General features: G+C 35.9%; 1 protein-coding gene and 2 pseudogenes across 15 annotated transcripts in view; 1 reads left to right on the plus strand and 2 right to left on the minus strand.

Moving 5' to 3' along the window:
- The first annotated feature begins 24,020 nt into the window (after positions 1-24,020).
- On the plus strand, positions 24,021-24,729 carry LOC141498082 (CCR4-NOT transcription complex subunit 7 pseudogene; annotated as a pseudogene).
- Positions 24,730-37,331: 12,602 nt separating this feature from the next.
- On the minus strand, positions 37,332-37,815 carry LOC141499231 (riboflavin kinase pseudogene; annotated as a pseudogene).
- A 20,736-nt stretch (positions 37,816-58,551) lies between these two features.
- The window catches only part of DTNA (dystrobrevin alpha), a 499,301-nt gene continuing 485,763 nt past the window's right edge, over positions 58,552-72,089 (minus strand). For 10 of the 15 annotated variants that reach the window (XM_074205354.1, XM_074205350.1, XM_074205352.1 and 7 more), the window contains 3 exons: positions 71,460-71,628; positions 69,574-69,706; positions 58,552-58,767 (listed from right to left, as the gene is read on the minus strand). In XM_074205354.1, the coding sequence (XP_074061455.1) occupies positions 58,642-58,767; positions 69,574-69,706; positions 71,460-71,628 (428 nt within the window). In that variant the 3' untranslated portion in view covers positions 58,552-58,641. Of the gene's footprint in view, positions 58,768-65,990; positions 66,039-69,573; positions 69,707-71,459; positions 71,629-72,089 lie in introns of all 15 variants that reach the window. The other 5 variants (XM_074205357.1, XM_074205365.1, XM_074205359.1 and 2 more) reach the window with 1 other exon arrangement.

The following is a 72,089-nucleotide window of genomic DNA, read 5'->3' on the forward strand; positions in this document are numbered from 1 at the left end:
TTGTCTCACAGTCTTTTTCTATATCCCAACTTCTGCTCTCATATCAAGTAAGTTCAATATGCACATTTATCAAATACACGAACATTTTAGTTCCCTAATGCATTTAATTTTTGTGCTCTGTTTCTTCACTCTACCTCAGCCACATATAGAAATGGTCATAGCTTGATCCATTTATTTTTTCTACATTTTTGAACTCTGAAGGCCCCTTATCTTATCATATAATTTTATAATTTTATGCTCCTGTATGTTTTAGAATGTTTAACTCTGTTCTTAAACCTCACTGTAAACTCTATTTCTTCCTTCTCTCAATTCTTTCCTTCCTTCCTTCCCTATTTTATCCCTTGGTGATATAGCTCTAACCATCCTCTTTTCCTAATACTGATCATGCCTTTCCAAATCCCAACCCTGGAGGACTCCCACCATTTTCCTTTATTCATATTTTCATTCTGTTGAACAAAGTTGGAGGAAATTATGAAACAATGATTGAATCTGCTAAAAAAAGGTTATGTAATCTAATCTAATCAGATTTTTTACTACAGCAAGACAATACTTCTACTACTCTCAAATCAATTTGTGATCCCAGTCTCCACAGGGATTGTTCCAAATCATCTGTCTCTCATCAGGTCTTCTATGCCATCCCTTCTACACTGCCACCTTTTCAGTTCAGGATATTACTTGCTTAAAAAAATTAGGGCCATTTGCCAATACTGCTCTCTCGCTCTCTCTCTCTCTCTCTCTCTCTCTCTCTCTCTCTCTCTCTCTCTCTCTCTCCACATTACATCATTCAGCCAGCCATATTTCCCATCATATTCTTCACTCTTATTAAGGATGAGGAGGTGGCTCTTCTTGTTACCCTCTCTATGAATTCTTAATATCATCTTTTTTTTGCTTGTTGCCCAGCAGATTGCCACCCCCCCATTGTCTCATTCTCTGTTTTTCAGTATCTCTCTATCTATCCTGCTGCCTACAAATGATTCAAGTATGTAGTAATATCAAATATCAAATGGAAGATTAAGGAGAATATTAACAAGAATTAGCTTTGAATATTTAAGTGACAAGAGACTGGCTTTAGAGTCAGAAGACTTGACTTTGAGTCCTGGTGCTGCCGATTATTAGTTATGAGACCTTGGACAAGTGTTTTACTTTTCTCTCTCTCTGTTTCCTGATCCATAAAATGGGGTTATTTGCTCTTGAAAGTATTAAGATTTACTTTTAAAAAGCATGAGATTTTTATGAAGATCAAATGAGATGTCAGATACAAAATGTAAACTAAAAGGGGGGGGAGGGAGAATCCTGAGCAATGACATACTCCAGTCTTTCTCTTCTCCAGCCTCCCCCTTCATCCCCACTCCATCTACCCCCCAGCTGAGTTTAGTACTGTGGTTATACAGTCTGGGATTATGCTAACATTTCCTAGCCAAGCAGAAACCACAGAGCACATCCCTCATCAAACTAATCCTGTGGTTTGGTCCATAGAGTCTCCATCTCATGTACCATGGCTCTTTAGTTTCAATAAACAAGTACTTCTAAAGAAATGGGGCAGAAGGAGGGGACAGTTAATCTTACAAACCCAAAGAAGTCTTTGGTTGTGCCTGCCTGGTGAATGGGGTTGGGGCTGGGTGGGGAAAACACTGTACAAAGTCCTAGTGACCTGACTCAGAAACACTGAGACCATTGTCTTTAGAGGAAACAAAGAGGATTGTTGAAAAACCAGATCTTCATCTAAAGCCAAAAATCTGTGCTTGTCATTTTGTGTTTATTTGGCACCCACTTAGGGAACTCATTCTCAGGCTCAGCAGTTGTTTATATTTAAAGGAAGGCCCACACGCAGGAAAATGGGAGCCAGCTTTTAATCTCTCATTCTAAAAATTTTGTAAAGTTATCATTTCTCTCTTTCCTCTCCTTCCTCTCCTCTCTCTCTCTCTCTCTCTCTCTCTCTCTCTCTCTCTCTCTCTCTCTCTCTCTCTCTCTCTCTCCTCTCTCCTCTCTCCTCTCTCCTCTCTCCTCTCTCCTCTCTCTCTCTCTCCTCTCTCCTCTCTCCTCTCTCCTCTCTCCTCTCTCCTCTCTCCTCTCTCCTCTCTCCGTCCTGTGACTTGTTTGTTAGAGTAATGGGAGCTCTATTAGGAGGTGATGACTGAAGGGAAAGAAGTATTATCTATCCCAGGAAGTTGTTCCATATAAAAGGGACATTTGCTATTTACTTTAGGGGTCAACGTTCCTTTACTTTTGGGTCAGATTTCCTGGTTGTTTCCTAAGTTTTAATTTGGTTGTCATTTGGAAGTTCATTGTCAAATCCCAATAGGATGAGGGCAATTCAGTCCTTGCAGGGTTTATTTCAGAGTTAACTCTAGATCCATGTATAAAGGCATTGAACTTAAATGTAAGTTTTAATGACGAGTCCCAAATTCATCCACCATTCTAAAATCTTGCCTTTGGAAAATTGGTGGGATTGAGTATTGGTAGCAAATGTTAGGGTTTATTACATTGAACTTTACATGTTAATTTATTTCTGCAATGCCAAATGAAGAGATGGCATGGTAATCTGCAAAGGAAACTAAAACTGTACTTTGCCTCCTACTGGTTGTGTAACCTTTGTAAAGGCTAAGGCAGGTGGATGGTGCAGTGTATGGTACTAGGCCTGGAGTCAGGAAGATTCATCTTCCCGGATTCAAATTTGACCTTAGATAAAGCAAGTCATTTAATACTGTTTGCCTCAGTTTCCACATCTATAAAATGAACTGGAGAGGGAAATGGTAAACCACTCCACTGTCTTTGCCAAAAAATAAATAAATGAGTTCACAACTGAAATGACTGAACAAAATAAAATAGCTAAAATGTATTTCTTTTGCAGACAGAAATAAAAACCACCACCAAAAAAAAGCAAAAACTGGAACAATTTAGTTTGGTAAAACTTGCTTCCAATATCCCTCAAATCAGATGTATTGCTTAGATGATATTTAGCATGACCCCAATTTCATCCCATTTCAACCTAGAGATATCATCAATTGACTTTGTGATAAAATACCAAAAGTAATTGGTCAAATTCTGGCCAGTTGTGGTGACTCTATTTGTAAATTTCTTTATCTTCATTTGAACCTCTCAATGATGCTGTTATGTATGGCAAAAAAGTGAAATTATTGCCATTTAGCAGATGAAGAAAGTAAAATTGGGAGACATAAAGAATTTAGATGACTTTTCCAGGGTCAGACATGCTTAAAACTAGATTTTGCATCTTTTGGTTTCTAGTACCTTTGTCTTTCCTTTACTTCCTGTAGTCTTATGGAATGAAAGGGGAAGAAAACATACATTTATTAAGAGCTGACAGTCACTAGGCACTGTGCTAAATGCTTAATTAATTAATAATAATAATAATAATAGTTAAGATTTATATAGTACTTATTTTGTGCCAGTAATTACAATTAGTATTTCATTTGATTCTCACAACAATCCTAGGAGGTAGAGGCTATTATTATCCCCATTTTATAGTTGAAGAAACTGAGGCAAACAGAGTTTAAATGACTTGTCAGAAGCTGGTTTTGAACTTAGGACTTACTGATATAGGTTCCAACACTCTCACCACTGTGCTAATAAAACCATATTATAAACTACAACCAATCTGGTAACAGTTATGATAGAATAACATGAAAACAAGTTATCTATTCAATCTTTACGGCTTGTCTTAATTCTTCAATCAATAATCTTTTTTAAATACAGGTTATATAATATAACATGGAGAAGGTAGGTGGCACGTGAATAGAACATTGGACCTGGAGCTAAGAATATTCCTCTTCTGAGTTCAAATCTAATCTCAGGCACTTATGAGCTATGTGACCCTGGGCAAATCATTTAACCCTGCTTCCCTCAGTTTTCTGATGAGTTGGAGAAAGAACTGACAAGTCAATCCTTTAGATTTGCCAAGAAAACCACAGAGGAAGTCATTAAGAGAAAAATGGTAGATAACCAACAAATAAAGAGAATGTATTTAAGCTATGGAATGAAAAGGATGCTTAAAAAAGATAAACACTGATTCAGTTGATAGTGGCTTTGCTGACTCTATGTTGGTCATGCCATTACACCAATCCAGACCAAGGGAGAACTGCAGCTTCTTGTGAATTGGGTTTTGTACTTAGGGTGAAAGGAAGTTATGTCTGTGGGTGTGAGACTTAGTTTCCTGAAATGATCGAGGATCATTACACTGTTTCTAAACAAATTTTTATTCTTACCTTAGACCCTGAAAAAGGAATGTTTCCATACTCTGAACTGAACATGAGTATCTTATATGAAACTGAATTTCAGTTTCATAACACTTGTTTTTTTGTAAATATGTTATACATATGAATTTTGCTTATTGCTTTCAAAATTTAACTGCATCTGTGTTTCCTTTTGTATTTCCTTATATTCTTTTCTGTTCATTTTAAAAAATGACTCTTTTAGAAACAATGCTATTGTTTCTTTTCTTTTTCTCTTTCTCTCTTCCTTCCTTCCTTCCTTCCTTCCTTCCTTCCTTCCTTCCCTTTTTCCCAAATACATGTAATGGTAGTTTTCAACAATCTTTTTTTTTTTACATTTTTCTCCCTCTCCTATCCTCCTGAAAGAAAGCAATCTAATATAGGTTTTAAATCTATAATCATGCTAAATATAGATCCATATTAATATTCTTTTGAAAGAAGAATCACATCCAAAAGAAAGAAAACATAGAAAATGTAATACACAAGACATCTTTTTTTTAAATTGGAGATAGTAAACTTTGATATACTTTTAAACACCACAGTTCCTTCTCTGCATATGAATGTTATTCTCCATCACAAGCCTATTAGTATTGCCTTTGATTATTGAGCTACAGAAATGATCAAGTCCATCATAGTTGATCATCACTCCATGTTGCTGTTAGTATGTACAATTTTCTTCTGGTTTTGTTCACTTCACTCAGCATCAATTAGTGCAAGTATTTTCATGCTATTCTGAAGTTCCATCCCTGATAGTTTTTTATAGAACAAATACCACAATTTGTCCAGCCATTCCTAAATGGATGGGCATTCCTTCAATTTCCAGTTCTTTGCTAATATAAAAAGAGTGAACAATTCTATTAATTAATTGAAAACTTAATTACTTAATTAAAAACCCAGTGTTAGGAAGACAAAAAAGTTATGTTTGAAAGAAAGAATGCAAAATGAACATATACAGTAGCCATGTCCAAAAAATGTTGTTTTCTCTAAAGTTAGATATGTTCTAACCAGCAATTGAGCCAGGAGTAAAAATGGAAGAGAAACATATTCTCCTTGTTTGGAAGAATCATAGATTTATAGAAAGAGAGTTTAGAGATTAGCTACTGCAATGTCCTTGTTTTACATGTGAGAAAAATCAAATCCCTATGAATGAACTGATTTGTTCAAAGTTATATTATTATGTTTGATTAGCGGCAGAGTCAAACACAGGTCTTCTTGGGATTTGACTCCTAAACCAGTACTCCTTCCACTATATTTAGCTTTTCATGTCTCAAAATTTGTGACTTTTCCCCTTCTTTGCATTTGGGGGTCCTTACTGTGATTTTATTGGTATAGGGACTGCCCAGTGAAGTAACACCATCTAGCAATGCACATTCACAACTATTCTGAAATGTACAGTTTTAGAAAGTTGCATTAAGTTGTGCCTTGGTCAAGTGATTGAACCAGCACCTGGAGCCAGTGAAGTGTCAGAGCAAGAATCAAATTCCTGACTCAGAAACTAAGTCACTACCCACTACTTCATGTTACTTCTCCTTCTTTTCCTATTTTTCCATTAATAACAAAGCTCTTTATTCTTCACTATAATCTATCATAAGTCTATTTTTTTAAAGTAATTTTCTTTTCTCAACCCAGTAAAGAACCAACTACTTCTTCTTAAACCATGTAAAATCTTACCAGGAATTCATTGGAAAGATGTCCCTAGGCCAAAGCACTGTTTCCTTTGCATATTAAAAATGGTGGAAAATCAACTCAGCAGTATTTATGGGATACCCACAGAGCACTCTCAACTGGACAGTCTATTGGGGAGCTGGGGGTGCTGGAAATTCATTTATTCCTTTCTTTTTACCAAAAGAGTCAAAGTTTGGAGTTTGAGAGTTAATCAAATGAAAGTAAGTGCTAATCCATGCACTAATAGTTATATTGATTAATTTAGTTGTGGAGTATAATTAGCCCATTATTTGAATGGGCTGATGAAAGACAGAGGCAACTAGATGCTATACTGGATGGAACACTGAACTAAGAAAGATCAAAACTAAAATCCTGCCTCAGATGCTGATCAATTGTGTAATCCTGTTTCAATTTCCTCATCTGTCAGAAGAAGGGGTTGAACTATAAGGCCTCTAAGATTCAAGGTTCCTTGACACTCTAAATTTATTAACCTGTGAGGCTCTTGATGTTATCCAGAAACTTCAAACTGAGCTTTACTCTTAGTAGGTGTATGATCATTGTCACTGTTGATTTCAAAATTAATAAATACTATTTCTCTCTGGAGATCTTCTTACATTAGTTTCTCAACCAACATTATATCTGGGTCTTTTAGAAGAAATTTGAATGCAAATATTTAAAAAAAAAACTTGGCAAAATGTTAAATGCAAGTATTTCCTATTTCTAATCCACTGTTTGTTTTAGCTTAATGTGGACTGTTACCAATTTCAGACTCCTGGCCCCTAGGGTTTCAGTCAACTTGGAGCTTCACTAGAGTAAGAAAGAATGCAAGGATAAGAACTGACCAGATTGTTATCTTTATTGTTGGGTGTCTGACATCACTTGTGAACTTTGCCAACATTCTCCCAGAAACAGATGTTCCCAAGTCGGGTATGGGTCTTTCTTATTTCTTCTCCCACTCCCCACATTTGTTCAATGAATGTTGAGTTACAGAAGATACAAAAGCTCCAAATATGACAACAAGCTTTTTAAGAAGAACATCTCCTGTGAATTTGCTGATTCTAGAACATTTTCTTTGCCTTGATTGTTATCATTTTCTCATTCACTCCTAAGTTTGTTGTAAGGGAGAAGATAATAGAGGGGATATTCATTCCCTACAAAATATTCTTTTTGAATTCACCTTCAATAATGTTGATGATGGTGATGTTAACTGCCAATGTTGTACTATCATCATCATTGCCATCACCATCCCTATCATCATTATCATCACTGTGTTGAAGAGAAAGTCTTTTTTACAAAGGGTAGAAACTTAGGAGCTTTAAAAAACACTGTGGAATATACTAAATGTGATCCATCCCCATCTTCTTACATGACAGAGACATAACCCAATGTCCATCTGCACTGCCTGGGTAGAACTGGAAGTGCTTAGAGTCAAGTCCAGTGTCCGACATAAATTATGTGACCACAGCAAGATGCTTCATCTCTCTGTCTCCTCCCCCCATCTATAGGGTATGTTCAATGTGAAATATATATATATATATATATATATACACACACACACACACATATATATTTATATATATACATACACACACATATATATATAACGCATGTGTATAGAATTTATATATGTATAATTTTCCATGCATGTGTTATTTATATATATTTATATGTAAGGTTCTTCCAAGTTCTCACTAATTCTATCTTTCAAGTAGTCATAGAGTGTAGTCAATCTCTGCTATTGAGGAATATCTCATATAAGTGTACTTTGAAGCAGTATTATACATGCATATATATTATATAGCTATATAGGTAGATATATATTAAGTATATATGTAGTGGGAGAGGGAGAGGGAGAGAGGGAGAGAGGGAGAGGGAGAGAGGGAGAGGGAGAGAGAGAGAGAGAGAGAGAGAGAGAGAGAGAGAGAGAGAGAGAGAGAGCTTCAAAGTTAGGAAGATAGGTTCCAATCTCACCTCTATCATAGGCTATTGGAGTGCCTGAATTTCTTTTCTTGTATACTGACTGTGAGACTCTGGGAAAATCACTTAGCCTCTCAGTGCTCTAGGTAACTGTCTAATATTCTAAGTTTTGGAGCAGCTGTTGATCTGCATTGGTAGAGGGAATTTGCACACCTGGGAGTTTCCAATAGCAATGAAATCTTAGGTCCAGTCTCTATTTTGATCACATATAAGAGATAGCATAATGGGGTAGATAAGAATCATTCTTGGTGTCAAGATGACTTAGATTTAAATCCTGTCATTGATATATTCTGGATATGACAAGGTCACTTAACCCCTCAATATCCCAGACATGTCTGTAAGTCTAGAGCTTTTTTTTAACTATAAACATTTTTTACTATTATCTATATAAAAAATAATGATTGATTTACAGTTCTCTCTCCTTAATCAGAACCTATATATATAGTTACTGTACAATATAAAAAAAATTACAACCAGTACATCCATTTTTGCTTAGCATTCCAAGGCCATGTTGCTAATTCTTGATACGTTAAGTACAGAGACAGGTTCTTAGAAAGGAAGAGCCACATCAGACTGACAACAGATGACACCAAAGTTATGTCACAGTTAACAACAAAAGAAATAGTCATTGTGGAGTTGTGGACTACAGGAAAATAAACTATTTTGGTGGGCACTAAATACTAAATCTATAGCTTAGCTCCTATTTTTTTTCTATAATCAAGGGTTATGAGAAGTGTGTGCATGTAATGCAATGAAAAAGAGATTTGAAAAATTTCATTCAAAAAGGCATTTCATATCTATAGAGGTTAATTTCAGGAATATTAAAGAGCTTCACAGCCAGACTCTAAGAGAGAAGAGTTTGTGAATGGTATATCTTGTAGTAACAAGATGAACTGAGTGTGATATTATAGGACAACTTAAATGCCCTATAAAAACTGCATATTCTGAAAGTATTTTTTCATTTATATTTACTACTGAATGTTGTTTTAGGGAGCTAAAACAATCTATAGCTATTTTATATATTTAAAACTGAAACTAGCCCTACTTTCCAATCGAGCTAGTTTTGTTTGCCTGGACCCTAAATTTATTTTTAAATGAACACAAGCTGAGCACACATTTCCTTATGAAGAAGTTGGTATCTACAAAAACTTAATACCATACTTCATATAGATAAATTTTCTTTGCTCTCAATATACATTACCCTGCTATCTGCAAATTAGATGGGGTTCTCTTTTAGGTCTCCTCTTTGAGAGGAAGGAACTCAGCAAAATCAATGTTCTCTCACTCTTAGAGTTTCTATTATGATGAACCTCATGCAAGTCTTATCAAATTAATTGATACTAAATCTGTGTAGGAATGCTGATATTGGTAAAATGATTGAAGCCCCATCTAAGCCTGCAAAATATCTTGATTTTTCAACTATAATCTATATTAAAGTTTAATAGCTTTTTTTGGTACCAACTATTCAAAAACAGGAAGCGTTAGTATGTTGCCTTGTTCAGTAACAGGAAATACTTCACATGCTTTATAATATCATTATGAAATGAATGAAAAAAGAGGTAGGGTGATCCTGAGGTTCTTTAACTAGAAAAGGTTGAGGAGAACCAGAAGTAAGCTTTTTTCTTGCTTAATGTATTTCCTTGATGACTTTGGATCAAAAAGTTGTAGGTAAAAATGTATTTTTACAGTTAGAGTTATCGGAACTATCTTGACTGATTAGTCTGACTTTTGCTGAAGTTAAAACACTGGCTTGAATCAATATAATTTTCCTTTAAAGGTTATGGTGGTTTGGGGCTTTATTCTTTTTTTAAAAAATCAGTTGAAAAAGCCAGTTGGGGGAGGGACTATGCGTGGTTTTTTGAAGAGGTCATTATCACTTTTCAATGATGAATGAACAGAACCTCCTTCTGGATGATCAGCAAGAATGCAAATTTTTTTTCTGTAAACATGCAACATGCTATTGAAAACCTCCACTTACAAACCATATCTTGCTTTTCCATTGCTGTAGAGGAGGTGAAAACAGACAAGATACAGTGGATAACTTGGCACAAGCACAAGGAATGAGTCATGGTCACATTAGCAATGTAGACATCATTTTGTATAGACATAATACAATCTGAAAGCCTTAGAAATGCAATGGTAAATGAATAGCAGTAGACCTCCTTCCCAAGGGTCAGGGTGACAGAAGGACAGGGAGGCAGATTCTGAGCAAAGTGAGAAGTCATCAGGCAGCTTAGTTAACTTGGTGGGTTTTTTTTTTTTTGAAAAATATTGCTTTTTTTTAAAAAGGGGGGATTTTTTAATTTTCATTTTTAGTCAATTAGAGATGATTCTCAGCCACACCAGAGACTCTGTTTGCACTTGGTACCTTTCAAGGGCCAGGTGTTATTGGGGCTTTCTTAGCTGGAGAAGTTCTTTCAGGTTTGAACCCATTACTCTCTTTATTTCTCTCCACTTTTTCTGGCTCTTTTTCTTTGCGTTCTCCTGCCTTGTTTTGAATAACTGTCTCTTCAGTGGTTTTTTGCACATGTTGCTACCTGGTCCCGGTTTGAATTTGCTACAACATATTTCTCCAGAGTTTGATTTCTTTACCTGACCAGGGTTTGGCTCCTTCTGGTCTGTGCTCCTACGTGAAACCTGAGCAACATTAAAGCTTCCAGGGTTTTTCATGGTCTTTGCTTAAAAAGACTTGATGATTGGGAATGTTTAATTCTTCATTTTCAAGCATAATTTATGATGAACAATCACCACATTTCCCATCTTCACATTTTACTTCCATGATTGAAATTTTTCATGTATGAAAGTTGTGAATTGTCTTTGATTATTGTACTGCTGAAATGAATAAGTCCATCATAGTTGATCATCACACAATGTTGCTGTTAGTGTGTGAATGCTCTTCTAGTTCTGCTCACTTCACACAGCATCAGTTCATGCAAGTCTTTCCATACTTCTGAAGTCCCATCCTTCATCAGTTCTTATAGAAAATAGTGTCCTATCACATTCATTTACATTAATTTTTTCAGCCATTCCCTAATTTGAACATTACCTCAATTTCCAATTCTTTGCCACCATGACACGAGCTATTACAAATAATTTTGTATGTGTGCATGTTTTTTACCCTTTTTGTGATCTCTTTGTGATACAGACCTAGTAGTGGTATTACAGGAACAAAGGATATATACAGTTTTATTGCCCTTTGAGCATATAAATTGCTCTCCTGAAATGTTGGATTGGTTTACAATTCTACCAACAATGCATTAGTGTCCCAGTTTTCCCACATCCCTTCCAACATTGATCATTTTCCTTTTTAGTCATATTGGCCAATCTTATAGGTGTGGAGTGGTACCTCAGAGTTGTTTTAATTTGCATTTCTCTAATCAATAATGATTTAGAGCATTTTTAAATGACTACAGATAAGTTTAATTTCTTCATCTGAGAATTTCCTTTTCATATTCTTTGTCAATTTGTCTATTAGGGAATGACTTGTATTCTTTTAAATTTAACTCAGTTCTCTATATATTTTAGAAATGAGTCATTTGTCAGAAACATTAGTTGTAAAAATTGTTTCCCAACTTACAGTCTTCCTTTTCATCTTGGTTGCACTTGGTTTTATTTGTGCAAAAAAACTTTTCAATTTAATGTAGTTAAAATTATCCATTTTGCATTTTGTAATGTTGTCTGTCTCTTCTTTAGACATAGATCTACCAGGTAAAGTATTCCTTGTTCTCCTAATTGGTTTAATGATATAACTTTTTATGTCTAAATCTTGTACTCATTTTGACCTTATCTTGATATAGGGTTGTGAGATGTAAGTCTTTGCCCGGTTTCTGCTATACTAGCTTCCAATTTTCCCATTAGTTTTTTTTTTTTTTTTTTTTTTTTTTATCAAAGAGTGAGTTCTTAAACCAGAGGCTGAAGTATTTGGGTTTATCAAATAGCAGATTACTAGAGTCATTTACTCTTGTTTCTTTTTGCACCTACTCTATTCCTGATTCACCTGATACCTAATTCACCAATCTTATTTCTTAGACGGTACCACAGTTTTGATGACTAATGCTTTATAATGTAGTTTTAATCTGGTATTTCTAGGTCAGCTTCCTGTACATTTTTAAATGATTCTCTTGATATTCTTGACCTTTTTTTCCTTCATATGAATTTAATAACTTTTTTCTAGCTCAAAGTAATTTTTTGGAAGTTTGATTGGAATGGCACTGAATAAGTTATTTAATTTAAATAGAATTTTCATTTTTATTATATTAGGTCAGACTGCCCATAAGCAATTGACATTTGTCCAGCTGTTTAGATTTGGTTTTATTTGAAAGAAAAATGTTTAATTGTTATTTTCATATGGTTTCTGAGTCTGCCTTGGAAGATAGATTTCCAAGTATTTTATGTTGTCTACAGTTATTTAAAATGGAATTTTTCTTTCTATCACTCACTGCTGTGTTTTGTTATTAATATATAGAAATACATGATTTATGTGAGTTTATTTTATATTCTGAAACTTTGGTGATTATTTCAAGTAGTTTTTTAGATGGTTTTCTAGTGTTCTCTAAGTATACCATCATATTATCTGCAAAGAGTGAGTTTTGTTTCTTCATGACCTATTCTAATTCCTTCATTTTTTCTTCTCTAATTACTAAGGTTAACATTTCTAACACAATATTTAATAATATTGTGATATGGGCATCCTTGTTTCACTCCTGATCTTACTGGGAATGCCTCTAGCTTATCTTCATTACATATACTGCTTGTTGGTGGTTTTAGATAGATATTGCTTGTCATTTAAAAGAACACTTCATTTATTCCTGTGCTCTCTAGTGTTTTTTTTTTAAATAGCAATTGTTGTTGTATTTTGCCAAAAGCGTTTTCAGCATCTATTGAAATAATCATATGATTTCCTTAGGTTTGGTTGTGATATGATCAATTATGATTATAGGTTTCCTAATATTGAAACAACCCTGCATTGCAGATAAAAATCCTACTTGATCATAGTGTACTATCCTGGTGATAATTTGTGGTAATCTCTTTGTTAATACTTTATTTAAAATTTTTGCATCCATATTCATTAGGGAAATTGGTCTATAATTTTCTTTCTCTGTTTAGATATCTAAACTCTTCCTGGTTTAGGTATCAGCACCATATTGGTATCGCAGAAGAAATTCAATAGAACTCCTACTTCCTCTGTTTTTTCAAATAGTTAATGTAGAATTGGAACCACTGTTTCTGGTTTTGGTGAATTCTCTTGTGAATGCATCTGGACTGGAGATTTTTTCTTAGGGAGTTCATTGATGGCTTACTAAATTTCATTTTCTGTGATGGAGTTATTTAAGTATTTAATTTCCTCTTCTTTTCACCTGGGCAGTTTAAATTTTTTCAAATATTTATCCATTTCACTTAGACTGTCAAATTTATTGGTAAAGCAGCTCCAACTTTAATTTCTTCCTTATTAGTGTTGAATTCACCTTTTTTCATTTTTTCATACTGTAATTTGGTTTTCTTTCTTTTTTGTTAAAATCAAATTAACCAAAGGTTTAGCCATTTTATTGTGTTTTTATCAAACCACCTCTTAATTTCATTTATTAGTTCAATAATTTTCTTATTTGTGATTTTATTAATTTCTACTTTAATTTTCAGAATTTTTAATTTGGTATTTAATTTGGGATTTTTTTGTTCCTTCTTTAGCTTTTTTAGTTGCACGTCCAATTCAGTGATCTCCTCTTTCTCTATTATATTCATGTAAGCATTTAGAAATATAATATGTCCCTTAATAATTGCTTTGGTACGTTTTCTACTTATTGACATTGTCTTGCATGAAATTAATGATTATTTTTATGATTTGCTGTTTGAATCACTCATTCTTTAAAATTAGGTTATTTAATTTCCAGTTAATTTTAGGTCTATCTCTCCATGACCCTTAATTGAATGTGATTTTTGTTGCATCATGATCTGAAAGGATACATTTAATATTTTTGTCTTTCTGCATTTGATTATGAGGTTTTTATGTCCTAATATATGGTCAATTTTTGAGAAGATGCCATGGGCTACAGAAAAATGTATATTCCTTTCTGTCCCTCTTCAATTTTCTACAGAGCTTTATCATATAACTTTTCTAACTTTTTTCAATCTCCTTATCTCCCTTCTTGTTTATTTTATGGTTAAATTTACCTAATTCTGATGGAAGTAAGTTGAGGTCCCTCCCTAGTATAGTTTTGTTGTCTATGTCTTCCTGTACTTCATTTAACTTCTCTAAAAATTTGGATTATATACATTGCTTGGTGCATACATGTTTAGTATTGAAATTGCTTCATTGTCTACTATATCATTTAGGAGGATGTTGTTTCCTTTCTTGTCCCTTTAAATGAGCTTTATTTTTGCTACTACTTGTCTTAAATAAGGATTGCTACCCCTGATCTTTTCACTTCAGCTAAAGTATAAAATATTCTGTTTCAGCTTTTTACTTTACTGTGTATCTCTTTGTTTCAAATGTATTTCTTATTAGAAACATATTATAGGATTCTGTTTTTTTAATCCACTCTGCTATCCACCCTGGTTTATTGGAGAGTTCATGCCATTCACATTCACAGCTATAATAACTAATTCTTTATTACCCTCCATGTTATCTCCTCTCCATTTGTACTTTACCCTCCTCCTCTTCACTCTATTCTTCCTCACCAGTGTTTTGCTTCTGAATACCACCTCCTTCAAACTGTACTCCCTTCTATCAGCCACTTTCCCTTTTCTTCCTTCTTTCCCTCTTCCCCTTCTTCCTTCCCTCCCTTCTGATACTTGACAGGTAAAATAATATCTAAATCCAAATGATTGTATGTGATATTCCCTCTTTGAACTAAATCTCATGACAGTAAGATTTAAGCAATTCTTACCCCACTGCCTTCATTCCCTCTACTATAATAGGTACTTTGCACCTCTTTATGTAATGTAATTTACCCCATTCTGCCTCCCCCTCCTTCCTGTCTCATACCACTCTTCCTCCCATTTAATGTCTTATTTTTTTAATCATTCTATCAATAACAACTTAGGTCCACACCTTCAGCCTAAGTATATACTTTCTAATAGGGTTATGATTCTTAAAAATTAAGAGAATCTTCTTCCCGGTTGGGATGTAACCAGTTTAATCTTATTGAATAGAATTCCTAGTCTTTTTACTTTTCATGTATGTCTTGTGTCTCCAGTTTGAAGATCAAATTTTTTGTTCTTTTCATTAGGAAAGTTTGAAAGTCATCTATTTCCTTAAATGCCCATCTTTTCCCATGAAAGAATATGCTTGATTTTGCTGAGTTGTTGATTCTTGGTTGTAATCCCAAACTCCGCTGACTTCTGGAATTTCATAGTCCAGGCCCTTTGATCCTTTACTGCTGATGCAGCGAGGACCTATGTAAGCCTTCGTGTAGCTCCTCATTATTTAAATTTCTTCTTTCTGACCACTTGCAGGATTTTCTCCTTGATCTGATAATTCTGGGATCCATTTCAGAAAATGATTTGTAGATTCTTTCAATGACTATTTTTCCCCTCTGATTCCAGAATAACAGGGCAATTCTCTTTAAACATTTCTTGAAGAATGCTATCTAGGCTCTTTTTTTGATCATAGATTTCAGGTAGTCAAATGATTCTTAAGTTATTTCTCAAGTCAGTTGTTTTACCAAATGAAGTATTTTATATTGTCTTCTATTTCTTCATTTTTTTTCTGATTTTTGTTGAACACATTCTTGGTGACTCATGGAGTCATTAGTACCAGTCTAATTTGTTTTTAGGTTCTTTTTTTTGCAAGGCAAATGGGGTTAGGGGCTTTCAAGGCCACACAGCTAGGTAATCATTAAGTGTCTGAGGCCATATTTGAATTTAGGTATTCCTGACTCCAGGGCCGGTGCTCTATCCACTGTGCCACCTAGCCACCCCCCCCAGTCTAATTTTCAAGGTGGTATTTTCTTCAGTTAGCTTTTGCATCTCCTTTTCTGTTTTATCAATTCTATCTTTTAAAAAGCTGTTATGTTTTCCATTTATCAATTATATTTTTGAAGGATTTATTTTCTTTTTGTATTTGAACTATTCCATTTTAAATTATGTGTTTTCTTCTGTCATTTTTTTGTTTCAAGATGTTGATTTTCTCTAGCATTTCTTTTCCCTATTTGTCCATTTGATTTTTAAAATTCTTTCTGAGCTCTTCAAAGAAATCTTTCTGGGCTAGAGATTAATTCATAGTTTCTTCCAAAGTTTCCCTTCTCTCCTTTTCTGAGAAAGTGTTTTGTCCATCCTTATCTCCAAGGTAACTTTCAGTAGATCCTGCTTTCCTCTAACCTTTATTATTCATTTTTTAATTTACTACCTATTCCAATTGTCATATTAGGGGAGGGGGCTCCCTCACAAACTTTGGTGTTAATAGTCCTCCCTTGTTTCCTGGCTTAGGGATTTTGATATTAGGAACCCCAGGGGGTTGCTTGCTGGACTAACTGGTAAGGAAAGCCTGAGACTCTCTCTCTGGGCTGTCTGTGCTGGGTATGTCAGCTTGCCCACTCCTTGAGCTGTTGGGAATACTGAGAATTCCTGGGGCTGCCTCTGGGCTGTTCTTGCTGGCAGTTCAGTTCCTGGGCTAGGATTTCTGTGTTGGAAAAACCAGGGGCTCTCTCTGGACCATCAGCACAGGGGAGGTCAGCTACCCACTGCCAGGATTATTGGAGGACGCAGGAACACCTGGGGATATTTTGGGTTTGTTTGCTCAGGAATGCCAGGCCCTCTCTGCTAGGAATAATCAGGGGATTGGAGTCTGGATCAGGCTGTTCAGACCAGCCCCACTGGCTGAATGGGGGTCCTGGGCATCTGTGCTGGAACTTTCCCAGAGTGCTTGAGCTCTACCAGTCCACCACAGTACAAGCTGAACTGCAAAAGCCTCTGCTCCCATGGTTGAGGATCTCAGGTTAGTCTCCACCTTACCCCACTGCTCTATTCTGACTCTGTTCTCTGCCCTGGGCATCCCCATTGTTGCCCAGTGACAGACTTTGCTGGAAGATGTTCTAACCTGTTCTTTTGTGGGTTCTGTTGCTCCAGAATCTGAGTCTCAATTCATGTCATTCTGAGGAAAACCCAGGAGAGCTTAACAGAGTTCTTGGCTTCTCTCTGCCATCTTGGCCAGAAGTCCTGATGTTAACCTTAACCTACTTCTTTTAAATTTAGACCCATTTTTGTTCTTTTAAAAATAACTTGCACAATTTTCTTTTATCAGTACTTTTTGCTTTTTTAAAAATCATATACATATTCAAATATACCCAATGTTTATCCTCTTTCCATAACCACAAGCTATAGCTTGTATCAAATATTAAAAGGAAGAAGAAAAAAAATTCAGAAAAAGCAGCACATTGACTATATCTAACAGTACATTTAATGTTCTACAACTGTTCTGAAGTGAATGGAGAGAGGTACATTTTCTTCACTTTTCTGAAGGGCTATACTTGATATTTCATAGTATCAGTTTATGTTATTCTCTTAATTTTTTTTCTAAATTCTAATTTGCTATTTCTTTTGTCTCAGTAATATTCTATTGCCTTCACATGCCATAATTTGTTTAGGTTTACTTCACTCAATGGAAACTCATTTTGTTTTCTGTTTCCGATACCACAAGAAATGTTATTAGGAATATTTTGGTATATATGGGATTTTTCTTGGGGCTTATGCCTAGCATTAGAATCTGGGAGACAAAGAGTCACATGACTCAACATTAGAAACTGATATGATATTATCAGTGGAAATAACATTAAGGAATAGGAATGATCATTTGCTTTGCTATGATCCCTCTAGGGACCATGAAACTTTTCAGTCTGACTTGCAGCTAAAAACATGCATATTTGTTGCCTCCCCATTGGAATGTGAGCTTCTTGAGGGGAGGGACTATCTTGTTTTTTCTCTTTGTATATTCAGTGTTTTGCAGAGTGCTTTGCACAGAGTAAACACTTAAAAGTGCTTTATTTATTTATTTATTCACATAAAGATGCTAAGAATGCCTGTCCTAGAGATATTTGAATTTCTCAAAACACAACATTAAAACATCATTGATGAGAGCAATTTTCTGAAAATGACAGGCTAGTGACTTTCTTGAAATATCAAAATGTTAAATGAATAATTTTAAAAAAGAAATAAAAAAATTGCTATTCCTTGTTGGGATCTGAGACACTCTGTTCTATATAGAGAAGATATAGTGTTACCTGGAGTCTAATCCAAGTATGATTCAAACCTGGCATCTTAGTGTTGGTTAAATATAATTTTCCTTCAAATAAAATTTAATACCTGTCCTAATCTGTAAGGCAGGAACTGGCAACTAGTGAAAGAAATGTTAAGACATGCTACATTTAAGTGATGTGTGGTGAGGAACTAGATGATTAGATGATTAGTGGAAGTGTTATGACACTTCCTGATCAAATGAGTCCCACTACAGACTGTATGAAGAGTGTGAGCATCTGTAGCACAATCTGAGAATACCAGATCAAGTAGGTCTTTTCTTGGCTTCATTATGTCAACAGTAAGGAGTAGCTAGGTGTCATAGTGGATAGTGCTGGGCCTGGAATCAGGAAGAATACTCTTCCTTACTTCAACCAAATCTGACCTCAGATGCTTCATCTCTGTGTATGACCCTGGGAAAGGTATTTAACCCTGTTTGCCTCAGTTTCTTCATCTGAAAAATGAGTTGAAGAAGGAAATGGCAAATCGCTCCAGTGTCTTTGCCAAGGAAACCCCAAAAGGCATCATAACAAGTTGAACAGACCTGAAAAATGACTGAGCAGTAGCAGCAGTGTTAGCAACGGAAGTAGTTGATCTGTTAAGTGAGCATAGAACCTATATCCATAGCAATATAAATGATGCAAAATAGTTTAGCCAAGATCACCATATTTGTAAGGCTCTAAGGGATTTATTGTGTGTGGGTGAACACTGTTAAAAATTATAAAGGAATTCCCTGACAATGGAATATCAAAATCCTCACTATTACCTTATTTTGGTAATAGGTAGCCACATCTATCTCAGGGTCTTATTCTTATCCTTAAGGTGAAAGCTTTGTGTGGGTGACACTTGGGACACCTCCATCATCTTGTTTTTGCAATATAGTCAGAAATATCTTAGAGTTTAGCATGTGTATGTATACTTAATATACATATACATATATATGTATAATGTATACATTTTGAATAAGACTTATGATTTTATTAGTTTAGGGGACTCTTAAGATTTGAAGACTCAATTGCCAAATCAGAATGTGGTAGTCTTAGACTGGAGCCTGAAGTACGAGCCTTTTAAGTCCTGTCCCTGGGTCACACAGTTAGTGCATTTCAAAGGGAAGTCTTGAATGGAGATATTTCTAGGAATCTGAATGGAATTCAGGGTGTGGAGTCAGGAAGACCTGAGTTCAAACCTGACCTCAGACATTTTACCAGTCATGTGACACTGGGTAACTCAGTTCACCTCAATTTGTCTCAGATCCAACTGTAGCATGGGAATAATAACAGCACCTACCTCTGAGGGTTGTTTGCGAGGAGCAAATGAGATAGTATAAAGTGCTTAGGAAATGGTAGGCACTTTGTAAAAACTAAACTTTATTATTATTCCTGACTACACTGTCAGGATACCACTCCTCACTTCTCTTTCCCGCCATCTTTTCTCTTTTTGTTCAGATGCAAATGATTTTCAAGATCCAAATGTTTGAAGTTTAATTTGGGTTACTTAGGTAACACTACAATTCTAAAACCAGGCCAAATAACTGAGTGAAGCAACTGGGTGAGTAGCAATCTTGGCTGATGCCTACATCTAGTGGGGGAAGAGATGAATTGTAGCTTGGTGTTAGACCAGCTGAAGCTTGTTTTATTTTTTTTTAAATTGTATTTTATTTTTTCCAATTGCATGCAAAGATAATTTTAACATTCAACTTTTTGTAAGCTTTTGAGTTCCTCATTTTACTACATTCCCTCCCTTCTCTCCCCTTCCCCATGATAGTGAGAAATATGCTATAGATTCTACATTTTTACCATGTTTAACATATTTTATATTCCTTTGAAAAAAGAATCAAAACTAAAGGGGAAAATGTGAGAAAGAAAAAAACTCATAAAACAACTTTCAAAAAAGTGAACATGGTATGCTTTGGTTTGAATTCAGACTCCACAGGTTTTTCTCTGACTGTTGGTACTATTTTCCATCACATGTCTTTCAGAATTGTCCTTGATCACTGAACTGCTGAGAAGAGCTATGTCCATGATAGTTGATCATCACATGATGTTGCTGTTAATGAATCTGGTTCTGCTTACTTCACTCAACATTATTCATGCAAGTCTTTCCAAGCTGGTCTATTTTTTAAAATTTCTTTCAGGGTTAAAGCATGTCCACTGTCTGTTTTTCCTTTTTGCTATAGTCTTTATCTTATTCCAAAGCAAAACATTTCCCTTCTGCTCACTCCCTATATGATGTAGCCACTCACCTTATTTGAATATTAGTTTCTTGAGGAAAGAGAATATATTCATTATTATTTGTATCCATAGTGCTTAACATATAATAAATAACAAATTCTTTTCACTTATTTCTTCATTTATCTTTGCCTTTATCCTATAAAAAGAGTGAATTTTAGTTTAGAAGGCACATTTAATGTTTCAGATTATTAATTAACACGACAAAACAAAAAAATTACACATTCAGATAAATAATGTCCTATATATAGCAGCTTAAATCATATTAATTTAGCAATTAAATAAGAATCAACAAACAATTACAAAGCAATTTTATTTGCTAAGAACTGTGCTAATACTAAGAATGGCAAAAGATAGCCCTTCCTCTTGTTGGGGTTTGTACCTCCACAATATTGGGATTTGAAATGGAACTCTGAGAAAGAATTAACAAGATGTAGAGCTTTCTCTCAGGCAAGTTGGCATTTTATAGGGCACTGTGCCTGCACAGTGTGCTGAAAGTTGGGAGATATTCTAGCAAAGTCAGATCTGACAAGTTCTCATTTATATAGGGAGAAAAGAAGGAAAAGGAGTGAAAAATGATTTTAGTGGTCAATTTGAAGTGGGTCTGGGTACCAGAAGTTGGAATTGGTAAGGTGCAGTTAGAAGACCCTCTAATTGAGTTAAAAAAGCATGCTTGTTAAAAGGGCTTTTGAATATCAAAGATTACCCCTGTGCTGATAGTAAATAATAAGTCTCTAGACAAACCTTTGCAAAATAAAGATAACCTTATGCAGTGAATATTGACAAATAGGAAATGAAAGGCCTTGGGCAAGAGGTTGAGATAAGGGTTGAAGGGTCAGTCATAGTTAGAATTCTTGATCCTAGATAGTGACTCAGGAATGGTTCTCAGAGTTGGGGAGGGAGCTCATTAATTGGGACCCTATTGCTCTCATGGAACTCATGGACCAATGGGGAGATAACATGCAAACTACAATGTACAAACAAACTATGTATCAAATAACTAGGAAATAAGAGCGAAGATACTAAAATTAAGGGGGAAATCAGAAAAGATTTCATATCAAAAATGGGATTTTTAGCAGGCAATAATCCCTGTCCTAAAACTCTTCATGAGAGAAATTATTATTTCTCTCATATTAATAGCCAAATATTAGTTGAGATTTTTTTTCTTTCTATTTCCTCATTCGGAAATACACTCTTGTAAGTTACCAGTCTGTCACTGAAGGACATTACTGAATTTGCCCCCAAATTTATCCCACCCAGACTATCTTTTATGGGTGGAATTGTTACCCCACCCAATTAGAAAACCTTACAAAGAGAATTTAATCTAGATGAATTTCAGCCCATTGTGTTCTACTCAGACAGGCTGGGTGGAAAATAGATCCCTTTGCTTAGATTGCCTGAGGCTGGGAGTGATTTGTATAGAGAAGCCAAGTCCCTAACCTCTCATTAGAATAGGTTCACCTCTCATTATAATATTCATTCTCTCTTTAATTGTTAACCAATCAGAGTAGATTTCTTCCTGTCAGGAACACCTACTCTTCCAAAGGTATATAAATATCAGTGAGGGTCTTTGGTTCATGAGAGAAAGTTGAATGATCATCCTTTTATTAATTATTTGCTAACCATAATTAATAAAATTATTAATTATGCAGAAATTATGTCTGTAGAAGTTTTTATGTGTCATACTGCTGTGAGACTCTCTTCTTTTTGGAAGAGATGAAGGTCCTACTCTACATGAGAGGCAGAGTGGAATTCATTGTGGAACTGATATTTGATGGGAAAAGGCTCAAGCCTCAGAAATAAAGTGATCAGCAGTTACATGGAACTTGATCATCTCCCTAAACTAAAAAGATTTAAGAGAGCAGAGAGATATACTTCTATCTGGGTATCATCTCTCTCTCTCTCTCTTAGAGAGCAAAGTGGTGATTTCTGGACTCCAACTTGCTTCCTCTCCTGGCAGCAGTGAAAGTTTCCCTTGAAGGATGCAAAAAGAAGAGGTTAGAATTCCCTTCTATCCATATAAGGACAAGTCCACCATCCCTACAGGTACTTGAAAGAAGTCAAGGAATCTAGTAGATGTAGATGTAGATGAAGAGGGAGAGAAATCCAGGAATGGTGATTATGGGGAAATGCCTCCCCCACAGGGAAGGGGGGGGGATTGGAAGATAAGGCTAAATTGGGGTGAAAAAGTCACTAATTGACTAAGGGAGTTAGAAAGCTTAGGTTTTAATTCACTGGTTACTGCAGAGTTCATGTTATTGTAGAATATTCACAAGTTATCACATAAAATTCACAGATTAAGCTCTCTCTTGAGATAGCAAGATAGTGAGCTACTTAAAGGACAGGTTAAATAACAAAAGTTGAGGCTAAAGTGCTTAAGGGAAAAGAGAAAAAGTAATAGAAACAGCCACAGATGTGACTGGGCTTAAACCCACATGGATCCAGACCAAAGTGGGGGGGAGTCAACCAAACTTTTGTGAGGAGTCTAGCCCATCTCCTTTACAGGGAGGAGTCGGGGGAAGGAGTCAAAGAGTGATTCACTTGGACATTACTGAAGCCAGGTATCCACCTTGGAAAACTGAGAGCTAGGAAGGTGGAGGAGGGGGAGAGAGATGGATTGAAGTTGTTTCCTATTATCTTTATCAATTATCTATTTCAATTATCTGTACATGGTGAATGTACATTTGAGGAGAGGATTGCACTGAACAATGGAGAGGAAGTCAGAAGCCCACACTAAATATTAGATAAGCACAGGTAATAGTTCCTTAAAATAAGAAAAAAAGCAAAAAACTAGACACTATTACTTTGTCAACATTGGAGGACAATAGCAAAAATGCCCAGAATTGGGGAATGGAAAGGAGGTCAGTGTTCCTGGATTGCAGAGTATTGTGGAGGGAGTTCAAGGTACAAGACCAGACCAAGTCACAGTTTATTGAGTAAGTTCCCTGAGAAGGGAGAATAGTTATTGTTTACTGGGTGGACTAATGCAGGTAACTTTCTCTGAAATGCATGCTATATCTTCATGAACATTTTGAGGCTCAAATGAGATAATGAATATTACAATACTTAAAGTGATCTAATGGTCAATTGCTACTGCTACTGCTGCTGCTGCTGCTGTTTCTGCTGCTGCTACTATTAGGCTACAATTACCAGACCTCTGGTTGGTGATAACTTATTTTTCTGAGCCTTTTACTTTTCTTCTGTTGAGCATAATCAATATTTATAGAGCAACATGGAGGGGTGCTGGTAAATGTTTAAGAATTTGGCTCTGTGAAAAAATAAAAACAATAACCTATGCATACATTTTAGTTTCATATACCTTAATAACACTTTCTAAAGTCTAACAATCAACAAAACAGATCAAAACCTGATTGGTAGTGAGTGCATATTTCTGAGGGGGCAAATGTTCACAATGAAAATTTAACAATGGGAGAGGTGGCGCCGCGCGGCTCCTGCGCCCCCTTCTACCGCTGCTGAGGCTTGACTCTATGGCGAGGACGAGGTGGAGGACCACGACGACCGCAGCGGTGCCGGCGGAGGTACAAAGATAAAGGATAAGAAACCTTATTTTATAAAACGACTCTTCAATCAAGTGTAATATTTTGATGCTTGTTGGCATCTAAACCCTTTGTGTTCCCACTATGCTAGCAGCACCGTAGATCATAGCCAAAGAATTTGTGAAGTTTGGGCTTGCAACCTGGATGACGAGATGAAGAAAATTCATCAAGTTATACGGATATTGAGGTGTAATATACACTTGCTAAAGATCATTCAGCTTGGATTGACATTTATGAATGAGCAAGGAGAATACCTTCCAGGAACTTCAACATGACAGTTCAACTTTAAGTTTAATTTAATGGAGGACATGTATGCCCAGGACCCCATCGAGCTCCTAACAACCTCGGGAATCCAGTTTAAAAAGCATGAGGAAGAAGGGATTGAGACCCAGTATTTTGCAGAACTTCACATGACATTAGGCGTTGTCCTGTGTGAGGGGCTCAAGTGGCTTTCGTTTCACAGTGATTATGACTTTGTCTATTTAATCAAAATCCTGACCAGTTCTAATCTGCCTGAAGAAGAACTAGACTTCTTTGAGATTCTCCAATTATTCTTTCCGGTCATCTATGATGTCAAGTACCCCATGAACAGCTGCAAAAACCTCAAGGGTGGCCTGCAGAAGTGGTGGAGCAGCTGGAGTTGGAGCGGATAGGACCACAGCACCAGGCGGGATCCGATTCCTTAGTGACTGGGATGGCCTTTTTCAAAATGAGAGAAATGTTCTTTGAAGATCACATCGATGATGCCAAGTATTGTGGGCACTTGTACGGCCTTGGTTCGGGCTCCTCCTATGTGCAGAATGGTACGGGAATGCATATGAAGAGGAGGCCAGCAAGCAGTCATGACATGAAATGGATGGACAACAGGCCTTGGTGTTTGGAGCTACATATGTGCTTGTATATAGGTTTTATCTCCAGTTAAATCCCTTGGACAGTAGACAATAAGGCTTTTTCTTTTTTTACCCTCCCTTCTCAAACCGTTTTCTCTTTTGTCTTTCAGTACTAATTAAGACCATTCCTTCCACAGATCCTGATAAGTAGAAGAGTCTTCAGGTTAAATTTGGCTGTATAATTAATCCATCTGTTAGCAAGTATGTGTGGCCAAGGGGAACATCCGTATCATACTCAATCTTTTGGTAAACATATCTAGTTGGTCTTAGTTTGTACCCCACACCTCTTCCATCCCCATTCCCAGATTAACAAGCACTGACTGTAACTTATTGCCCTGTTTCATGTCTGTCCCTTCCAGTATGCAAGAGTTTTAGCTATTTGAGATTGTGGACCATCAATTTTGCACTTTAGAGAGTGACTCAGATCCACCATTTTAGTAGAAGTTTGGATTTTCCTTGCTATTAGCCTGAAAGTTGATCATCTGCCAGTTTTACACAGCACTCTCTTGTTTTGGACCCATGGAACAGAGTCTATTTACTGTGCTGCAATTTGTTGACTTGGCAAAGCTCTCCTGAAAGGGAAAGGGGGCTCCTGGAGAGTCGAACCCCTGCTCACTGTCCCTGGGGCTTTGGAACCCCACTCACCAGTAGCTTTTGGATCGGTCTCTGAATGGGCTTTGGGACTGAAGAAGTGCTTCACAGCAGCTTTCTGCCTGTGTGCCAGACCTGTCAGCACCCCAGTGGCGCAGCTGCACCTTTGCCTTGGTCTGCTTCCTTGCTCGCTTTTACCCCTCCTTCGGCTGCCCCTCACCCGTTCCCTGTGATAGTCATATTTACCGAGCCCTTGTTTTGGCGACTCCACAAGCCAATAAGTCCAAAGAGAGCAAGTCACCTTAGGTATGTCTTATACCAAATTAAATTAGAAGAGACGAGATTATGCTTTTGTAGTTGCTACAAAGACAAAAAATGATTACGCGATTTGTTGTGAAACAACAAAATGACAAGACAAGTTAGAGTGAATAAAGTCACCTGAGAAGTGTAGTGCTTGTTTATTTTGTGTGTATATCTTTGCAATATATTTTCTATATATTGACAGAATAACTGTGAAAATACTTTCTTAGCCATGTAGACAGAAGCATGTGAGCAGGCTAGAGCATGTGAAGGAAAACTTTGGTAATGGGTAACTTAAACGCTACTCAGAAATGACGATGGACGGCAAGTCATGGTGTGTGTGTGTGTTACCTGCACTTAAGTCGTATTAGCTGTTTGCCAGATTGGCTTGTTCCCTTGTACTTTAACATTTTTTTCTTGTTGAGTTACGATGCTGTAACTGGGTGGTCCTTCTTCAGAAAAGTTACTTGCAAAATAGAAGGTATTATTTGTTTTTAAAGCTTTTGTAAATAAAGGCTTCAAAAATGTTTTCTTACATCTAAAAAAAAAAAAGAAAAAAAAGAAAAAGAAAAAAAGAAAATTTAACAATGGGCTTTTGGAAACCTGAACTTGCTGGTTCCAACCATTCCCTTGCATGTCTTTTATATTGATTTTGAAAACTGTTGAGAGTGTTTGCATTAAATTTTTGAGGAACTGAACCTGTGATTTAATCTAAATTAATTCATTGTATTTAACTTAATTTAATTGAGTTCAATATCTTGGGAATTACAGCTTCACAGAATCAAAATATAATTTGGAATTGAGCACAGCTTGGCATCTTTCTGAAACAGAACCATGCCAATGTGCTGAATGAAAAACTGCCATATCAGAGAATATCTCATGCTTCAGAACCATGCACAGATGGAAAAGCTGAGGTGTCTTGGAAGGAAAGCAGCAATAATGAGCAAAGAGTGCAATCTTTAGGAAGGATGTTGAAGTAAATCATCATTTAGCAATTCAGTAAATGGAAATGTTGGATGCAGAAGGATTTTGATGTATCGTAGAATCAAAGAAGTAGATCTAAGTGGCCATCTGTCTAGAACATCTCTTTTCATTTTTCAGATAAGGAAACTGAGTCCCAGAGAGAAAATGCTCCATAGGAAATTGGCAGAGCTGGGATATAGATCTAGGTCTTTTGACTACAAATTACTTTTTCTTCAGTACCATTCTGCCTCCTTAATAATGCCATAATATCCGCAAGGATTTAGAGGGAGAGAGTCAGTGGGTTTTAAAGGTTTCAGAACTGAAAGACCCTTAGAGAATGTAATACTTCAATGTCCTTCTTTTATATATGAAGAGGCAAAGACTCAGAGAAGCAAGAGATTTACCTAAGGTCACACAAGTAAGCAAGCCAGGTTTATAATTTAGTCTTTTGACTCCAAATCTAGTACTATTTTTACTACAAAGAATAGTTGACCTAAACAGAATCATGCAGGACAGTCACATATAATTGGAGAGATTTATAGGATGTATAAGATTAGACCTGTGATATGACTGTCATAGGGAACTCTAGGTGGAGCATACTGTCTGTTTATAGAAAGATGCCTGAAGCATTGGTCACTAAACCACTGGGCCATTGAGAAGCCCAGCAGTTAGAGTTCTGAGTCTGGAGTCAGGAAGACCTGAATGCAAATCCAGTATCAGACACTTACTGTGTGACCCTGGGCAAGTCACTTGACCTCTTGTTTCCTTAATCCACTGTAAAAGGAAATGATAGAGAGAAAAGTCTTAATTAAATATAATATTAACTGTCACTATCTGTTAATCATCCTAGAAATGTCAGAGTTCTCATAAAGTCCTGGCATTTCTAATATTAAGATAGTGCTGTTTAGTTTGAACTGAACCACACTTTAAAATCCCCATTCCAGAGTCTGAAGTCCTTTTTAATAAAGGAAACCAACTTGAACCAGACAGTAGCCCCTGATGTCCTTATCCATTCTGCTGGGAATTCATGGTAGAAAGGACAAAACTGTCAGAATCAAGTGGTTTTCCTTGCTCAGATTGCTGGCAGTACATGACCAAGCCTTGCTATCTTGTACTACCTTTTACCCATCTCATCTTAGGAGTTAAGAACCTTCTTCATGGGTCTCCAGGTTGGGAAATCCATTATGCTCTGCTCTCATGGTATCAGGTTTGCTATCCTGTAATCTCAGTTAAAGATTTTATTCCTTCACTCATGACTGATTTATTTCAGGACTTGACATGGCAAATTACTTTTGCCTCTTTTTGTATCCCCAATCTTTAGTATAGTGTCTGGCATTTAGTATAAGAAATGTTTTTTTACTGACGACTTGATAGCATAAGCCCTCTTAAGAAATAGGATCCTAATAAACATCTGTTGAATGGGACTAAATAGAGCAAGCAAAAGGTAGTGAATAGAACTAGGGACATAGTAGGACAGACTTTTAGAACTTTTCTAGGCTGGTGAACAGTCTTTTCATTCTGGAATGAAGGTTGTCTCATCAAGTCACTCTTTTACTTTATTGACTAAGGAAAATATCTATAGAGGATATGGAATTCTATATTCTGATGAATAATAGTAGGTATTTGTGAATTGAGTTGAACAAAAACTCAGGGGTGAGAATAAGGGTGGGAGAGGTAGGGAAGCAGTGGAGGAAAGAAAAGAAGCGATAGCAAAGTGTCTGACCCTTCTTGATTGTGAAACAGAAAAGGAAAGGAAGTTAGAGATGAAATGTTCCCTGAGTCCTCTAGGACGCAATCACCATCTCTTCATTTTTATCCATTTGGCAAGGGAGGCAGTCTGATAGGGGAGATAGAATCCTGGCCTTATAATAAGAGAGAGACCTGGGCTTAAATACTGTCAAAGACACAGTAATCATGTGACCTGATTAAGTTCCTAAACCTCTCATACTTGGTGATTAGTATTGTGAGGATCCAATGAGGTTATATACACATATATACACATGTTCGTGTATATGTAAATGTATTTGTACACATGCATATACATTGCTTGGATATATAGGTGCTGTTATTATTGTTTATCCTTCATTCTCAAAGAAGACCATGACACAGGGAGGTGATGCCATGACAGGCACAAGATTGGATTTGAGTGAGAGGGTGATATGCTAAGTCACCAACCTCACTTTCTTCTCTGGAGTCATTCGTGTCCAGTGGCCAGATATGGATCAGGAAGACTGGATGGAGATGGTCTTGGATTCAAGGCAATCAAGGTTAAGGGACTTGTCCAGGGTCACACAGCTAGTGAGTATTAGGGCTAAGGTTGGATTTGAATTCAGGTCCCCTGACACCAGGACCAGTGCTCTATCCACTGTAGCACCCAGGTGCCCATGTATAAATGTGGAGGTTTTAGAATGGAGGATGAAGTAAATCACTATTTAACAATGGTGATTAACAATCCAGACAGCAGGATTTCAGGGTATCATAGACTCAGGGATTTAGAAGTGGAGGTGTCCTTTTAATGGTTATCTTTCTAGTGTAATTCTCTTCATTTTCCAGATTAAAAAAACTGAGGCTCAGAGAGATTCAAGTCACACAGGTACATACATACATATATATATATATATACATATATACATATATATACATATATATACATATATATACATATAGACATTTATGCAATATATAATAATGTATTGTTCCACGAGGAAGGCAAAGAAAATGTGGCATAATACGTTTAGAGTAAGCACTCCAGGTGTTCACATGAATTATTTGTGCCCAACCTAAGGTAGAGTATTCTGAGATTGTACTGGTCTGATTAGCCACAGTTGGACATAATGTAATTTATCTCGAACATAGTGATGTTGTTTGATCTTCAGTTACAAAGGACAAGAACCAACCAACCAATCACAAAATAATATGAAATAGAACATAGTGCATCTATATATCTATGTATCTATAAATCTCTATCTATCTCTATCTATCTATCTATCTATCTATCTATCTATCTATCTATCTATCTATCTATAGAGAGAGTATAAAGTGCTTTGCCCACTTGAATGTAGTATACAAATGTAAATTAGATACATTACTCTACAGCTAAGACCTCAGAGAATATCTTCTAACTCTCTCATTTTATAGATACAGAAACAAAGGATGAAAAAATTAAATGACTCACCAAAATCATACAAGAAACAAGAGACAGAGTCAGAATTTGAACTCAGGTCTTTCCTCTTACTTTTATTACTATTAGGCACTGATTGTGGGCTACAATAGCAACAAAAAAGCCCAACTCTATTTCTGCAATTCTTAACTATGGATCTTTGAACTTGTTTTCATAATATTTTGCTAATTATATTTCAATATGATGATTTCCATTGTAATCCTATGTATTTCATTCTATACATTTAACATTTTTTAATCTGAGAAGGGGTTCATAGGCTTCACTAGACTATTAAAAGAGTCTGGGGCTCAAAAAGAGTTGTAAAGTAGTTCCAGAAATTGAAGCTGTCTGTGAGGAAATGATTCTGTATACATTTCAGTACCCTCAAATGATTACACAACCAAATAAAATGACTTCCATGTTGGCACAGAGTAGCAGGATGTAAGCTTTGTCTCAGTGGTTTGTGCCTTGCATATAGTAGGCTAAAATGCTTGTTGTGTTTGTATTCTTTAAAACCTGAAGAATTAACAATCATAGAATTAAATGAATGAATGAAGAAAATCTTTGAGAAAGCTTAATATAAATAAAATAATAGTATTTCCTCCCATTGGCCTGGGCAGCAAGAAAGACTCTTGTTTCTGAAATCTAAAGTAAAAACTTCTTTAAGCAAACCTTTAGAGCTGTCATTGTGAGCCTCTCCATTTTAAGCAGCAGTATTGCCAAATTCAAGCAAGGCTTTGCCCATTTCTTCTAAAACCTTTCCAATCTGCTTTCTTTTGTTTTTTTTCCCTGGGTGACTAATATTCATTAATATGAGGCTATGGTGATCACATTTTAATCAGAATTCTTTAAGTGGTTTATCTATTGACTTGTTATGAGCAGGTCTGTAGAGTAGGTTGTAGAAGAGCTGAACCAGAATTCCTGGAGACTTTCTCCCTCATTTGTCTAGAAAGATTTATGTGCCATCTTTCCTCTAGTTGAAAGTTGGGCTGCAAGACTTCTAAAAGTCTCTTGTTTGAATTGTCTTGTAAAACATGCTGAGGCTGGAGCTTAAAGAGCTCATCATCATTCTGGCTCATACAGACCAAATGCTTAATAGTTACAAAATGCTTTCTGTAGCTTCTCTAATTTGATCCTCATAATACCCTTGTTAGGTAATAATAATAAAAGCATATATTTGTGGAGCATTTTAATTAAGTGATTTTATTTGAAATTTAGTATTGAACTTCAATAGTGCTGATTATACTTGCTTGGTACCTATTTATATTTAAATTGATTTAAATCCATAAAATACTGTAATAGTTTTCTCAGTTTATGAGAGGCAGCTTGATGAAATGGATAGTCTTAGAGCTGTAAAGATCTGGGATCAAGTCCTCATCCCTTATTGACTATATAGCGAGTGATTTAACCTCTTACTTATTCTTTGTTCATTTCTGTCCTTCATAATCAAAAAAGACCAAAGTCTCTATGTTAGTGCCAAGGAACTATTCCAACTGAATAGACCAATTAAAAACTCAGAAGACTCTTCCACAGATTTCATCCAAATAGTCCACATGAACATTTGGAGAGGAAATGTCTCTAAATTTGACCATCTCCCATTTTTTGAGCCACTAAAATTTTCTCTTGGAGCATACATTTTTTAAGAAAGATTTTATTTATTTTGAGTTTTACAACTTTCCCTCCATACTTGCTTCCCTCCCCCCACCCCCCCCACAGAAGGCATTCTGTTAGTCTCTACATTGGTTCCATGTTATACATTGATCTCAGTTGAATGTGATGACAGAGAAATCATATCCTTAAAGAAGAAAAATAAAGTATGAGATAGTAAAATTACATAAGATAACAGTTTTTTCCCCTAAATTGAAGGTAATAGTCTTTGGTCTTTGTTCAAAGTCCATAATGTTTTCTCTGGATAAAGATGGTATTCTCCATTGCAGAGAGCCCAAAATTGTCCTGGGTTGTTGCACTGATGGAATGAGCAAGTCTAACAAGGTTGATCATCACCCCCATGTTGCTGTCAGGGTGTACAATGTTTTTCTGGTTCTGCTCATCTCACTCAGCATCAGTTCATGCAAATCCTTCCAGACTTCCCTGAATTCCCATCCCTCCTGATTTCTAATAGAACAATAGTATTCCATGACATACATATACCACAGTTTGCTAAGCCATTCCCCAATTGAAGGATATTTACCTGATTTCCAATTCTTTGCCACCACAAACAGTGCTGCTATAAATATTTTTGTACAAGTAATGTTTTTACCCTTTTTCATCATCTCTTCAGGGTATAGACCCAGTAGTGGTATTGCTGGGTCAAAGGGTATGCACATTTTTGTTGCCCTTTGGGCATAGTTCCAAATATCTCTCCAGAACGGTTGGATGAGTTCACAGCTCCACCAACAGTGTAATAGTGTCCCAGATTTCCCACAACCCTTCCAACAATGATCATTATCCTTCCTGGTCATATTGGCTAATCTGAGAGGTGTGAGGTGGTACCTCAGAGAAGCTTTAATTTGCATTTATCTAATAATTAATGATTTAGAACATTTTTTCATATGGCTATGGATTACTTTGATCTCCTCATCTGTAAATTCCCTTTGCATATCCTTTGACCATTTGTCAATTGGAGAATGGCTTTTTGTTTTAAAAATATGACTCAGTTCTCTGTATATTTTAGAAATGAGTCCTTTGTCAGAATCATTATTTGTAAAGATTGTTTCCCAATTTACTACATTTCTTTTGATCTTGGTTACATTGGTTTTATCTGTGCAAAAGCTTTTTAATTTAATGTAATCGAAATCAACTAATTGGTTTTTGGTGATGTTCTCCAACTCTTCCTTAGTCATAAACTGCTTCCCTTTCCATAGATCTGACAGGTAGACTAGTCCTTGATCTTCTAATTTGCTTATAGTATTGTTTTTTATGTCTATGTCCTGTAACCATTTGGATCTTATCTTGGTAAAGGGTGTGAGGTGTTGGTCTAATCTAAGTTTCTTCCATACTAACTTCCAATTATCCCAGCAATTTTTATTAAAGAGGGAGTTTTTAATCCCAATGGCCGGACTCTTTGGGTTTATCAAACAGCAGATTACTATAATCATCTCCTGATTTTACACCTAGTCTATTCCACTGGTCCACCACTCTATTTCTTAGCCAATACCAAACAGTTTTGATGACTGCAGGTTTTTAATGTAATTTTAGATCAGGTAGGGCTAAGTCCCCTTCTTTTTCACTTTTTTCATTAAGCTCCTGGCAATTCTTGACTTTTTATTTCTCCATATGAATTTACTTACAATTTTTTCTAACTCATTAAAGTAATTCTTTGGAATTTTGATTGGTAGGGCACTAAACAGATAGTTTAGTTTTGGTAGAATTGTCATTTTTATTATATTAGCTCTACCTATCCATGAGCAGTTGATATTTGCCCAGTTATTTAAATCTGATTTAATTTGTGTGAGAAGTGTTTTATAATTATTTTCAAAAAGATTCTGAGTCTGTCTTGGCAAATAGACTCCCAAATATTTTATATTGTCTGAGGTTACTTTGAATGGGATTTCTCTTTCTAGCTCTTCCTGCTGTTTCTTGCTAGACATATATAGAAAAGTTGAGGATTTATGAGGGTTTATTTTATAACTTACAACTTTGCTAAAATTGCTAATTGTTTCCAGTAGTTTTTTGGATGATTTCTTGGGATTCTCTAGGTATACCATCATGTCATCTGCAAAGATCTTCCTTCCCAATTCTAATTCCTTCAATTTCTTTTTCTTCTCTAATTGCTGATGCTAACATTTCTAATACAATATTGAATAGTAGTGGTGATAATGGGCACCCTTGTTTCACCCCTGATCTTATTGGGTATGCCTCTAGCCTCTCCCCATTGAATATAATGCTTGTTGATGGTTTCAAATAGATACTGCTAATTATTTTAAGGAACAGTCCATTTATTCCTACACTCTCTAGTGTTTTTAATAGGAATGGATGCTGTATTTTGTCAAAAGCTTTTCCAGCATCTATTCATATGATCATATGGTTTCGGATAGGTTTGTTGTTGATATAATTGAGTATACTAATAGTTTTCCTAATATTGAACCAACCCTGCATTCCTAGAATAAATCCTACTTGATCATAATGTATTATCCTAGTGATGACTTGTAATCATTTTGCTAAGATTTTATTTAGGATTTTTGCATCTATATTCATCAGGGAAATAGGTCTATAATTTTCTTTCTCTGTTTTAACTCTTCCTGGTTTAGGTAACAGTACCATATTGGTAACAGTACCATATTGGAACCAATTGTTCCTTAAATGTTTCGTAGAATTCACTTGTGAATCCATCAGGCCCTGGAGATTTTTTTTTAGGGAGTTCAATAATGGCTTGTTGAATTTCTTTTTCTCATATAGGTTTGTTTAGGTATTTAATCTCTTCTTCATTTAACCTGGGCAATTTATATTTTTGTAAATATTCATCCATTTCACTTAGATCATCAACATACCTTTCTTTATATATATATATATATATATATATATATATATATATATATATATATATATATATATATATATATATATATTTAGGTTTTTTCCAAGGCAAATGTTGTTAAGTGGCTTTCCCAGGGCCACACAGCTAGGTCATTATTAAGTGTCTGAGAGCGGATTTGAACCCAGGTACTCCTGACTCCAGGGTTGGTGCTTTATCTACTGTGCCACCTAGCTGCCCCTCCTGCATACCTTTGTTCATTGTCCTTTCTGGTCATATTGGCCAGTCTGAGAGGTGTGAAGTGGTATCTCAGAGTTGCTTTAATTTGCATTTCTCTAATAAGTAATGATTTGGAGAAATTTTTCATATGACTATGGATTGTTTTGATTTCCCCACATGTAAACTGCCTTTGCATATCCTTTGACCATTTGTCATTTGGGGAATGGCTTGTTTTTTGAAAATTTAACTCTGTTCTCTGTATATTTTAGAGATGAGTCCTTTGTCAGAAATACTACTTGCAAAAATTGTTTCCCAATTTACTACATTTCTTTTGATCTTGGTTATAGTGATTTTGTCTGTGCAAAAGATTTTTAATTTAATGTAATCAAAATTATTTAATTTGTTTTTAATTATGTTCTCTATCTCTTTTTTGGTTATAACCTGTTTCCCTTTCTATAGCTCTGACAGGTAAACTACTACTTGATCTTCTAGTTTGCTTATAATATTGTTTTATATGTCTAAATCCTGTATCCATTTGGATCTTATCTTGGTATAGGGTGTGAGGTGTTGGTCTAACCTAAGTTTCTTCCATACTAACTTCCAATTCTCCCAACAGTTTATAGAAAAGAGAGAGTTTTTATCCCAATAGTTGGACTCTTTGGGTTTATCAAACAGCAGATTACTGCAATCATTTCCTTCTATTGCACCTAGTCTATTCCACTGATCCACAACTCTATTTCTTAGCCATTACCAGACAGTTTTGATGACTGATACTTTACAATATAATTTTAGAACTGGTAAGGCTAAGCCACATACTTTTGTACTTTTTTCCATTGAATCCCTGGAAATTCTTTTTTTTTGAAAAAGAACAATGAATTAAGTTTTATTTTAATTTCTAAAAACATTAAATTATCCCAAAATCAACCCTCTTCCAAGTAACAATTTTTCATACTACGTTAAATTGTCAATGTTTTATAATGCCTAAAAATCCAAACATCAAATGGTTGATACCTAACAAAACACTAGTTCACAAAATGTTTTAACAGCAAAAGAAGTGATTTGAGTACTGTTCATTCCAAGTTATTCCAACAGTAAAAAAAGCACAACATGCATTCATGTTTTTTAATAATTGCTTTTAATCTTTAATTTTCAAAGTCACTAACATTTTATCATTAGACAAATTATGAGGTTGCTGATTAAATGTTGTTAAATATTAAAATGGGGAAAAAAGCAATCCCATGAACTGCTTTGTTAAAACAAATCCTTTATAAAGTAATCAAACAATTTAAGTGAGTCATCCAGTCAACTGCCTTTAGTTTTTGCCTTTTTTTTAAACAGCAAATTTTCCTCAAGAAATATCATTGTTTATTAAGCCTGAACTTTTGCTTTTCTTTTTAACACTCTTAGAATGTCTACTCCTGAACAGTTTGTTCTTTTAAGGCACTACACAATTAAGTTCCCTTTAAAACAAGTTAATGGAAGTGATTTAGGGATGGCTAAGATCTCTTCTAAACTCTTTTCTATTTTGATCTATAAACTAGAACTAATCTGTTATTTGAAGACCAAAAGCAAACTATTTCCAAGTACATTTTCCTAAAAAAAATGCTTGTAATAATATTTTTCTTAAGTTTTTAACTTGTAAACCATCTAAAATTTTTTTCAAGTTTTAAGTATCAGTCAGACTGGTATTTACACAACTACAGCAGGGCTTACATGTTTAACATACATAATTACAAATAAAATAAGTTAAACAACTTTAAAAATATATTTTATAATTTAATTGGCCCTTCAAATGTTTTCCCTCTGGGAAAAATTAACTTAACTTTGGCTTTTTCTATCCAACTGCTTAATTCTGACTCCCCCCCCCCCCATTTAATGAGTTACTTTAAAAACTGAGGTTGTTGCAATGTTTAAAGTTTTGCTTTTCTAAAGTCGAATCCAATGACCTTTGCACATCTATTATCATTCAGAGTTAATGGTAGTAGAAAGGACTGTATACTACACAAATTATACATAAAAATCATAAATGTGAATGAATATTATGAATAGAAAGAAACAAGTTTATATGGAGCAAGGGAAGGTTCAAAGTTTTGAATACAAACTATCATTTATGATGAAAGAACAGGAAAAAAGCATGGAAATTTGAAAGATATGGATCGTTCTGAACTTTTTTTTCAAATTCAAAACCCCTAAAAATTCAGGGCATGAAAATAAATATAAAATGGAAAACAGTGCATTAATTGAACCCTAATAAATTTCTTTTTAATAAATAATCTCAAATAAAATGAAGTTTCAAAAAAAAATCACAAGTCTACCAAAATATATACTACACATTCAAACACAAATTCTACCATTTCTTCCTTTCAGAGTATTAGACTGCCAAGGCTTTACACAACGCACATTTTACTTCTCTGTGGCATCTAGGTCTAGAAGCATCAGTTGGAAATCAGAAGCATTATACAGTATCCCTAGCCACTAGAACAATCTCTTATCATCAGCAAATCACTTACAATTAGTGTTTACTTATATACATATATTTTCATCATAAAAAAACTCGAAGATCCTGTTATGCTTTCAGCTTTAACTGTGGTGTTTCATGAAGCTTCTGTATAGTTCTATATATTAAAAAAATCTTGATTTTTAAATGGATCTTTTTTTGGTATTACTTCATGATGGGTTTAATGTAACATTGTTAATTTAAGCATAAAATGGCAAATACTTTGTATTGTATAAACTAATTCACAGCCATTAAGAAAATTTTCTTATGGTAACCAAATACAAGGCTGCAGCAATGATAAAACAGTAGTGGAATACAAGGGAAAAAATGCATGTAAATAAAATGACTTTTTGATCAGAGACCATTCATTATTTTGCTTTCTGGCATATAGAAGAAATTATCTTCTTTGAGTTTCAAATGTTCTGGTAAATCCAATTGTCTCTTAGCTTCTTCAATATCATTCTGAATTGCTGAAATAAGGGCATCAAGTGAACTAAAGTTTTACTCTGGTCTGATGTAGCCAGTGATGACTATACTAAGCATTTCCCCATAGAAATCCACTTTGAAGGTATGTATAATGTGAGTTTCCACAGATTTTTTTAGTATTCTTGTAGTATGGGTTCCATCCTATGCTTAAAACCATTTTATGGACATCTCCATTTCCTACAGAGGCCCAACCGTAGTAAATTCCAGTAGATAAATCACACGGAAGATTATCTACTACTTGCTCAGGAAAGTTAGCTGTGGGGATGCCCAGCTGCTTGGAGCCCCTGCTGAAGCCCCTTACTACCTTTCCCCGGCAGAAGTAGGGCAGGTGCTTCATCACGGCCCTGGCACCAGCTGTGGGAACGGCCCGGGCGGAGAGCTGGACAGCGTCGCTGTGGATCTCGGGGAAGCGGTGCCCCGCGGCCTGCCCGGAGTGGGGGGGGGAGGAGGAAGGGGGAGAATCTGGGGTGCGCTGGGCACACAACCTCCGCTCGCCCCGCCGAATCCCTGGAAATTCTTGACATTTTATTCCTTCATATTAATTTACTTAATTTTTCTAACTCATTAAAGTATTTTTTGGAATTTTGATTGGTAGGGTACTAAACAAGTAGTTTAGTTTTGGTAGAATTGTCATTTTTATTATATTTATTTATTATATTTATTATATTATATTTATATTTATTATATTAGCTCGACCTATCCATGAACAGTTGCCTGGGTATTTAAATCTGATTTTATTTGTGTGAGAAGAGTTTTGTAATTGTTTTCAAAAAGTTTTTGATTCTGCCTTGGCAGATAGACTCCCAGGTATTTTATATTGTCTGAGGTTACTTTGAATGCAATTTCTCTTTCTAGCTCTTTCTGCTGTAACTTGCTATATATATACATACATACATATATATATATATATATATATATATATACATATATATATATATATATTTATATATAGAAATCTTGAGAATTTGTGAGGGTTTATTTTATATCCTGCTACTTTGCTAAAGTTGCTAATTATTTCTAGTAGATTTTTAGCTGACTTTTTGGGATTCTCTAGGTAGACCATCATGTCATCTGCAAAGAGTGGGAGTTTTGTCTACTCCTTCCCTATTCTAATTCCTTCAATTTCTTTTTCTTCTCTTATTGCTGAAGCTAATATTTATAATATGATATTGAATAGTAGTGGTGATAATGGGCATCCTTGTTTCACCCCTGATCTTATTGGGAATGCCTATAGCCTATCCCTGTTGCATATAATGCTTCTTGATGGTTTCAGATTGATACTGCTTATTATTCTAAGGAACAACCCATTTATTGCTACACTCTCTAGTGTTTTTATTGGGAATGGGTGCTATATTTTGTCAAAAATTTTTTCAGCATCTATTGATATGATCATATGATTTCTGATAGGTATGTTATTGATATAATTAATTATATTAACAGTTTTCCTAATATTGAACCAACCCTGTATTCCTGGGATAAATCCTACTTAATCATAATGTATTATCCTAATGATAACTTGTTGTAATCATTTTGCTAAGATTTCATTTAAGATTTTTGCATCTATATTCATCAGGGAGATAGGTCTATGATTTTCTTTCTCTGTTTTAACTCTTCTTGGTTTAGGTATCAGCACCTTATTGGTGTCATAGAAAAAGTCAGGCAGAGTTCCATCTTCACCTATTTTTCCTTAGATTGTCAAATTTATTGGCATATAGTTGGGCAAAATAATTTGGAATTATTGCTTTAATTTCCTGCTCATTTGGTGGTGAATTCACCTTTTTCATTTATGATACTAGGAATTTGGTTTTCTTCTTTCTTTTTTTTAAATCAAATTGACCAGAGGTTTATCAATTTAATTTTTTCATAAAACCAGCTCTTCATTTTATTTTTTATTTCAATAGTTTTCTAGCTTTTTATTTTATTAATTTCTTCTTTAATTTTTAGAATTTCAAATTTGATAATTAATTTGGGGGTTTAATTTGTTCTTTCTCCAATTTTTTTAGTTGCATATTTATTTCATTGATTTCTTCTTTCTCTAATTTATTCATGTAAGCATTTAAAGATATAATAAATTCCCTGACGGCCACCTAGAGTATATCCCATAGCTTTTGGTATGTTGTTTCATTATTGTCATCATCTAGGATGAAATAATTAATTCTTTCTATAATTTGTTGTTTGATCTACTCATTCTTTAAAATGAGGTTATTTAGTTTCCTTAATAGGAAATGGGTGTATATCTTCCTTACCCAGTATTGTATATGATTTTTTTTGCATTATGATCTGAGAAAGATGTATTCACTATTTCTGCCTTTCTGTAATTGATCATTAGTTTTTTATGTCCTAATACATGGTCAATTTTTCTGTAAGTGCCATGTACTGCAGGAAAAAAAGGAAATTCCTTTCTATCCCCATTCAATTTCCTCCATAGGTCTATCATATCTAGGTTTTTTTTTTTTTAGGTTTTTGCAAGGCAAATGGGGTTAAGTGGCTTGCCCAAGGCCACAAAGCTAAGTAATTTTATCTAGGTTTTCTCACAATATATTTACCTCTTTAATTTCTTTCTTGTTTATTTTCCGATTTGATTTATCTAAATCTGAGAGTGGTAGGTTGATGTCTCCTACTAGGCAGAGTTTTCCTGTCTATGTCTTCCTGTAGCTCTTTCAACTTCTCCTCTAAGAATCTGGATGCTATTTCATTGGGTGTATACATATTTAGTATTGAAATTACTTTATTGTCTATAGTACCTTTTAGGAGGATATAGTTTCCTTCCTTATCTCTTTTATCGCTATCTATTTTTGCAGTTGCTTTGGCTAAGATAAGGATTGCTACCCCTGCTTTTTCACTTCAGCTGAAGCAAAATATATTTGCTCCAACCTTTTACCTTTACTCTATATGTATGTATCTCTCTGTTTCAAAATGAGTTTCTTATAAGCAGCATATTGTAGGATTCTGGTTTTTTAATCCACTCTGCTACCCACTTATGTTTTAAGGGAGAGTTCATCCCATTCACATTCAAAGTTTTAATCACTAACTCTTTATTGCTCTCCATGCTATCTTCCTTCTGTTTGTATTCCCCCCCCCCCCCATTTTCCCCCTTTATCCATATTCCCCAGTGTTTTGTTTCTGAATACCGCCACCTTCAGTGTGTTTGTCCTCTTATATCAACCCCCTCCCCTTTTTTCCCCTTTCCCTTTTCACCTTTTTCACTTCTTTCTGTTAGTTCCCCTTTTTCTACCCCTCCCTTTCCCCCTCCCCTTTTCCCCTTCTAATGCTTGAAAGGTAAGATAAGTTTCTTAACTTAACTAAGTGTATCTAAGTTAACTTTAAGCCAAGCCTGATGAGATGAAAATTCAGGTGGTTCTCACCTCCTCCCTTCTTCCCCTCAATTACAATAGGTCTTTTGTACCTCTCGATGTAATAAGATTTATCTCATTCAGTCTCCCTCCAACCTCCCTTCTCCTTACTGCCCCCCCCCTTTTAAGGAGGTATTGTTTTTAAATCATTCTATCTGAGTCACTGAAAAGTTATGAGTGTCCATCACTTCTGGCTATGTATATTCTCTCTAATACAGTTACAATTCTCAAGAGTTATGAGACTCTTTCTCCCAAGTGGGTATATATAGCCAGTTTCATCCTATTGGAGAGCAGTTTTTTTTAACCTTTTCATGTGTCTCTTGAGCCTCCTGTTTGATGACCAAATTTTCTATTTAGCTCTGGTTTTTTCATTGTGAAATCTTGGAAGTCTCCTTTTTCATTAAATGTTCATCTTTTTTCCCTGGAAGAGAAGGCTCAGCTTTGCTGGCTAGTGAATTCTTGGCTGCATTCCAAGCTCCCTTGCTCTTAGGAATATCTCATTCCAGGCCCTTCAATCCTTTAATGTTTCTATGGCCAGGTCCTGTGTAATCCTTACTGTGGCTCTTTGGTATTTAAATTTTTTCTTTCTGGCTGCTTGTAGGATTTTTTTCTCTTATCTAGTAGTTCTGGAATTTGGCCACATTTCTACAACATTCCTTGGTGTTTTCATTTTAGGATCTATTTCCGATGTATTCTTTCAGTAACTATTTTGCTCTTGTTCTATGATATCAGGACAATTTTCCATCACTAAATCCTGTAATAATAAGTACAGGCTTTTTTTTTCTCTTCAGTGTTTTCTGGAAGGCCAATAATTTTCAGTTTCTCTCCTCTTGATCTGTTCTCAAGGTCAGTGGTTTTGCTAATGAGGGATTTTGCATTTTTTTCAATTTTTTCGATCTTTTGGTTTTGTTTAACACGATCTTGTTGTCTCATGAAGTCATTAGTTTCCACCTATTCCATCTGTTTTTTTTCAGAGAAGATTTTTCTTAATTTATCTTTTTTCAACTCCTTTTCCAGTCGATCAATTCTATTTTTGAAGGACTTTTCTATTTGCCCAAGTGTAGTTTTGAGAGAATCATTTTCTTTTTTGCATTTGCCCAATTGAGGATTTGAGAGAATCATTTTCTTTTTTGCATTTGTCCAATTAGAAATCTGACTTAGTCTCATTTTGTATTTGACCAATTGTATTTTCCAAGAATTTGTTTTCTTGTTGAGAGGTGTTAATTTTCTCTTACAATGTGTTAATTTTCTCTTGAGTTCTTTTCCCAATTTTCCCAATTGATTTTTAAATTACTTCCTGATTTCTTCAAGGAAGTCTTTCTAGGCTGGAGACCAATTCATTTTCTCCTCAGCAGTGCTAGATCTCTCTGGGTTAAAATCTGTCTCTTCTAAGTATTTCTCCAGGTGCCCTTCCCCTTTCCTCTGGCCTTTTTTCTCATCTTTCTAGGATCTTGTATTGTGGGGGAGCTGGTTTTCAGAGGTTTGCTTTTGAAGATCTTAGAGGCTTTGTTCACTTGGCTTAGTAATTCCAAGGGCCAGCCAGTAGGGGGTGCTGGTTGCCTTTTCTGGAGTGTTTGAGGTCCTGAGCAGCAGGGGCTGAGTTGATCTTGAACACATGGCTGGGCCCTGGGGAAGGGAATTAATCTCTTTCCCTTGAGTGAACTCTGTTGCCCTGAGGGGGTGGTGGTGGTGATGGTGGTGGTGTTGGTGGTTTATTGTTTGTTCTGGGCAAAGGGCTCTGCTGAAAGTATGGAGCTCAGGTTCCTGACCCAGCTGGTTGTTCTCCAGACTGAGACTCTGTTCTTTGAGACTCTGTGCTGGAACTCACCCTCCCGTAGTTCCTCGGCCCCTGGTCAAAGACTATGTAACTAAAGTTGGATCTTGCACTCGCCACTCACCAAAGTCTCTATGGCTGAGGCTGACCCTCTGCCTTCCCCCAGCTGCTGTCCCTGTGTTGATCCTCTGCTCTCATCTCCTGGTTCACCCACAGTCCCCTGAGACAGACCTTCTTGGTAGGTGTTCTTCTAGCTTCTCTTTCTGGGTTTTGTTTTTTGAATTTCTGTTAAGAGGTTTCTCTCATGTTATTTTTGAGGGTAAAGAGGAGCACTTATCACAGTGCCTATCTTCTCTCCACCATCTTGGCTGGAAGCCCTTTGGAGCATCCTTTGATGTGGGCACACCATGCTATGTAGTGCTGTGCCAGTGTCTCCCATAAATCATAATCAGGCCAACATTCTTCAGAGAGACATTGAGTGTATCCTTGTGTCACTCCTTTTAACCTACATGTGAATGTTTGCCTTGTGTGAGTTTTTTGTAAAGTAATTTTTTAGACAAATGTACATTTGGCATTTGAACAACTTGATCAGCCCATTGGAGTTGCCCTCTAACAAAAGAATATTTGACAGTTCAGCTGAGAAAGGACCTCAGTGGCTGCTATCTTATCTTGTTAGGTGATCTTCAAAATTTTCCCAACACAATTCAAATGTAAGGGATTCCACTTCCTGACATGGCAATGGTAGACTGTCCAGATTTCACAGGCTTACCACCTCTTCTCTCACACATTTTCCTTTCGAGTTTCCCAAATACTGAGCTAGCTCTGGCAATGCATGTGTCAATCTCATTATCAATGTGTACCTCCCTGGAAAGTATATTGCTAAGGTAATTGAATTTATCCACAGTATTCAAAGTTTCTCTATTTGCTATAACAATTGATTCCAAATATGGATGACACAGTCCTGGCTAGTGGAAAAACCTCTGTTTTCTTGGTATTAATTGTCAGATCAAAATTTGCCAAGTGGCAGAGAAACAATCAATACTCTGTTGCCTTTCAGCATCAGAGGTTGCATTGAGAGCACAACTCTCTAAGGCACTAATTTACAGAGAAGGTGCTGACATGTATTGGCAGAAAGTGTTTCTTTTGTATACCAGTGAAAATCTCAGGACTAATGCCTATTCTTCTTTTTGAATTTGTTGTTGTGCAGTTTCAGTTACCCCATTTAGGGTTTTCTTGACAAAGATAATGGAATGGGTTGCCATTTCCTTCTCTATTTTATAGATGAAGAAACTGAGGTAAACAGGGTTAAGTGATTTGCTGAGTGTCACATAGTAAATGCTGAGGTTTGATTTGAACTTAGATCTTCCTGACTTTAGGTCCAGTGCTGTATCTATACCAAACTGTCCAAGGAAGGAGAGAGTGGGATGGACAACAAGAGATAAGTAATAAGGCATCCTTCACACTGGGGCCAAGCCTAATACCACCAAGGGAAGGCAGCCTTCCAATACCCCCAAGGCTGGACTAGGGACTAACATTTCCAAAGTAGAAATAAGATGTCAGCAGGGATCTTTGCCAAGTAGTCCTGAGACCATGGAAGCAGGAGGAAGTCCACAATGGCCTTTTCAGTTGCTATTCTGAAGGCTTGAACTGGACTCTTGGCTCCCATGCTTCAGTGCAACTCAGGGAGTTCTAACATCAGATCATCTCAGGGAATAGGGATACTCCAGCCATTTTAAAAGGAGGAGAGGTAACCTATCCCTTCCAATCTGGTTGGTGTCCCTTTCCTTGGGATATGATTAAGACTTAAAGTGTTTGATTCAGAAAGACCAGGTGTAAAAAAGAAATAATAATTTTTCTAAACCACCTCTACAAGTTAATTCAAGGAAGAGAAGATAACTGAAATTTAGAGGGAATTTTTCTCTGTTTGCCCATCACCAGTGAGTCAGCAAACATTCATTGAGCATTTACTTACATATACTAGGTACAAGACTAAGTGATGAGGATACAAAGAATAGCTACAATAGGCCCTGCCCTTGATGACTTTGCATTCTAACCTGGGAATTAATATATATAAGATATTGGGGATGGCTAGGTGGTGCAGTGGATAGAGCACCGGCCCTGGAGCTAGGAGTACTTGAGTTCAAATCTGGCCTCAGACACTTAATAATTACCTAGCTGTGTGGCCTTGGGCAAGCCACTTAACGCCATTTGCCTTGCAAAACCTAATATATATACATATATATATATATATATGTATATATATACATATACTTATGTGCATATATATATATATATATATATATATGCACACAAGATATAAACTGAGTAAATGGAAGATTATTTCAGAGGAAAAGTCTAGCAGCTGCGAATGGGGACAGACTTCTACAGGTTAGGTAGCCTAGGGATAGAGCCATGGGACTGGAGTCAGAAAGACCTGAGTTCAAATCTAGCCTTAGACACTTCCTAGCTGTGTGACTCTGGTGAAGTCACTTAAACTCTGCTTGCCTCAGTTTCCTCATCTATAAATGAGACAATAATAATACCCACCTTCCAGGGTTGTTGGGAAGAGTAAATGAGATAATAATTGTAAAACACTTAACATCTTGTCACTTAGTGTTATATATCATCATCATCATCATTATTGTTATTATTATTTTATTGAGTTTGAGCTGAGTCTTAAAGTCAGGAAAACTAAAAGAGAAAGGTAAGGAGACAATGCATTCCAGGCATGGGAAACAGTGAATGCAAAAACATGGAGATGGGAGATGAAGTAATGATGATGATGATGATGATGATGATGACTTTTGTCCTTCATTCTTAAAGAAGTCCATGACATCAGAGAGGTGATGCCATGACAAGCACATGAATTGACTTTGAGTGGGAAGGGGCTGTGCTGTCACCAGCCTCACTTTCTCCTCCAGGGCCATCTGGGTCCATTGGTCCTATATAAGTCAGAACAACTGCAGAAAACCCTGGATCAGAGGCAGTCAGCATTAAGTGATTTGTCCAAATCACAAAGTTATTAAATGCTGAGAGGCCATATTTGAACTTAGGACTAGTGCTCTGAATCCTGTACCACCTAGTATCATGTTTAGAGAACTGCAAGTAGGCCAGTATAACTGGATTGTACAATGCATGAAAGTAAATTTAAAAAAAAATTAAGTATAAGACTGAAAAGACAGGAATGACCCAGGAGATGAAGTTTTAAATGTCAAACAGAGGAATTTATAGTTGATTTGGGAGCCATAGGAGCTCATAGAGCAGGGAAGTGGTCGGAAGGAGAGATGGCATTTCAGTCCATGCTGCTGACAGGTTGATTAGTACGATCTAAGTGTAATCCACTCAGTTGGCAATTCTCGAATACCAACTTTTTTTATTTGAAGGAGGCTGGTTACAGGTAAATGTCCTGTAATTCATTATTTCCTCCCAAGAACCCTGAGAGTAGAAATTCTTAAAGAAAACCCAATACTGTAGGCAAACATCCTAACTTCTCCCACAGGCAACTTAGGGAGTGATTATTCAATTATGTTACAAAAGGATGCTTCACTTTACAAAATTACTCATAACAGGCTTTCTTTACATAGTGAGCTTTTTCCTTCCCCACCCCAACCCCTCCCCAGGGTATTTATAGCATGACCCAATTTACACATTTCAAGAACACATCTCTGGGGTAAAATGAGGTAAGCTTCCTCTCTTACTGACTGAGTCATAACTTGGCACTGCACACCGCTGTAAGTAAAACTTCTCATTTAGGATTCCTCTAGACTTCCTTGTCAATTAACTCTCTTGGGCTGTGCTTCTGGGGAAAGTCACAAACAGCAGCAAATTAGAACAATTCTAATGGAAGCCTTGCTTTTGGGGTTATAGGGAACCACAGCCCTAGAAATGACCATTACAAAAGGACCAGATATTCAGGAAGGGAATTTAGAAGTCCCATAATTCATTTCTCTCATTTTGCAATGAAGAAACTGAGACTCAGAAAAATTGTGACTTGCTCAAGTTCATGCAGACACAGCCAGATTTGAACTTAGGTTCATTGACATGGACTCCAGCACTTGGTCCATTGCACCAAAGGCTTTCCTTTCACTTTTCTAAAAGAGGAACCCAAAACTTAATTAAGCCAACACAGATAGTATTCATTGTTTTACCCACATTTTCCTTCATATTGAAAATACAACATATGAGAAATAATATTTCAAATTCCTACATGGGTATGTGCAATCAGTTAAACAACAAGCATTTATTTCATCCATTAATTTCCAGATCCTGGGAATGCAAAAGCAAAGATGGAATAGTCCCATGCCTAAGGAGTTTTTAGAGTTTATATTCTATATGGGTGATAAGTTCATCATATATACAATGTAACCTTAAAACTACATGGTTTAAATAAATAACAGAAAATATAGGTTGGACATGAAGGTTTATTCTATAGAATTTATTATGAAGCCTATAGCTGGAAGACATCTATTAGAGAACCAGAGGATCATTAAAGATTTTGGCAGCTAGTGTATCAGGTTACACATTTATGCACAAAATATCATCCTTACATTGCTTAGAAAAGATGACTATTTTTCTTCTACTTCATTTAATATTTAACAAATTCCAGGAACCTATGTGGTTCTCACAAAGATGACAAGCCAGATTTCCCAAATTCTAATCATCTGTCTTCCTGTGATTGTTAGAATAATTAACAGAAAATACAAATTTATAATCCTCAGCTACAGATTGAAAATTTATAGCATAGGCTATAAAATTATTAACTTTGGCAACACACACACACACACACACACGTGTGTGTGTGTGTGTGTGTGTGTGTGTGTGTGTGTGTGTGTGTATGTGTGTGTGTGTAATATGCAATATAAATGCCAGTTAATGTGTAGGGGAGGCACTAGCAGGCTCTTATAGGAAGTAACATTTTAATGGAAGAGGGTAAGAGAATAATTCTTTATCAAGCTCTATATTATATTTCAGGCACTGTGCTAAGTGATTTACAAATATTATCTTACTTGATGATAAATTATTACCTACATCTTTCACATGAGGAAACTGAGGCAGACAGAATAAACAACAGTGCCAAACAGATGACAATTGTTTGAGTCTGGATTTGAACTTAGATCTTTCTAACTGGAGGCCCAGAGATCTATCTACTATGCCTCTTAGCAACCTAGAAAACTAGGAATTCTAAGAGGTAGAGAAGAAGTGGAGGCAGTAAACATTAAATACATTTTTGAAAATTAATTTTAATTTTTTTCAGTTACAAAGACTTTTTTCCCTTTCCACTTCCCTTTCTTCTCATTAGGAGAAAAAAGGAAAAGAAAAACAAAATTTTATAGCAAATATGTACAGTTTAGCAAACCAAATTCCCAAAGGAACCAGGTCCCCAAAGTATATGTTTGAATTTATACTCTGAATCCATTACCTTTCTGTTAGAAATGGGTAGCAAATTTCATCTTGGACTCTCTGGAAGCATGTTTGGACCTTTCATAAGTCATTATCTTTATTATGTTATTATTATATACGTCGTTCTCTTAGTTCTTTTCAGTTCATGCAAATTTTCCCAGTTTTTCTGAAGCTATCTCTTGTTGTCATTTCCTCTGTTATTTACATATTATAATTTGTTCAGTTTTTTCCTCAATTGATGGGCATCCTCACTTAGTTTTTAGTTCTTTGCCATCATACAAAGAGCTGCTATGAACATTTTTGTACATATGAGGTTTTTTTTTATCTTTCTTTGATCTCTTTAGGGTATCACTACTGGTATCACTAAGTCAAAGGGTATGCAATGTAATTTTGGGCCATAGTTCCAGTGATTTCCAGAATAGTTGAACTAATTTACTGGTCCATCAAAATGTACCTGTCTTCCCACAGACTTTTCATCATCTATCATTTCTCTTTTTTGGTCACCTTTCCAATCTGATGGATGTTAATTGCTTTGTGTTAATTGATTTTCCCAGGGGGTTTTGCTCTGGTAGAGAGGAAATGTACAGAATGAATGTTTGAGGCAAGGAAGAGTTTTTAAAGATGGAGGAGACCCAACCATGCTTGTAAACGGAAGGGAAAGAGTCAATAAAGAAAAGAAAGAAGATTAGAATGAAAAAGAGGTTGATTGAGGGAAGAAGCTGCAGGAGGAGATGGGGGGGGGGATCTGATCTTGATGGAAAGAGCCATCTCTTCACCAGAAACTTGATTGAAGAGGGAGAAGTTGTACAAGGATTAAAGGGGATTTTGAAATGTAGGGTAGGGAAGAAGTGAAAGCTAATGATTTTGCAGGCCTTGCTTTCAGTAAAGTATGAGGCAAGGTCTCTTGTTGAAGTGAGGTAGGGGACGGGATGGGATGGGATGGTCTGGGAAACTTGAGGAAAGAAGAAAAGGTCTGAAATAGCAAATGTGGGAGTCAATTAAAGAAAGATTATCTCGGTTCAAAATTAAATAACAAAAATTCACGATGGACTCAATTGGGACATATTATATCCCCTAGAATTCCCTATATAATGTAATTACCTCATGTAATTCCTTAGAATAGCTGGACCTGACTGTCATGATTTCCCACAAATACCACAGAATATAACTTTAGATTTTTTTTCCCTCAGGTGCTCTAATCTTAGACTCAATTATTTAAACCTATGCTTTGAGAAGCCTAGTCCAGTAGGTCTCCTTAGGCCAGTGAAAGCTATTCCAGATGTGCTAAAGGTATAATGGAGTATTGAGTAGAATGCTAGACTTTATGGTAAGAAGACTTGGGTTTATTGGAAAGACTTAAAGAACTGATTCTGAGTGAAGTGAGCAGAACTAGGAGAACATCATGCACATTAACAACAATATTATCTGATGGTCTACTGTGATACTCTTCTCAACAGTACAATGAGCCAAGAATTGTGATGGAAAATGTCATTCACAGCCAGAGGAAAAAGAAAACTATGGAGTCTGAATGTAGACCAAAGCATACTATTTTCACTTACATTTTTTTTTTATATTTTATGTTTTTATCTTATTTTTCCCTTTTGTTTTGATTCTACTTTCAGAATATGACTAATATGGAAATGTGTTAAACATGATTGTACATATATAATCTATAACAGATTACTCACTGTCATGGGGAGGAGGCAGGGAAAGTAAGGAGGCAGAAAAATGTGAAACTCAAAATCTTACAAAAAATCAATGTTGAAAACTATCTTTACATGTTATTGAAAGAAAAGAAAAATGATGGGTTTAGATCCTATATCTGATACTTAGTAGCTATTTGAACATGGTCAAGTCATTTAAAGTCTCTGGGCCTCAGTTTCCTCATCTGTAAAACAAGGAAGTTGAACTCTAGGGTCCCTTGTAGCTCTAAATATTTTGTCCTTAAAAAAAAGAGGCTAGGAGTTGAAACAGCCTAGAGATGTTCAAGGCCTGCCAAGCACAACTGGAAGCTAATTTCCCTTTTTTGAATAGATGTTATGAATTACTTTGAGGCAGTGGGCCAAGAGTTCCCAAAATATAGAATTGTAGCTTTCTGGTAATATAAAATTGTAGCTAGTCATGCAGTAATTCCTGAGGAGACAGCTTTATTCTGAGAGCTAGCAGAGCTATCATGTGAAATTACCCAAGCAGAATCAGGCCCAGGCTTCTTCACTGTTCATTTTGAAAGAACTAACTGTAGTTCCAGAGCTGCCCAAGTTCCAGGGCCTCTTCAAAGAACTTCTTCATACTTTCAAAATTCATTCTCATGACTGAATTATCATTCCTGATTTCAGCCCTGAGTCAGAATTCTTGAGGATGTCTATACCCTAAAATCTGAGCATTTTCTATGAGGACCCCCCGAACCTTCTTTAGAAATATATGGTAACTTCCCTAGGATCAACCATGAAGGGCCCTAAACTTCATCCCAAGTCAGAGCTTCAGAGGATGCTCCAAAGCTTGATGCAGCATTAATAAACCTGGTTATCAGAACCCCAGGTCTATTTGTAGTGAAACAGGGATCTTCTGGGACTGGTGAAGGCATTGGTAATAAAAGGAGCTTCACCTGGGATATTGAGCCATCCTGGTCTTTTTAAATAGGTCAGAATGTATCACTTCTATTTCCTCTCCCCCTATGAGCCCCCTGCCCTCCCCATCACCACCAAATAGAATCCAGAGGATACTTTAGTCATGAAAGCATCTGGAGACAGATTATGATGATCTACAGAGATTGTTTTGGAGACATTTAGTCCTCAAATACTTAAAGAAAAGCATCAGAATGCATATCCTTCCCCTTTGCACAATATTAATATCCTTAGTATATTCTTGAAACTCATACTCAGATTGATTTCTTCACTTAATATTTGCAGTAGGGGGATTGTATGGGCTTGTGATATCATTGGCATAGAAACTCTGTCCACAACTACGGATTACATTATCTTCTATACTTATGATCTCAAAGAACCTCCTGAGTCAGTGAGAGTTTAAGTGGAATGGTCAAGCTTAGTACGTGTCAATGTCCTTGGTCTTCCAGAGCCCAGGACCAGTCTGGGCTGGTCTGCAACTTGGACTTCTAAGGTGATAGAAACCAATGACAGGAGAACCATGTCTAGTCATGGTATAGACAGGATTGTTATAAAAGAGATTTAATTTATCAAATTCATACTGTTCCTAGTATATGCTCCTTTCCCTCCCCTTTCACCATTGCCATTGGTAAACTGGATTCTGAGTTCTTTCTGATTCAGTTGCATCATCCAGGTTCTGATAAATGTCATTTACTCCATGAAGATTAGGAAAAGGAAAAGAGGGAAAAAAATTGTCCTGACAAAGAACAAAGTCCTGAGACTTTGTCATTAACACCACTGATATGGAAGTAATATGCCTATTAAAAGTCATATTTTCCTAAAACATGAGGAATAATGAGGGGGTACCCGAGTTGTGAGATGGTTAACAATGAACTGAAGAAAGTCATCAACCATGAATTAGTCCTTGATTCTGTTGAGAAACCCTTCCCTTCCTGACTAAATTTACAATCCAAGTTTAGATAAAGGTAGGAAAAAAAGAACTTTGGGGGTGCTTTGATGCTAGCCAATAGTTATATGGAAGAACCTCCTCTTGGTATTTGGCATCTATAAAAAGCCACAGACTGACCTACTATCTTCCTCAATCTCCCAATCAGCTTCAGAATTCAAAGAGGACATCTGTGGGAGAACTGAGAAATACATATCAATATCCAGGGAGAAGAATGCCATGGAAACTTCCATTTACTATGCCATGTCTCTATCAGAGCTAATAAAAAGAGTGCTTGGGAAGCAATACTTGTAAACTATATCTAGGCTTAAAACCAACAAAGAGAAGCTTCCTTTAGCACTGATGCATTCAAGAATGGGGATTTCATCCTGTGGGAGAAATTCCTGGTACACAATTCCTGGGATTTGAGGTCCAGATATCAAGGTTTGTTGATAGCTTTAGGGAATCCTTTGGCACTGGGGTTGGGTCTGAGTTTTAGGCTATGTTGTTCTTAATGGAGGATTGAGGTTATGTTAGGAATACTCTTCAGTTGGTGGAAAGGATAAAGATAAAGAGACAATAAAAAATAGAGATTGTTGTTGTTGCTTGTCATTTGTACTTGAAGAAGACCATGACATCAGGGAGATGATGACATGCATGTGAGTTGGATTTGAGTGGGGGGGGGGATGTTGTGCTAAGTTACCAGCCTCACTTTTTCCCCCCAGAGCCATCTAGGTCCGGTAACCAAATAAGTATCAAGATGACTGGAGATAACTCTGGATTTGAGGCAATCAGTTAAGTGAATTGGCCAAGGTCACACAGCAAATATGTGTCAAGTATCTGAGGTTGGATTTGAACTCAGGTCCTCCTCACTTCAGGGCTGGTTCTCTACCCACTGTACCAACTAGCTGCCTGATTCTTGGAGGCTTGGTGGAAAGGAGAACTTCCTGGCTGAGTGAAAAAGACCCGAGTTCAAATCCTGCCTCAGATAGTTAGCACTTGGAAAGAACTAGAGATATGCTCTAGAAGAATGGTACCTAGTTTTTTGGGCCAGGATGCTGAAATTTAGAATGTACTTTCCTTACACAAATAGTGCCTAGTCAACAAACATAGTTAAAGTAGGAAACTCTAGGAATGTCCTCCTTTCCTCTCTGTATGTAGTGGTTACACTTAAGTGATTTGTCACACATGCCTCGATGTGAGTGATACAATAAGATTCTGAAAATTTAAAGTTACCACATGCCCCCAAAGTCCTATTCCTTGAAACACTATTAGAAAATCCATGATTTGGGGTGGCTAGGTGGCACAGTGGATAAAACACCGGCCCTGGAGTCAGGAGTACCTGGGTTCAAATCTGGTCTCAGATACTTAATAATGACCTAGCTGTGTGGCCTTGGGCAAACCACTTAACCCCATTGCCTTGCAAAAACTAAAAAAAAAGAAACAAACAAAAATCTGTGATTTCTAAGGAAAAGGAAGTAACTTCTATTCAGACACTCAAGGACAGAGCATATTTCTACAGTAGGGGAATTAATTTAGCTCTAAGTTTTTTGATAGCTATGGTGAAAAAGTGCTACATGGTTGAGGGGCGGTTAGGTGGTGCAGTGGATAAAGCACCGGCTCTGGAGTCAGGAGTACCTGGGTTCAAATCCGGTCTCAGACACTTAATAATTACCTAGCTGTGTGGCCTTGGACAAGCCACTTAACCCCATTTGCCTTGCAAAAACCTAAAAATAAAAGAAAATCCATGATTGAATAAATGGTATAATGTCTGCCTCACTCCTTCCTTCTGCAAGTCAACTTACATTTAGAACCAGGGCCATGATGCTACACTGTATTTTCAGCTTGCTCCAGACTCTTGGGCCTATCCTGTGCCTTGGTGGAACAAATGATGAATCCTTGGATAATTTCTCATTGAAACAACATCATCAATTTTACTGACAGGCTTACTTTAAACCAGGGCCCAAGTTCCTGGGAACTTTGTTTCCCTATACTGAAGTTGTTGTCTTGATAACCAAGTACCCTGAAGGGCCTAGGTGTCTTGATTCTGAACCTCACTTTTCTGTGACCGAATCCTGATATCTGCTGCCAGAACTTTTTGGTGCTGTTCATACACTTCCCTGTACTCCTGCCAATAGAACTGTCTTTTATTAGCCTGTAGTCGGTCAGACAGTTCATGACTTTGCCTTGAATCTTTGATTCATAGCCTGAGTTTTCTATGCTGAACCTTTCCTCAGACTAACATTCCTTCAGCAGCCAACATCTAACCTTGTCTTCAAATTCCAGGGTCTTTTGCTGAATTTTGTGGATCTCTCTGAACTTTTCTTCCCCAAGTCTGGCCCATCTTACCTCTTCCTGAACCATGACTCACCCCTGATCAGCTGTTCTTTACGATTAACTTTGTTTTGGACAGATTGCACTCCACATCTCACTCTGCACAGTATTACTAGACCCCCAGGGATGTCTGAGGATTTTAAGAATGAGGTAGGACTAGGATTTTCAACAGACTAGTTTTGGGGTTGCAACCTGTGGACAGACCCATCTCCCTTGTGGTCTATGGTAATTTGAAAAAGGAGCTTGAAATATCCCTGGGCTAGATGACCATAGGATAGAGATAGTCGATATGGTCAGAGGTTGCTACTATATTACCTCACTTCATTTCTGAAGACGTTTGTATTAGGGAGGAAACAGCTACAAGGAATTGAAATGATCATACTTTCAAAGAAAGAGGAAAAGGAATGATATGAACAAAACTATAACAATTATTTTTGTAATGATAAAGAATAGGAAATTGAAGGAATGCTCATCAATTAGGGAATGGTTGAACAAATTATTGCATACAATTGTGATGCTATTGTGTTCTAAGAAATGATAAGAGAACGTGGTTTAAGAAAAATCTGTGAAGACCTATATGAATAGATACAAAATGAAGACAGCAGAACGGAGAACAATTTACACAAAACCAGGAATATTATAATGATTATCATCTTTGAAAAACTTTGCTACTCTGATCAGTGATCCAAAACAACTCATGATGAAAAATACTATCTACCTCCAGAAAAAGCAACTGAACTGACTGCAAATTGAAGAATTTTTTTCAAATTTTTCCCTTGCTTTTTCTTTTTTGATTATAGCTAAGATTCACATGATTAGTTGTATCATATTGCTTGCCTTTTCAAAGGATAGAATGCCTGGAGGGAGGGAGAACATTTGGAACTAAAAATCTTGCCCATTTTCTGGGCAACATTCTCTTGATCCCTGTTGACCATGAGATTTTAGGTGAGTAAGGCATCTTTTCACCACAAAAAACTGGTGATCTCTGAGGCAGCAAAAGAGAAAGGTAGGTGTCCACATTTACTATAAACAATGGAATTTAGGTCATCTAGAGTTTGAGGTCCTGAGTACAAATCCTCATTTTGATGCTTTCTACCACTGATGCTTTAGGCATCTCATATTTCCTGGGTTTATTTCTTTATCTTCAAAATAAGCTAACTGTACTATATGCTCTCTTTTAAATATAGCTAAACTCTAGTCTCTTTTAATTCAAGATATATGATCTTGGACTCTGGGCTAAAAGTATTAGGCTACCTTTAAGTTTAGATTAACTTTATAGTGATTTTAGGGAAAGAAAAAGTCCATCAAGGCAAATAAAGAAAAATACCACACAAGGTAGTATTTTTAAAAACCTTTTTTAATGAAGAAATAATTCCATTCCAAAATATAGACACACAATTAAATAGTTTAATCACTTCAAAATATAACATGTCCCCAGTAGGTTCCAACACACACACAAAACAATACTTAACAGCAATACAAAAAAATCCATACAATAGTAGTTTTGTTACAATACCAATGAATATTGTGAAATCTTTTAGTGTCTCTGTATCTTTTGTTTCAAATGGTGTCAAATTACAGTAGTCATAATTAAAAAGTCTTAAAGTTAGTAGCCTCAAGATGTAATTCTTTTATATATATATATATTTATATATGTATCATTTTTTTTTTTTTTTTGGTTCAAAAGTAAAAATGCCCTTTTTGCTAAGGACACAGTGGAGTTGCTGTTTGTGGCTCCTTGCGCTAAATTGAACCAAGGTGATCCTAGCAACCTGAGGTTGCATTATTTACAAGATCTATCTACAATTAACAGCCAAGAACTCATAAGGGATGGACAAAGATGATCAAAAGAAAGGCAGACACCTGTGCTAAATTAAGATGCAACAGTTTGGCTCATGCATATAAGAAAAATACATATTATATTACCACAAAGGCCACACTCCTTTAATACTATTCAGTTCACAGGTCTACATACAGATGAACCTTCACCACCTTGAAGGAGATCATTCAAGAGACTCTTCTTCAGCTTTTCCTTTGAACCTCCCATTGGACCATCTGCAACAGTTATCTCCAACCCCCACCCTGACCAACTGCAACAGTACTCTGGATCCTGACTAGCCTTCCCCTTTCATGACCTAAGCATCATGTCTTGGGGTTTGGCTATGAGTTTACACCTTGTACTAAAATGCTACCATTGCTATGGGCCATGAGTGTGTAATTCTTTGTTGAGTGAACAAGAAACAATCACAAGATATAATTATATTAAATGGACAGATGGAGACCTGCTGGGCTTTGCATTAAGAAAAGACTCAATGTAAACCTGGAGAGCCAAAGAACAAATCAAAACAAAACAAAAATGCCACCTTTTTTCAACTACAGGATTTGGGTGCTTGGATCTGGCCTGCAGGGCTGATATGGAGCTGAGAGAAATGTCAGGTGTCTGGCTATTCTGAAATAGGTCACTGAGGCCCCCAAGGAAGGCAATGTAGTGCTTGGTTCTATTGCATCTGCCTGATGAAGGCCGGGTAGGAGCCCAATCCCTCTGCCCATGGGAGAGCCTAATGTTAGATCCCTATAATGCCTTAAACTGTAAACTGGCTTTTCAATGTGGAAAAAAATGACATGTTTTGGCAGCTCTGTCAGCTGCTGAAGGTCCCTAGGAATGCAACATTGGCCATGTGGGACTCCGTATTCAGAAACTACTTGGCTGCAATTCAAAGCTGAGAGTGATTTCTGCTTGAGCATGAGGCACCAGTGGTCGCTCTTTTCAGAGCTGGTGGGGGCAGGGAAGATTATGCTGTCACTGGGTATGGCCTACCTTTATGGGCAGCTGGCAGATGCCACCCAAAAGCAAACATTTATTAAGTGCCTATTATTTGCCAGACTGTGGCTAGGAGATGGGACTTCCATGACCAAGATAAAATAACCCTTCCTCTCAAGGATATGATATTCTAAAGATTATGATTTGTGGAGGGTGGGGGGGAAGAAAAATACACCCAGTGAGGAATTTGGGCACTGTTCCAGTGCCAACAGGGATGCCAGTGATATTTGGTCTATGCACAGAGTTCAGACAAGAGTGGCCTCTGATTTCTTTTAATTAGATAAGAATAACCCTGAGGCAGGACCAGTTGCGCAGTGATAAATGTCTTCCTGCCCTTGGAAACTGCTGAAAAACATCTGACAAGAGATACAAGCTCTAGGTTGGGTAGCCTTCCCTCTGACCACATGGGCAGGGCCCAAGGCTTTGGAAGCCTAAGATGCAGGACTTTTCACTGAACCTTTTCACTTCACCTCAGTAATCAGAAAGCAAGTGAGGGGATAAATGAGAAATTTTTTTCAGGATTCTTAGGATGACTCCAAATTGATTACCCAAAAGAAAATTTTACTTATGTTGTTCCATCAATTCCTTTTTTGTGGAGAAGAAAGGGAATGACCAGAATACTTCCTATTTTTAGGGCAAGGAATACAAAATATTTATATTAAAAATAATAATAATAATAACTCTGAAAGACCCAAAGAATATTTCTTCCTTCCATGTACCCCATGGAGTGCCACAAAGTGTCAACCCTAGCTTTTCTTCTCCTCCCCACAATCCCCATTCTAAATTTCTCTTCTGTTGACCTTTCAATGGGCTAGTCTCATTTTGCACTGTCATAGCCTGCAATGAGATACTTGGTGGCCTGCTAAGGCAAAACAAACAAACAAAAAAACCACAAACAACCCCAAAACAACAGCAACAATAACAAACGTTCAGGGGAAAAAATAGGAGAAGCAACACTAGCAAGCGCACTTAAAGCCTGTACATTTAAAGCTGAAGGCCTCCAAACAACCTGATAGGGAACAGATGAGACTGAGCAGGGAGAGGTGTTGAAGACATGCTTCTGAAAGTTCAAATAACAATGAAATGAGAGCATGGAAGAGCATAGGGGACTTTAGTTTGGGTTTGGGAAATCTTATGGCACCTGTGGTTTATAAACAGCTTTAGTAACGAGTATTTCAAAACATAGTTCACAGTTTTAAGAAGATCTGTGCTGATTTAAAAACTAGATTCTATATAATTTGAATGTTACCTTTTTGTATATGATATCTATTTGGAAAAAAATATTTACACTAAATTCTATGGCTGATTTATTTAGAGTATCTTGAAAAAAAAAACAGCCCCAGGTTACACATTAGCCTAGAGAATAGGGCTATCCTGCTGCATTTGGTACAGGTCACATTTTTTCTTTCCTCTTTTTTCCTTTCTTTCTTTCTTCTTTTTTTTAAAATAGATTTGCTGTGAAGTTACAGTCTCTGCCACCTTCTTGGCTTCTGGATTCCAAGCAGACGCTGCTGGCAGGAACAGAATCCTTTAGGGCTAATGAAAAACTGCAAGAGGTTGCTTTTTATATTTGCTTGTGGAAAAAAAAGTACAGTGTATAGTAAATTGTTCTACTAAAATCTCAAAGTATTCAGAAATCAAACTCCTAGCTATAAACAGTATTAATATTGTCATTGTAAACTGAACAGGTTCAACATCATGTGCAAACATTAAAATGTTTTGTTAATACTGCCATTGCTGTAACAGCAGCACTGTGTTTTAGTCTGGGTTGTCATCAGGGATGAGCCATGTGACAGAAGATGCAGCTGATTAAGTTAACTTTAAACAAAAGTCTTTTTTTATCTCAAAACACACACCTACAAACTACATTTCTTAGAACAAAGATTAGCAGTGCTACAGTCAGCAGACAGACAATGTCAGGGGTTGGGGTTCTTGTCAGGAGCTGTCCTACATGTTGGTTCCATTCTCCGGTGATGTTGGTGGCCAGGTGTTGTCTTCTTCCTCTGTCTGGATGCAGCTCTCATCATCATCTGTTTTCACATAACTTTCATCATCTGTCTGACTGTAGCTTGCCTAGGGAAAAGATACATATAAATTTTTTTCATGAATTAGGACTAATGTTCTCCTTCTTCCTTATAAAAACAATCCTAAAGATACAGGTTCCTCCTTTCTTAATATGCAAGACAATAAGCTATTTTCTAGCCCCTTTCTGTGTTGAAAGGAGATCTTAAGAGTCTTAGTGATTGAAATTTTATATGAATCCTTGAAGGTAAACTGGAAAATATGTTTTTTTTAAAAAAAAGCCAGAACACAGGCAACATTAATAATTGTCTTTCACATAGAAAGTTGATTTGATTTGTTATCAATATGGCAGAGTTTTGACTTTTCTTCCCAGTTATGGAGACTTTTCTAATTCTACTTTCTTGACTTGTCCCTCTTGTGATCTTAGGACATTGTAGACTGTGGTAGTGGGTAATTGTAATTAACCACCGTTGAGATAAATTGAAGGCCCAGGACTCTTTGACAAGACACTCAAGCCAACTGAATTAACAGGCCATAAAAACAGCAAATATGGTTTTCACTGAAAATCTTTTTTAAAAAGGAACAGAAAGAAGAAAGAGAATTAAAGTTGGCTCTTTTAAGCTTACTGACTGATTTCTTTAGGGTCTCATCTGCCTTTTTATTTTGCTCAAATAGGTGGACACAAGCTATGTTGAACTATCTTCCCCCTAATTATAATTATGTTTTGAAAAGTCCAAAGTTAGAAAGATTAAATCAAAGTTATCTATCATTTCTAACTCTAGATTTTTCTTGTTTTTGATGCTACCATGACTAATGACAAGATGTGTGGTTTCTCTGTGTCATGCCAGAGAAGTTTGGGGAACATTTTACCAATATCCAAGCCATTGTTACCCATTCTCCCTATATTTTCTTTGTGGTCTCTTAAGTTAATTTATAACCCTTATTTTCTATATCCCCCCACATCATGAGGATGAAATTAAAGCAGTGAAGAAGAAATTATATAAAGCAATTATTAGAAGCTATTTTGTCCAATAATATGCTAATAAAACTGACAATCTTTATGGCATATGTGAATTTTTTCAAAAATATAAGTTGTCCAGATTAGCAGAAAAGGAAATAGAATACTTAAATCATACTATCCTAGAAAAAGAAATTTAACAAGTCTAAATGAGCTCTCCAAGAAAAAAAATCTCCAGACCATTTGGATTTATAAACAAATTCTACCAAATATTTAAGGTATCTATAATATTCTATTCTATATAATTTTTGAGGAAATATGTAAAGGAGTACTTCCAAATTCCTTTTATGACTCAAATATAGTAGTGTTGATAACTAAACCCTTACAAATAATCAGAATACCAATAAAACAGAAGTGACACAAGGAGAAATTCCATTCAAAATAACTGCAAACAATATAAAATCCTTGGGAATCTACCTGTCAGGACAAACCCAGGGACTATATGAACATAGTTACAGAATATTTTTCACATAACTACAGACCTAAACACCTGAAGAAATATTAATTTCTCATGGATAGACTGAGCCAATATAATAAAAATGATAATTCTACCTAAATAAAATTACTTATTCAGTGCTATAGCACTCAATCTACCAAATAATTATTTTGCAAATTTAGAAAAAAAATCAATTAATCTGGAAAAATAAAAGGTCAAGGATGTCAAGGGAATAAGTGAACAAAAGTATGAAGGAAGATATCTAGCAGTGTCAGATTTCAAACTCTATTACAAGGTAGTGATCATGAAAACAATCTTGGAACTGGGTAAGAAATAGGGTGGTAGACCAATGGAATACATTAGATAGAAAATACAAAGTTGTAAATAACTGTAGCGATCTTGTATTTGATAAACCAAAGTGATGGGAGCAAGAACTCATTATCTAATAAAGTTTTCTAGGAAAACCTGAAAAACAGTTTGGCAGAAACTAGACAAAGATCAAAATCTCATACCATATACCAAGATAAGGTCAAGATGGGTACATCGTTTATACAAAGAGGGTGATATCATAAGTAAATTCGGAGAGCATGGAAAAATGTTATCTATCATATACAAGGATAAGGGAAGAGTTTATGACCAAACTGGAGATAAAGAGAATCTCAGGAAGAAAAATGGGTAAATTTTTATTATATGAAATTTTGTACAAACAAAATCAATGCAGCCAAAAATGTGAAAGAAAGCAGGAAATTGAGGTAACAAAATACAGCAAGTTTCTCTGACAAAGGCCTCAGAGAACTGAGTCAAATTTATAAAAATAAGAACCATTCCCCAAATGATAAATTAAAAGAAAAATCTCTCCATTTTTCCTCAAGACATACTCCTCTGGACTTCTTCATCTCTGTGTTTACTGTATGCTGTCTCCTGTTCTCCTCTTCATCAGTTCTGTTTTATATAACCTTTAGAATGTAAGCTCCTTACAGACAGGGATTATCTTTTGCTTTTCTTTGTATTCCTTGTACTTACCACAGCACCTGGCACATAGTTGGTGCTTTATAAATATTTATTGACTGACTCTATATAATAGAACAATATTGAAGGTAATGATTCAAGAAGCATTGTGGTGAGATGGATAATCCTGGCTATATGACAAAGGACAAGTAATTTAAACTTTTACTATCCTGAGATGAGTTTTCAATTGGCAAAGAGGGTGGGAACAGCCACTCCATGAAATCACAACTCTGGACAAAAATAAAACAATTTAACAATTTAATTAAATAAATTAAGCACCTACAGAGCATTGTACTAAGTGGGAGTGGGGGAGGGATCAAGTAGAGGTAAAATATAGTCTCTGCTTCAATAATCTTATAGCCTTAGAAGAAAATATGTAATAAACACAAATAACTATGCCACATAATATTATGTGATAAAAGTACTAAGTACTGAAGTATGCTTATGTATCAACAAGCATGAGGTAGTAGGGAAAGAGTTGGATGGTCTTCAAATTAAAAAACTAAAAGAAAAACAGAAATCAGATTCTATGGTGTATTTGAGTCAGCTCAAACTAGCTCTCAAGAACCTAATGTAGAATTTTCAGTGTGAGCATTTACACCTCAGAAAATCAACAAATGTTACAAATAAAGGATTTAGTTATTGCTTAGATTTAATAAAGTGATAGAAAAAATATTAATAATGCATATAAAATTTAAAAGTGTTTCTTGCAAATATTTTTCCTCCTGGAGAGCTGGCTGTTAAGCATTTTACCCCTCCTCCCCCCGTAGACTTTAATTCCAACTCTATCATTTACTTTATGCCTTTGGGACAAATCATTAAGAAATATTAGTCTTATTAGTCTTTCCCATCTTACAACATAGTTTTAAAGATACCATGATTATTATTATTAATATATATATATATATATATATATATATATATATATATATATAGCCATACAGGTATGTGTGTGTATACACACATGGATGCATATGTATATATGTGTATATATACATTTATGTTATTTATATCATAAATATACATACATATACACATACACGTATATTTAACAATAGACTCCTGAAAGCTGGTTGGAGTTGACTCAAGTTATCTTAGAGTCTGTTTATTTTTCCTTAATTTGAAGATTAACCAAGTCTTTTCCTGCTACATCATGTTACTTCATGCTTGTTGATAACACAAGCATTCTTCATGTGTCTCCTATATAAATTTTTGTTTCTTCACTTATATTGGAAGCTCCTTTATGGCAAAGGGGCTCTCTCTTCTCTCTTTCTCTGAAGTCTCTGTCTTTGTCTCTCTTACTCTGCCTGTCTGTCTCTATTTGGCAAACCCAGCACAGCACCTGGGATTCTATTTTGATTGAACTGACAATCTGTTTGAATGGGATCTGAAAGATAAATTTCACGATCCTTTCTATGAAATGTTAAGGGTCTTTGTGCATTAATTTCCATTTTTGCTACATAGAAAAAGCTCTGTAGGGGTCCCAAAAGTGTTAAGTATAGCTTTTAATAACAGAAATGGGGGCATCTAGGTGGCAAAGTAGATGGAGTACCAGCCCTGGAGTCAGGAGGACCTGAGTTCAAATCTGACCTCAGACACATAATAATTATCAAGCTGTGTAACCTTGGGCAAGTCACTTAACTAAATTGCCTCACACAAAAAAAAGAATCTAATAACAGAAATATACTGTAGCTATATGGAAAGTTGAAAAGTTATCAATCCCTTCTTTCATTTTTCCTATAATTGGCTTTTAAGTGGTTAAGTGACTGAATCAAAAAAGCAAACTAGTTCATGTTTTGATTTTTTTTTGGTAGTGGGGAAGGGTTGGTTTTTAGTTGAATATAGGATGCGGAGAACATGTAAAGCCATCAAGACCACAGTTGTGAAGCTTTCTATTGCTAAGATTATATTAGAAGTTTTTTTAAATTGCATTTTAAAATCAAGCTTTGAGTTTGACTGTTTCATTTTTTAGATACAGTTGATTTTGGTCATGTGAAAATTACCCCCCCTTTCTTCTGTGTGGCATTTTTTAACATTGACCTTCCCTACCAGTCCTCAACTGCCAAAAAAATGACATAATACAGAACAAACATGATCAAACCACATTATACTTGCTCTTTCAGAACTAGACTTGCTACATCTGTAACAGATGGTTTCAGTCAACTCCAGAGCGTTTCTCATTATGATGATAATGAATCTATAGAGATATGTTGTCATTCCATTATTTCAGTTAGGTCAGATTCCATGTTTTGCTGTTTCTCCAGCTGATTTTACAGATGAGGAAAACAAACAGAGTAAAGTGACTTGCCTAGGATTAAATGGCCAGTAAATATCTTGAGGCAGGATTTGAACTCAAACTTGACTCTAGGATCTGTACTGCCTACTCTACACAACCTGTCACTTTGATACCTAGCAAGTGTAGAGTCTCAGACCTCAAAAAGAGAAAGAGACTGGAAGGCAAGGAGATATTCTCTCCCTCCAGAAACCCCCTCATTTCTTATTAAGTACATTTTATAGCCCTATCTTGGAAACTGTGCTTTACTCTGGTTCTCAGGCTCATGTTCCTAATGTTGGGACTTAAGAGAGTGAACTGGAGGTATCTATTAAGGAGGACTATATTATTGGCTAATTTATTATGACTTTTAAAGCTACAGTCTGATTTTTTTCATTTTATAACCAAAGGCTACAAGTGCAACCTTGTCAATTTTATGGAGTTAAAGACACCATGGCACAGCTGGTTGAAAAACAGAACAAGGTGCTTGAATCAATGAAGCAGGGTGAACAAAGAAACAGGAATAGTTTTAAACTGGACAGGCAGCACTATAGAGTTCCATCACATGAAATTAGCTTGATCAGATGGGGAGAGGTGCAGGACTCTTGGGGCGCAGGTTAGCCCTTGCTGTGTCTAATAAATTGCATGTTTGCTCTGTGGTGTCCAACAACACACAAACTAGAGACTCAATCTGACTCTGGGCTGTTTATGAGCCTTTGGGGTTGGGGGGTGACAGGAAAAGAGTTGAGGAATCAAATATGAAAGGACAGGGGCAGGTGCTCTGGGAGAGGCTCCTGGTAGAAAGATTCTCCTCCTACTTCTTCCATGATAATCACAAAGTCTAGGAATAGCCAGGAAAGACTAATATAATGTAAGATCAAGGTCAAATTTATAAAGCTGAAGAATTTCACTTTATAAACCTTTTTTTATTTCTTTAATATAATCTAATTTTACTTAGAATTCCATCAGAGCATCTATATGCTGACACAGTACAGGTCATAGATTTAAAGATTAAAGGAATCTCTGAAGTCATTGAATCCAAACCCTTCACTTTACAGATGGGTTAGTGCAGAGAATAGAGCACAGAAATTGGAACAGCAAGATATGAGTTCAAAATGTGCCTCAGACACTTCCAGATTTCTTTACTTAACTTCCTAACTGGGTGGATGTAGTGAATAAAATGCTGGGCTTGAAATAAGGAAGTTTTGAGTTCAAATTTAGTCTCAGATACAATTTCTGTGACCCTGGGAAAGTCAATCTTTATCCGCCTCAGTTTCGTCATCTTTAAAATAGGAACAACAATACCATTTACCTCTGGGGTTGGTATGAAGATAATTTATTTTTAGGTTTTTGCAAGGCAATGGGGTTAAGTGACTTTCCCAAGGCCACACAGCTAGGTAATTATTAAGTGTCTGAGGCCAGATTTGAACTCAGGTGCTCCTGACTCCAGGGCTGGTGCTCTATCCACTACACCACCTAGCTGCCCCTGAAGATAACATTTTTAAAATACTTTTGCAAATTTTAGGTTCTAATATGGAGCATTTCCAACCTGGTTGTTGTTGCTGTTCTGTTGTATCTGACTTTGTGATTCCATGGACTACATAGAATGTCAACAACATGGGATTTTCTTAGCAAAGATATTGGAATGATTTGCCACTTCCTTCTCTAATGGATTAGTGTATATAGAGGTTAAGTGACTTGTTGAGGGTCACACAACAAATAAGTTTCTGAGGCTACATTTGAACTTGGGTCTTCTTGACCCCAGGCCCCGAACTCTATCCACTTAGCAACATAGCCACCACCAGTTTGGTACTATCTGTCAAACCAAAGGTTTTACCTGCATAGACTTCCCAAACCTAAGGGAACTAGTAGAGGGTAGTCTGTTTAATTCTTTGACTAGGTCACAAAGTTAATGAAGAACCATGCTTCTCTATTTGGTCTCTTTATAGTATGGCTTTTCAGCCTAGTATCCATGAGGTTTCTTTTTAAAATATTTTAATGACTGTATTTCAATATGATTGCTTTCCTTAGTGATACTATATATTTTATGAATTTAAAATATGATTCTGAGAAGGGATCTATAAGATTAATCACCATAATACTAAATTTGTCCACAACACCAAAAAACGGTAAGAACTTGCTTGAGCTATAGTTTTGTAAAGGTTGGATTCCATTAGAGAGATGTGAAGTGAGCAAGAAGATACTGTTGATACATGGACAGAGTGAGTTCTGAGGATCCATTCTTGGATCATCATTAGCATATAGAATGAATTATGTCAAAGTATTCTAATGAATCAGTGTAAAGGATTCAGGTGCTGGAGATATTGGCCAGCATAGTTTAGAATTACTATGAAATATTCCATAAACGGTTGTGATTGCTTGATGCCAACAGGCAAGAAAGGTATATCATCACATGCAGACTTAAAAGAAATAAATGAACAAACAAAAAAGAAAACACAAAGTGATTGTGAATCTGTTCCAAATTATTAAAATTCAGTGGCAAGGAGTCAAGTTTTCTCCTGAATAAAGAGGATACTTACTTGAAAGGAAAGTGATAGAAGGATATGCACTCAACCTTGCAAGCTGACCTGTGGGTGAAAAAGGATATAAAACAAGAAAGGTGATACACCTAATCAGGGAGGCAGCCAAGCTGGTGAGTTATCTGTATAAAAGCCAAGCATACAAAGTGAGTGTCAGTGGGAATCTGAGGGAGGGGAGGGTAAGAGCAGTTGCATAATCAGACATCTGTATGTTCATAGAAAATCATCTTAAATTCTTCCAGACACATTTCTTCTGTGGATCTGACATTTTATTTCTGTCTGCCATTATGGTATTTGAGCACAGAGGAGAAAGCAATGTGACAAAAGCTTTTGGCTCCAAAGAGCTTTCTTCATTTCAGAGGGAAGATTCTAAGACTGTTTCCTCACCAAGTTTGACTCATCAGCATAATTTTTGATTCATTAAAAAACAAATCAGATCCAGTGTTCTATAGAGAACAACAGAAGTGTGACCTCCCCTTAATTCATGGAATTCCTATAGTCACAGTTCCTGGTGTTACCCAAAGCCAGAAATAACTGAGCTCCAAGAGGGAGGCCAAGCTGAGGAGTCTAGAAAAACATGAACCCAGGCACTGATAATTTTACCATATCTCTCTGTGAAATAAAGCCAAATGAGAAACATGTGGGGATATCATCAGTCAAAATTCCCTGCGACTTTCTAATGGTCGATTCCAAGCAAAGTGACCCATCTCTTCGCTGCTGTGGAATGTAGTGAGCATCTTAGGGGAAAAGAAATCTTTATTGATCTGGATTTTAGCATTTTATGTAGATTTCTTTAAGTTAATATGCTTATGTTTATACATTCATGTACAAATATTTTTAAATAAATAAGTTTGTATAAAATTAATAATATACTTGATATATGAAAGTTCATATATAAATATATTTTATATATTTATTTCTCTATTGGTCTATAAATAAGACTCTATAGATAGACATAAAGATATATATCTAGCAATGTATACCATAGAAACAATGTAAGGATTAACAGACTGCCTTTTGTGGGGGGGTGGGGGGAGGGAAGTGAGATTAGGGGGAAAATTGCAAAATTCAAAATAAATAAATAATTCTTTTTAGGTTTTTGCAGGGCAAATGGGGTTAAATGGCTTACCCAGGCCACAAAGCATAAAGCTAGGTAATTATTAAGTGTCTGAGGCCGGATTTGAACTCTGGTACTCCTGACTCCAGGGCCGGTGCTCTAGCTGCCCCCAAATAAATAATTTTTTAAAAAAAGATAAATATCTAGAAAGAGAGTTATGTAGATTCACATTTTTTCAAACAACTGTGCCAACATGTCAGTTGGTTTTAAAAGCAGATCTTTCCCAAGGGACTTTTGAGATCAGACTGAGAAAGCTTAATGAAATGTCAAAGATGGAGTCAAGATCTATGATTTTGGTATTCTCTTCTTGTAAAAGTACAATAGGATGATTTTAATTGTAATTTCTTTTATCAAATCATTGCCCAGAAGAATTATAGAGGCTAAGCCATATTTTCTTTTATTTGATTGGGGGAAGGAAAGCATTTCCTTTTGCCCTGTAGTCCTCCAGGGAGAATGTTTCATATTTTAACTTAACATGTATTGTGAGAAAGTCAAATAATAGGTCATTTTTTTCTTCTCTAGTATACTTTAAAAAAAAGAAAGGATGAAAGAATGAAAGAAAAGAAAATAAAAGAGTATAATAAAACATCAAAATAGAAGGTAATGTAGCTAGGTAATATAATCTGATTGAACCTGTAAAAAAGGCACAGACCTGGCTATGTTCACCTGAGTCTTTAACCTTACTAAAAAGCAAAATTTCCCTGTTGTTCTGAGAGAAGAAAAAACAGAAAGGGAAATTAAACATGAAAAGACAGAAAAGAAACTAGGGAAATCCTAAAAAAATACACATTATTCTCTCTTAATCAGGGGATTTTAGGTTTCAAAGGGATCTTAGAGGTTTAAAGGCCTTTGTGTTGAAACTTTTCCTAAAATATGAATTTCCCCAATTTATGTTCCTGATAAGTAGTTATCCAAACTGGAGTTAGAGATGTTAATTCATTTTTCTCCTGAGGCAGCCTATTCTTATTTTGATCAGCTAATTACCTCCCCAATTTTTTTCGTTTTCAGTCATTTAGTAATTTTTTTAATTTAAAAAAATTACTCCTGTGATTTCATTGCTAATTCCTAATGAGCCAGGTCTCTCTGGTAATATGGACTGATGCCTCTTGTACAATTTAACATCTTAGAGATTTGCTTGAGTAACTGAGAGGTTAAAGGACTCAACCCCCCCACCCCCACCCCCACCCCATCACAAAGTCAGTATATATCAGAACTGGAACCTTGAACTTAATTTTTCCTCTCTGAGGCTAGTTCTCAATCTATTAAGCCATACTTTCCCTCAATCCTTTTATATACTGAACCCATATTCCTGTATCTGCCACCCACTGGTTTTGATTTTTCTTTCTGGGGCTAAGGAAAATACATAAAGTCCTTTTCTCACATGAAAAACCTCTAAAAATCTGGTATCCCAAGATCCCAGTAAGTCTTTTCTTTGCCAGGCTCAAGTTTTTTTCAAGTAATAAGAACAATCAAATTTTGAGAACTTTTGCTGTCCTCTGCCCTGTTTCCCAACTGATGCTTTCTAATAGGAATTAAGAAGGCAAATATATTTATAGTGTTTATATATATATACATATATATATATAGTGTTTTTATATTTATAGTGCCATATCTATTAAGTCTATATGTGAATCTTACAATTTTTTTTTGAACTTCTCAGTGGAATAGTGTACTCTGTCATCTGTTCTGCTCTCTCCGCCTCCCCCCACCCCCCGGCCCTTGTTAGGAAATTAGGGTTAAGTGACTTGCCAGGGTCACAAAGTTAATAAGTGGCTGAAGTAAAATTTGAACTCAAGTCCTCCTAACTCCAGATCTTTATCCATACAAGAGCTCTCTCCACTACACCACCTAGCTCCCATCATCAGTGTTTAAGGGGAATCCATGAGCAGACTGTCGCTACTTTCTTCATAAGAGTGAGTGCAAATAGTTTTTTTTAACATACTTTGGTTGCTTACTTTCATCTGATAAACAATATAACTATTCAAATATAATTAACATTTACTTTTTGATACTACAGCAGTTTGAAATTATAGGAAATAATATCTTTTATTTCTTCTAAAATCTATTTCTAATGAATATTATGAAATAATAATCTCATTATAGTGTTATAACACCCAAGAGAGAGAAATGAAATTTCTGCCAAAGTTCAGTTTGGGTACAATAAAGGTAACATTTTTCTCCCAACTTTAACAAGAAATTTTCAGACATTTTAGAAAGAGTTTCAAATGAAATATTTTTGAGTAATCAATAGAATTAATTTGCATGATTAGTGTTATCATTATTAGTACACATGACTGCTTGTCAATGATCTGATTAGTAGCCTAAATACTCTGTTGAAAGGGGCTTATCTAATCCCAAGGAAAGTGGGAATGAATGATTTTTTTTAATTCTACAAAGGAGTGCAGCTATGAATAGAGTTGTAATGCTGATTAATAGAGGGAAGACTAAAGCATTTTACTCATATACCTGGTAAGCTTCATCCTGTAATTTCTGTTTCAGGTATTCTTCCATCTTGAGCTCATTTTCCAACTGACGGACAGAATCATTTTCATAATTTTCATCCTCAGTCCTCACATAAGGGTCCCCATCTTCGGTAACCCTGAGAATGTAACAATAAAATTAATTGGAGCAAATGGATCTTTGGCATAAAGAGACTAGATCTCTGGGAAAACATGGATAAAAAATTTATAGCAGATGTGTATTTTCTTGAGAGTCAGCATGGTTTAATGAGAAGAGCATTTGGTTTGAAGTAAAAAACCTGACTTCATATCTTAACTCAGAAATTATAGCTCTGTGATTTTGAGGAAATCACTTATACTTTTTGAGCATCAGTTTTTACTTCTGTAAAATGAGGACAATACAATCATCCCATCTATATCATGGGGGTTATGGGTGTTGTGACCTGTGATCTAGAAAAATCTATGTAAAATTTTTTTGTCCTACCTTTGTTCCAGAAAAAGTCTGAATTATTGGTATTTAGAGATAAAATATATTGATATTATATAACACCAAGCATATATTTTATGCATTTTTGAGTTTAGAAACTTTTGTGTTGTCTGATGACCTGTGTATATTGTTTGCAGCTTCTGCAAAACTCCTAATAAATTCCCATTTAATTTCTTATGCTAACCTGTGATAAATCAAAAGCACAATGGAAAAATTTATGATGTGGAAGGGATAACTGTAGTATTCATACTATGTAACTCACAAGGTTGTTGTAAGGATCCAATGAAATAATATATGGTAAAGGCTCCAAAACTTCAGGTATTATTATTATTTTTAACAGCAATTTCTTCCTTAGTACTACTTCTATTTTTATTCATTTTAATAACTAATAAAAATATCTTGTAATTTTTTTGTATCCCAGATGCTAAAGGATAGTTTCTAATAAACAGAGAAACACATAATCAAAGATAATCAGTACACTGTAGAGTTTAAACCTTAGGCTTTTAAAGTCTTAGAGATGCAACTAAGAAAACTTTAAGCAACTAATATGAGTGTTTCATTATGTACAATAAAATGAATATTTATTTACACAACATAGATTAATTTATTGCAAAGAATAAACATGAAATAATGAATTACAGAGAAAAGGATAATTTTTTAAAATCATTATATTTTAGCCCTTTGTTTTATATTCTGTTTACTAGCACTTGAATTTTAAACAAAGGGTAATGATAATTTTAGGTTATTATTATTATTTTTTTACAGAGGAAGTATAAACTTTGGTTAAAGAAAGCTTTACTTTAATTCAGAATGATATGACCTGGTTTCGAATTCCACTGCTGACTGACTGTGTGAACTGGGGGAAGTCACTTAAGTTCTCTGTATTTCTGGCTACTTCCAGTGGTTTATCAATTCGGTCAGAGATGGGTCAAGTTCTATATTGAAGGAAGGCATTTAATGTTATGAAATGACTATCAGGTCCTTCATAGATGGTTTATTATGCAAAATTCTTGATAGTGCCAGTAATTTCAAGATGTCATCTGGTCACTTTCTTCTTTTGTTCTTCAAAGCAGCTAAGCAACTTCTTTGGGAGACTATAACACTTTCTCTGTTCCCCTTCTAGAAATTATCTGCAGGGAATGATAGCAGACTCTACCCAAGCTTTTTTTATATTCATAGCTATTCCTTCTAGTAGGTCTCATCTTCCAATTCTGTTGCATTTAAAAGAATTTCATTTCTTTTTCTTCATGAGGCTCAGGCCATTGGTACCATCTCTTTTTTTAAATGAAGGAATATCTCCTCTACCTCTCTACACTCTATATTTTCTCCAGTTACTCACAGTCATTTCTTTTCTTTTTTTTTTTAAATTTAAAGGAATGCAAACACAAACAAGCAGAGATACTTACATATCACTACGCATAGTGCCAGTGGCAGCTCCACTATGAAGGTACCCAGGTTTTCTGGCATGTATTTGTGCAAGGAAAGCCTTTTCAGAAGTGGGTGATGGAACTAGGTCATCAAATTGGGTCCGCCCAAATTCAGAATCCACATTACTCTCTGTCTCACTCCCCACCTCTATCAGAAATAATCATAGATAATACAACAGAACTGTTAGCTTTGGTTTTTAGGAAATTTCTCTTACTACAGGCATTGTAAACAGTTTCTATTTTCACTAAAATTACTGAATAATGGTTGATTTTATTCTACACACTGAAAAAAGGTAGGAGCTTTTTGTCTTCTATAATTGAATCATCTTAGAAGCTTCCCCCCAAATACTCCATTGAACGTATTTTTATATTTCCCCTGATATGTCATAATCCAAAATTTTTAACATTTTAAAACTGCAACATATATGACACTTAAAATGTAATTTGTCTATAAAGTCATATCTCTTATTAAAAATTATTGAATTTGTGTAAACTGATATTTGTCTAGAGAGGTGTTTTTTTGCCTCTATGGAGAGAACAAAATGATCAATTCTTACCTGGGCAGCAGTTCTATGCTATCATTCATGAATTCTTTAATTATAGACCTTC

Source organism: Macrotis lagotis, chromosome X (assembly GCF_037893015.1).
Source record: "Macrotis lagotis isolate mMagLag1 chromosome X, bilby.v1.9.chrom.fasta, whole genome shotgun sequence".
Classification (NCBI taxonomy): domain Eukaryota; kingdom Metazoa; phylum Chordata; class Mammalia; order Peramelemorphia; family Peramelidae; genus Macrotis; species Macrotis lagotis.